This window comes from Salvelinus namaycush, chromosome 4 (assembly GCF_016432855.1).
Source record: "Salvelinus namaycush isolate Seneca chromosome 4, SaNama_1.0, whole genome shotgun sequence".
Lineage (NCBI taxonomy): Eukaryota > Metazoa > Chordata > Actinopteri > Salmoniformes > Salmonidae > Salvelinus > Salvelinus namaycush.
In genome coordinates this window covers 47,647,420-47,719,508 of record NC_052310.1, presented here as the reverse complement: position 1 = coordinate 47,719,508, position 72,089 = coordinate 47,647,420, and the positions used below count along the sequence as shown (strand labels likewise).

Genomic DNA, 72,089 nt, shown 5'->3' with positions numbered 1-72,089 from the left:
CCATCAGATCTCCAGCAGAGAAAGGCCAAGGAGACCAACGTGGACCAGTAGTCCAACAATAGACATAAGTAGATCCGATACTGGTAGAACCTGCGACACGGCTACAGTACACACTTTTAAATACAACAAAACACACTGGGTATGAAGCTTCCAAGCTGAGGTTCGAACATTTCCTCTCTCGCGCCACTATCACAACCCACTTTTGCACAGCTGATGCTGGCTATTTAATAGGGAATAAAAGGTGACGCGCCCCATCGGCTGGAGAAGCACTGAGACAAATTCAGGGCCGTCACCCCCACCCCCACTGGAAAAAACCCAACCAAGTCTCCTCATCACTTTCTGCTTGATCTAGCATACAGTTTGTAAACAAAGCCAAAGCAAGACGTAGAAGCACATGTGATGACGGTTTTAAGGCGGTACATACATTTTAATTAGTTAAGATGATATGACACTACCATTAGTGTATTACATTTCCGGCTTTATGTGAGTTGCATGAAGTCGGAAGTAAATCCTTGGTAATGCCTGCCTCCTGAATCCAAGTTTTGACATGGGAGCGGACCAGTAACTTTATGATCAAACTTTATCAATGTACCAGCGACAGTAATTTTGCATACCTGGGTCACCCTACTTTGAACTTGTTTCATCCAAATGTCATCCAATTTGATGAAAAACATGATTTTCACTGTTTGGTATCTTTAATTTACACCTCAGTCCTCCTCATTTCCCCTTATTTGTTTCCGTTTCATCTCGGTAGTGTATCCTTTGTGGGGAATCGTAGGGGAGGCTGGGCGCAACAGCTCCACAGGTATATACCATGATGGATTAATGGGGCCTGCGGCAGTGTGTAGATGCAGTAGGTACTCCCTTGGCATTGGGGAGAAGACACCCAAGGGAAGTGTTGCCGCTGGAGGAGAGGAAGGAGAGCCGGTATCCTAGTAAGGCTCAGAAGGAGGGCAAACCACCCACTGATTTCAAGTATATTACTTGCTAATATACAATCTCTGGACAATAAGGCAGATTAGCTCACGGCGACGATCTCCTTTCAGAGAGACATAAGGGGCTGCAACATAATCTGCTTTACGGAAACGTGGCTCTCTTCCTCGATTTTGTCTCCATCCATTAGAGCTGAGTGATTAGTGTAATTTGAGGTCGATTCGGTTTCGTTTCGATTATTAAAAAGAATCAAGTTTTTTCGATTTCGGTTTTGATTATTTGGGTTGAATGCTGCAACAACACAGAATAAAACAATTAATAAAATTCCATGATGGGAGTGATAAGTATATTTTTTGTCTTTTTCTGTCATTGTCTAGTACTGTCTTTTTGCTAGCTAGGGCCATCAATTTCAATTGCTGCCTGTCTTCCCAGTAGCTTACTTGGTGTGTGAACTGCTGACTGCTCATAACATGCAGATGATTGTTGACACATCAACCAGGATTAAGTGGCAGGGAAATTTGTGACTGTTGTTGTTTTGGTATTTAGTGGCTCTATTGGAGGGGGAGTGGTTTCTTCTCTACTAGGCAATCAGCAATTAGTACTTCAGTCTCCCCTGGTTTTTCAGCGGCAGCTGGAGGGGGTGGTCGTGTCAGTGGAGGTCGTGTCAGTGGCAGTCGTGTCAGTGGCGGTCGTGTCAGTGGCGGTGTCATCACCGAAACAAAAACGGGTTCTGACAAAATCACTATTTTGTAGTTATTCTAAGTAAATAAAGCATAGGTGTCACGCCCTGACCTTAGAGAGCCGTTTTATTTCCCTATTTGTTTAGGTCAGGGTGTGATGTGGGGTGGGCATTCTATGTTTTATTTTCTATGTTTCTTTATTTCTATGTTTTGGCCGGGTATGGTTCTCAATCAGGGACAGCTGTCTATCGTTGTCTCTGATTGGGAATCATACTTAGGTAGCCCTTTTTCCCTCCTTTCAGGGTGGGTAGTCAACTTTTGTTAGTGGCATATAGCCCTGTAAGCTTCACGGTTGTTTTTTCGTTTGTTGTTTTGTTGGCGACATTTTAAATAAAAGGAAAATGTCACCACGCTGCACTTTGGTCCACTTCTTTCAACGGCCGTGACAGAACTACCCACCACCAAAGGCCCAAGCAGCGTGGTAAGGGGGAGCAGCGTTTTCAGGAGGACTGGACATGGGAGGACATCCTGGACGGCAAAGGATCCTGGACATGGGAGGAGATCCTGGCCGAAAAGGAACGCCTGCCGTGGGAGCAGGTGGAAGCATCGAGGAAGGCGGAGGCAGCGAGTAAAGGGGCCCAGCGTTACGAGGGAACACGGCTAGCACGGAAGCCCGAGAGGCAGACGAGGAGATTGGCTGAGTAAGGTTGGAGACCTGAGCCAACTCCTCGTGATTACCGTGGGGAGAAGCGTGGTACTGGTCAGGCACCGTGTTATGCGGTGGAGCGCACGGTGTCTCCAGTGCGCATTCACAGCCCGTTGCGCTACATCCCAGCTCCCCGCATCTGCCAGGCTAGGGTGAGCATCCAGCCAGGACGGATGGTACCGGCTCAGCGCGCCTGGTCTCCAGTGTGTCTCTTCGGCCCAGGATATCCTGCGCCGGCTCTGCGCACTGTGTCTCCGGTGCGTCTGCACAGCCCAGTGCGTCCTGTGCCAGCGCCCCGCATTTGCAGGGCGAAGATAACCATCCAGCCAGGACGGGTTGTGCAGGCTCTATGCTCGAGATCTCCAGTGCGCCTCCACGGCCCAGTGTATCCGGTGCCTCCGCCAAGAACCAAGGATCCAGTATGTCTCCCCAGCCTGGTGAGTCCTGTGCCTGCTGCCAGAACCAGGCCTCCTGTATGTCTCCCCAGCCTGGTGAGCCCTGTGGCAGCTCCACATACCACGCTGCACCTTGGTCTTCTTCCAGCATCGGCCGTGACAATAGGTTTACTATCAATCACTTAGATCATGTATTTTCAGGTAGAGATACCTAGTGAAGCAACAGCTGCTCTCTAGTTTCCCTCACAATCACGCATTCTTCTGTAGCAGGCATAAAAGAAACACAGACCGGATAGTCATTGTAGTTAATTTCCACATATTATGCTCTAAACTATGTAGAATATTGGCCTGTTGGAAACTACAACTCCCTACTACATCACACAGTTCAGGCTGAATCTGATTTAGCTCTAGAGAAACTGTGCATTGTGCGCATTGAGCTCCCAGTAAAAAAAGGAAAGAAATGATATTCAAGTTATTTATCCGACTTCGGTCAGTTCATTGTTTAAAACAGAAAACCCCCAGAAATGTAGGTCAATTGCTCAGCACTAACATCCATACAGCCCGCTGGGTTCTCCGTCCAGTCTGTGTATGCCTCCAATAAACATTGATTTGATTTGATAATTGGCATTTGTTTATACTAGGAAAACTCACAAGGGGTGTCTTTATTTGATTTCTCTGTTTTGCCAGAGCTTATAGCATTTAAGATTCAGTGTGTGGAAACAGAACCAAAATGCTTAAATAATCCTCCAGAATTAAAAAAGAGGGAATCAATAATTTTCCTTCTTGTGAAGACAGCGAGCAGAGAGGAGTGCACAGATTAATATTTTGACAGGAAAATGCAGAAGTTTTGCCTTGAGCCCACGGCCAGTTTGCCAATCTGTGATCAAATTCAGCCCCCCCACACACACTATTTTCCACGTAGGTTCTCTATCAACGACACATGCTCTCTCTCCATCAGAAATAACTCAATGTGTTGCAGCTCCGTAAGTTTATGCCATATCTGAGAGTCATCTATCTATGTAAAATCGTCTCAAATAAAACTGTGAAGGACCTCGGCGTTACTCTTGACCCTGATCTCTCTTTTGACGAACATATCAAGACTGTTTCAAGGACAGCTTTTTTCCATCTACGTAACATTGCAAAAATCAGACATTTTCTGTCCAAAAACGATGCAGAAAAATTAATCCATGCATTTGTTACTTCTAGGTTAGACTACTGCAATGCTCTACTTTCCGGCTACCCGGATAAAGCACTAAATAAACTTCAGTTAGTGCTAAATACGGCTGCTAGAATCCTGACTAGAACCAAGAAATTTGATCATATTACTCCAGTGCTAGCTTCCCTACACTGGCTTCCTGTTAAGGCAAGGGCTGATTTCAAGGTTTTACTGTTAACCTATAAAGCGTTACATGGGCTTGCTCCTACCTATCTTTCCGAGTTGGTCCTGCCGTACATACCAATACGTACGCTACGGTCACAAGACGCAGGCCTCCTAATTGTCCCTAGAATTTCTAAGCAAACAGCGGGAGGCAGGGCTTTCTCCTATAGATCTCCATTTTTATGGAACAGTCTGCCTACCCATGTGAGAGACGCAGACTCGGTCTCAACCTTTAAGTCTTTACTGAAGACTTATCTCTTCAGTAGGTCATATGATTGAGTGTAGTCTGGCCCAGGAGTGTGAAGGTGAACGGAAAGGCTCTGGAGCAATGAACCGCCCTTGCTGTCTCTGCCAGGCCGGTTCCCCTCTCTCCACTGGGATTCTCTGCCTCTAACCCTATTACAGGGGCTGAGTCACTGGCTTACTGGTGCTCTTTCATGCCGTCCCTAGGAGGGGTGCGTCACTTGAGTGGGTTGAGTTACTGACGTGATCTTCCTGTCTGGGTTGGCGCCCCCCCTTGGTTTGTGCTGTGGTGGAGACCTTTGTGGGCTATACTCGGCCTTGTCTCAGGATTGTAAGTTGGTGGTTGAAGATATCCCTCTAGTGGTGCGGGGGCTGTGCTTTGGCAAAGTGGGTGGGGTTATATCCTTCCTGTTTGGCCCTGTCCGGGGGTTTCTTCGGATGGGGCCACAGTGTCTCCTGACCGCTCCTGTCTCAGCCTCCAGTATTTATGCTGCAGTAGTTTATGTGTCGGGGGGCTAGGGTCAGTTGGTTATACCTGGAGTACTTCTCCTGTCTTATCCAGTGTCCTGTGTGAATTTAAGTATGCTCTCTCTAATTCTCTCGTTCTCTCTTTCTCTCTGAGAACCTGAGCCCTAGGACCATACGTCAGGACTACCGGGCATGATGACTCCTTGCTGTCCCCAGTCCGCCTGGCCTTGCTGCTATTCCAGTTTCAACTGTTCTGCCTGCGGTTACGGAACCCCTACCTGTCCCAGACCTGCTGTTTTCAACTCTTAATGATCGGCTATGAAAAGCCAACTGAGATTTATTCCTGATTATTATTTGACCATGCTTGTCATTTATGAACATTTTGAAAATCTTGGCTCTCTCTAATTTTCTCCCTCTCTCTTTCTTTCTCTCGGAGGACCTGAGCCCTAGGACCATACGTCGGGACTACCGGCCGTGGTGACTCCTTGCTGTCCCCAGTCCGCCTGGCCTTGCTGCTATTCCAGTTTCAACTGTTCTGCCTGCGGTTATGGAACCCCTACCTGTCCCAGACCTGCTGTTTTCAACTCTTAATGATCGGCTATGAAAAGCCAACTGAGATTTATTCCTGATTATTATTTGACCATGCTTGTCATTTATGAACATTTTGAAAATCTTGGCTCTCTCTAATTTTCTCCTTCTCTCTTTCTTTCTCTCGGAGGACCTGGGCCCTAGGACCATGCGTCGGGACTGCCGGCCGTGGTGACTCCTTGCTGTCCCCAGTCCGCCTGGCCTTGCTGCTATTCCAGTTTCAGCTGTTCTGCCTGCGGTTATGGAACCGCCACCTGTCCCAGACCTGTTGTTTTTCAACTCTTAATGATCGGCTATGAAAAGCCAACTGAAAATTATTCATGATTATTATTTGACCATGCTTGTCACTTATGAACATTTTTGAACATCTTGGCATAGTTCTGTTATCTCCACCCGGCACAGCCAGAAGAGGACTGGCCACCCCTCATAGCCTGGTTCCTCTCTAGGTTTCTTCCTAGGTTTTGGCCTTTCTAGGGAGTTTTTCCTAGCCACCGTGCTTCTACACCTGCATTACTAGCTGTTTGGGGTTTTAGGCTGGGTTTCTGTACAGCACTTCGAGATATTAGCTGATGTACGAAGGGCTATATAAAATAAAATTGATTGATTGATCTATCCATCTATCTATGCACCCATACAGGCACATATTATACTATTGTGCAGCACCAGCTATACCATTATACCCAAATCTTTGACCACAAACATCATTCAAATGTTTTTTTTTGCACTAATGCTAAATAACACTCTCTTCCCTTTCCCTTTATTAGAAACTGAAATTATATTATGCAAATAATTACAGAAAGGAGCGTTATGAATCATTTGTAGTATTTAGATGGTCTTAGGAGCCCATTAGCATGAATTGTTTCCTCCCTTGGCAGGGGGAGTCAGAGGAATTCGTTTCAGGGCCTTACCATGAATTGACGAGTTCTGCTTGGGTTTCAGATTTTCCGATCGGACCGCAGGGTCAGGCGAGACAGCGGAAACGGCCTGTGAATTGTGAGGAAGCGGTGAAGGCGGGTTGTCCTCTGATTCTCTGAAATACATTTGTGAAGAAATCCAGACCATTGCACTCCTATATAATGATGTTTTCTGTTCTGGACCAATTTGATCAAGTGTACCATGACCAGGGCATTCAACCATGAAACCTGACAGGTGTACTTTCTGTTGTCTTACATTAGTACACAAAAGAACATAAACAAGGACTCTGTTATACATGATGTGTGACTAGCACATACAGTGCATTCAGAAAGTATTCAGAACCCTTCACTTTTTCCACATTCTGTTACGTTACAGACTTATTCTAAAATAAAAAATACAATAAAAATCCTCATCAATCTACACACAATATAATGACAAAGCCAATACCGGTTTTCATTTTTCTCTGCAGATCCCCTCAAGCTCTGTTAGGTTGGATGGGGAGCGTCGCTGCACAGCTATTTTCAGGTCTCTCCAGAGATGTTCGATGGGGTGCAAGTCCCGGCTCTGGCTGGGCCACTCAAGGACATTCAGAGACTTGTCCCGAAGCCACTCTTGCGTTCTCTTGGCTGTGTGCTTAGGGTCGTTGTCCTGATGGAAGGGGAACCTTCGCCCCAGGTTCTGAACAGTCTGGGGCAGGTTTTCATCAAGGATGTCTCTGTACTTTGCCCCGTTCAACTTTCCCTCGATCCTGACTAGTCTCCCAGTCCCTGCCACTGAAAAATCCCCACAGCATGATGCTGCCACCACCATGCTTCACCGTACAGATGGTATTGGCCAAGTGATGAGCTGTGCCAGGTTTCCTCCAAACGTGACGCTTGGCATTCGGGCCAAAGAGTTCAATCTTGGTTTCATTAGACCAAAGAATCTTGTTTCTCATGGTCTGAGAATCCTTCAGGTGCCTTTTGGCAAACTCCAAGCAGGCTGTCATGTGCCTTTTACTGAGGAGTGGCTACCGTCTGGCCACCCTACCATAAAGGCCTGATTGGTGGAGTGCTGTAGAGATGGTTGTCTTTCTGGAAGGTTCTCCCATCTCCACACAGGAAATCTGGAGCTCTGTCAGAGTTCTTGGTCACCCTGACCAAGGTCCTTCTCCCGCAATTGCTCAGTTTGGCTGGGCGTTCAGCTCCAGGAATAGTCTTGGTGGTTCCAAACTTCTTCCATTTAAGAATGTTGGACGCCAGTGTGTTCTTGGAGACCTTCAACGCTGCAGAAATGTTTTGGTACCATTCCCCAGATCTGTGCCTCGACATAATCCTGTCTTGCTGCTCTACGGACAATTCCTTCAACCTCATGGCTTGGTTTCTGTTCTGGCATGCACCGTCAACTGTGGGATCTTATATAGACAGTTGTGTGCCTTTCCAAATCACGTCCAATCAATTGATTTTACCACAGGTGGACTCCAATTAAGTTGCAGACACATCTTAAGGATGATCAATGGTAATAGGATGCACCTGAGCTCAATTTCAAGTCTCATAGCAAAGGGTCTAAATACTTACATAAATTAGGTATTTCTGTTTTTTATTTGTAATAAATTAGCAAAACTCTCTAAAAACCTGTTTTCGCTTTGTCATTATGGGGTATTGTGTGTCGATTTGATGAGGAAAAAAAATATTTGATCAATTTTAGAATTAGACTGTAACATAACAACATTTGGAAAAAGTGAAAGTGTCTGAATACATTCCGAACGCACTGTATACAGCACAAGGTTTTCTATAATGACTTTATCCACACAGGTGTTAGTGAAAACCTTGATTACCTCCATTAAATATCACTCTACATGCATGACATGTGAATACATACTGTATACAATTACTGTAGTCTCTCCTCCTTCAGGCTGTTTCTTCTTCTTCTTTGGACTTTATATGGTGGTTGGCAACCAACTTTAAGGTGCATTACCACTACCGACTGGACTGGAGTGTGGACCTCAGTTAATCTTTCAATCACCCACATGGGTATATGCTCCTAAAAACCAATGAGGAGATGGTAGAGGTGGGACTTGCAGTGCATTAAGCATCACAAATAGAACCAAGTTCTATTTTAGCACCTGGCTACACAGACGCTGGTTGACACGAGCAGTGTGGGTGCCATGATTGAATAACATGTATGTGTACATTTATTTTGCGACGCGAGCTGTGTGGTCAGCATGTTAGGTTACACTTCAACGTATCAAGGTGATCAATTATTTACTAGTACGTATCCCATGGGATTTGTGAGCAACATAATATGGCAAACCCGGAACTAAAATGTTGTGTAATTGCGTCAGATGCTTGATAAAATTTGGGTTAGAAAAGATACTACAACGAGGAGCGGAAGTAGGGCGGTATCTCCAACCTCCTCTCTTTGCATGTTTCGGGCAAGTCTATGGGCGAAATGTTAGTCTGGGTTCTAGTCTTTTTAGCTGACATTCCACTCCTTGCCACGCCTTTCATTTGCCAAATGACAGGAGTGGCCAGGAGTGGAATGTAATAGATGAACAGAGATGACACCCAGGCTAGCAAAATATCTGCACCCCTTCCCAAATTCTAAAGAATTTGCGAAATAGTGATTTATTCAATTAATCACTGACAAAAAAATCTGCACACCAGAACAAAGTTCCTCGTTAGACCTCGCATTCCACAGTCTGTTGACAGATGCTACAATTTTATTTTATGTTACGTGCATCTGTCCAAGGAGATTCAGAAAATAACTATCTACTTCCACCTGATGGATGCAACATAACTCTGACATGATACACCTACATGAAACCCAACAGCTTTTATAAAGCACACGTGTTGTTCTGCCTCCATCTCCCACTACAAAGTTGTTACCCAGCACTCCACAGCACATTGAGTGTAGAAACACTTTGACGGAGCAGAACAACCTGTTCTTATTGACACCTACTGTACATTCCAGTTCACACTGAAAGCTTGATAATCATTACTAACACTTTGACCATATTGCAGCCTGTTACTTGTGGAAAAACATGGCTATTCCCTAGAGATATTGATCATGTACCTCATTAACACACTGTTAACAGATTAAATAGACTTAAATTGCCCTGGCAAAGTTCAGGAGGATCCCTCTGTGTGTAGTTGACAGTTTTCTCCTTTCAATTGCCAACAGAACACACACAGGAAACAACAATGGCTTTGTCCAAATTCCGTCTTGCCTACAAGGCTACTTACGAAAACGGCATAATGTGTAGGCCTACTAGTCATATTACATACTATTTAGAACATATTGTAAAATGTATGCAGTAAGCAAAAAATATAAACTTATTAGAATCATAGTGGAATTGGTCATCTAATGCGCAATTGCATTGTTCCATTTTGTTACAACAACACCTTCCTTGATTATTGACTCATTATCAGCTGTTGTCAAACATTTGTGGGTATGAAAAGACTCTTCCTCAATAGGATGCTACTGCTATTCTACTAGATGAAGAGCCAAAACAATTATGACATCCTGGCATTTAAAGTATAAGCCTACTCAATTTTAAACATTTCCCATACTATAAAACTTAATATTTTTGCATACCCAAAATTACTACTATTAAGAATGCAAGTAAGGGTATTCAGACACGGCCACTGTGCTATTGCTCCCCTCACCTATAGCCCCTTTATCGTTATGCTTAAAAATATGTCCTGTTCCAAAAGCCTTCAGACTGCTCAGAGGGCTGCTCTGCTATGGAGATAAATCTGAATCTGTCAACAGATCAGAGGGAGGCCTTGTCCCAAGACTAGTACCTAAAAAATATATTGTACAGTACTTTAGATGAAACAGATAAATCACTGCATCCACTTCTTCTATTAACTTCTGTATTTGATCCCAGGTAGAGACCCAGCGGCATGTGTCTGCCATGGTAACCACCTGATTTATACCACAGTAGTCTGACATACACCACAGTAGTCTAAATCAGGCTGTTACCATGCCAGACACACACATCTGGGTCCCAGTCCACTCTCAGCTCTCGGGTGTGAGCGAGAGATTTGCTGTTACTGCTGGGAAATGAGGCAGCGCCTCAATTTTACATTTGCTAGGCCGATTCTTTCTGGAACAGAGGACACTGAGCGTGCCTGGCGCTAGGAATACTTTAATTGCATCATCAAAATCTTTTCAACCTCCTGATGTGCCCTCTTCACAACTGTGTGGGTGTGGACCATGTGTCGACAATTCCTTAGGTATGTGGACACCGAGGAACTTGACCCGCTCCACTACAGCCCTGTCGATGTGGAATGGGGGCGTGCTCGCCCCTTCATTTCCTGTAGTCCCTGATCAGCCTCTTTGTGTTGCATACGTTGATGGAGAGGTTATTGTCCTGGCAACACTGCCAGATCTCTGACCTTCCCCTTATAGGCTGCTTTATTGTCGTCAGTGATAGGTCCTACCACTGTCATGTCATCAGCAAACTTGATGATGGTGTTGGAGTTGTGCACGGCCATGCAGTCATGGTGAACAGGAAGTACAGAAGGGGACTAAGCACACACCCTGTGGCGGGGGGTGGTCCACTGGGGGTGGTCCGTCAGTAAGTCCAGGATTCAGTTGCAGTGGGAGGTGTTCAGTCCCAGGGTCCTGAGGTTGGTTATGAGCTTGGAGGGGACTATGGTGTTGAATGCTCAGCAGTAGTCAATGAACAGCATTCTTACATACTGTAGGTATTCATTTTGTCCAGGTGGTTGCTGGCAGTGTGGAGTACAATAGATATTGTGTCATCTGTGGATCTGTTGGGGCTGTATGCGAATTGGAGTGGTTCCAGGGTGTCTGGGATGATGGTGTTGATGTGAACCATGAGCATCCTTTCAAAGCATTTCATGGCTATAGAGTCCGTTCTACGGGGTGATAGTCATTTAGGCAGGTTCCCTTCTTGGGCACGGGGACTATGTTGGTCTGCTTGAAACAAGTTGGGATTACTGACCGGGTCAGGGAAGGGTTGAAAATATCAGTGAAGACACTTGCCAGCTCGTCGGGAAATGCTGTGAGTATGTGTCTTGGAATTTCATCTGGCCCCACGGCCTTGCGAATGTTGACCTGTGTAAAGGTCTTACTCACATCGGCTACAGAGAGCAAGATCATACAATTGTCCGGAACAGCTGGTGCTTTCATGCATGGTTTAGTGTTGCTTGCCTCAACGCAAGCATAGAAGGCATTTAGCTCATCTGGTAGGCTCACGTTGCTGGGCAGCTCACGGGGGCTGGGTTTCCCTTTGTAATCCATGATAGTTTGCAAGCCCTGCAACATCCGTCGAGTGTCAGAGCCGCCATAGTAGGATTCGATCTTAGTCCTGTATTGACGCTTTGCCTGTTTGATGGCTCGTCGGAGGTCGTATCAGGATTTCTTAGTGTCCCGCTCCTTGAAAGCGGCAGCTCTAGCCTTTAGCTAAGTGCTGATGTTGCCTGTAATCCATGGCTTCTGCTTGGGGTATGTACGTACGGTCAACTCCTCAATGTTATCGGATGAATCCCAGAACATATTCCAGTCTGTGCTAGGGAAACAATCCTGTAGCTTAGCAGCCTATTCATCGGACCACAACCGTATTTGGCATGTCACTGGTACTCCCTATTTGTGTTTTTGCTTGTACGCAGAAAGCAGGAGGATAGAGTTGTGGTCTGATTGAGGGAGGGCCTTATGCATTTCTGTGTGTGGAGTAAAAGTGATCTAGAGTTTGTTGCCTTTAGTGGCACAGGCGACATGCTGGTAAATATGAGGTAAAACAGATTTCAGTTTCCCTACATGAAAATCGGCGACCGTGATAAACGGTGCCTCTGGATGTGCATTTTCTTGTTTACTTATGGCCCTAAACAGCTCGTTGAGTGTCGTCTTAGTGCCAGCATCGGTTAGTGGTGGTAAATAGGCGAGCAAGACTTGAGACTTCCTTAACATTAGAGATTGTGCACCAGCTGTTGTTAACAAAGAGACACACCCCTACTCCCTTCGTCTTACCAGAGTCTGCTGTCCGGTCTTGACGATGCATAGAAAAACCAGCTAGATGTACATCCATGTCCTCGTTCAGGCATGACTCTGAGAAACATAGGATATTACAACTTTTCAGGTCCTGTTGATAGGATAGTCTCGAACTGAGCTCATACAGTTTGTTCTCCAGTGACTGCACATTCACCAATAGAACAGAGGGCAAATTTGCTCGCTGACAGAATTGGTCAGGAACCCGTAAGATGGCTGCTATCCAATACCTTATCGTTCTTTATAGAGATATTGAGATAAAGAGAAAGACGACAGACAGGCACCTACATAGAGAGGGAAACAGAGCTTTTCATAGAGGGTAGAGAAGAAAGGAAGATAATGTCCCACAAAAGCCTCCTCAACAGTATGAAGCCTGGCCATGTTCCAACACAGAGTCCTGGGTACCTGACTGTCATCATGCCAGCTCTGCTCTGGGTGTTCCATGGATGTTGATCCAGAAAGGCCAGGCAGCGAGCCCATACAGCCCAGTATGGAGCCCTCTGAGTGGGCCTGGAGCAGCTGCTCTGTGCCCAGGGACTGGTCTGGGTAAGCTAGCTCAGTGGCGCTAATGCGTCTTGACTATTATCACAATCCCCACGGCCCCACAGCCAATGAGCCCAGAGATTGCTGTGCCTCTTTCACTCTAGCAGCTTAGCATCTCAGGCTTCAGAATGGGAGCAAAGACAAATCTGCAACATTTTATGTTGGAATATAGCTGTTTCTTCAAGCCTGCTATCCCCTGATCTGTATTCAACACCAGCATACCAACACAAAGGATCCCGTCTCCAACTGTTGGAATATTCTATTCTTTCTGCCATCATCCCCTAGGTAAATCTGAATCTGAATTCAGTTTTCTGCATGGGCCATGTGTATTTAGATTTTTCACAGGTACACTCCCCTACGTATTTTAAATTTGACTCAATACTCCAGTATTTTGGATTTCAGATGAAATGTTTCATATGAGGCGACAGTATAGAATGTCAACTTTTATTTGAGGGGCACTTTACATATCCAGTCCCCCAATTTGAAGGTGTCATAAGTATTTGGACAAATCCCCTTATATGTGTATAAAAGTAGTCGAAAAGGTTAGTATTTGGTCCCATATTCCTAGCACGCAATGACTAAGTCAAGCTTGTGACTCTACAAACTTGTTGGATGCATTTGCAGTTTGTTTTGGTTGTGTTTCAGATTATGTTCTGCCCAGTAGAAATGAATTGTAAATAATAAATTGGGTCATTTTGGAGTCCCTTTTATTGTAATTAAGAATATAATATGTTTCTAAACACCTCTACATTAATAACGGATAATTATGAACGAATCATGAATAAATGATGAGTGAGAAAGTTAGAGGCATTAATATCTGCATTACTATCGAACCCTCTTAATTGCTAACCTCCCCTGTTATTGGTAATGGTGAGAGGTTATAATGTCTTGGGGATCTTTGTGCCTCTGCAACTTTCTCACATATAATTATTCTCGATTCATTCATGATTATCCGTGTTCAAGTGTTCAGAAACATATTCTTATTTACAATAAAAGTGACTCCAAAAGGACACAATATACACGGAACAAAAATATAAACGCAACATGTAAAGTGTTGGTCCCATGTTTCAAGAGCTGAAATAAAAAATCCCAGACATTTTCTATATGCACAAAAAGCTTATTTCGCTCAAATTTTGCGCACAAATTTCTTTAAATCCCTATTAGTGAGCATTTCTCCTTTGCCAAAATAATCCATCCACCTGACAGGTGTTGTGACGTTCGCTGGAATAAATGTTGGACCAAGGCACAGCGGATGTTGAGTTCCAAATTATATATTAGAAAGTGAAACTAAGCAAAGCCAAAAAACAAATAAACTAACAATGAACTGTGACTACAGCGTTGCTACGTGCACTAACTCAAAACACAATATCCCATAAAACACAGGTGAAAAAAGGCTACCTAAATATGATCCCCAATTAGCGACAACGATTACCAGCTGCCTCTAATTGGGAATCATACCAATCACCAACATAGAAATAATAACCCAGAACCCCACATAGAAATAACTAACTAGAACAACCCCCAGTCACACCCTGACCTACTATACCATAGAAAAACAAAGGCTCTCTATGGTCAGGGCGTGACAGGTGTGGCATATCAAGAAGCTGATTAAACAGCATGATCATTACACAGGTGCACCTTGTGCTGGGGACAATAAAAGGCCACTTTAAAATGTGCAGTTGTCACACAACACAATGCCACAGATGTCTCAAGTTTTGAGGGAGCATGCAATTGGCATAATAACTGCAGGAATGTCCACCAGAGCAGTTGCCAGAGCATTAAATGTTCGTTTCTTTACCATAAGCTGCCTCCAACGTAATTTTAGAGAATTTGGCAGTACGTCCAACCGGCCTCACAACCATAGACCACGTGTAACCACACCAGCCTAGCAGACACAACCAAAACAAACTGCAAATGCATCCAACAAGTTTGTAGTCACAAGCCTGACATTGCGTGCTAGGAATATGGGACGAAATACTGAACTTTTTACTACTTTAATACGCATAAGTGAATTTGTCCAAATATTTATGACACCTTCAAATCGGTATCTTTTATTTTGTATTTTTTACAAATATTATGTGTCCCTATTTTTAATGTCATTGTCATTGGCGTTACCGCCTTCAAAATCCCTCATTACAAACATATACAAGGACCTTGAGCATTCCCTCCAGTGGTAAACTGTTATTGGGGGAGGTGTCTATGTTAAAAAAAATTACTAAAATGATCAGACCTTTTAGTATGTCAGAAATATGAGGATTTATCACTTATCCAGAGTAGTGGAATGCTATTTTCCTATGCCTATTCCACGACTATTGTTTTCTCATCATTTCCATTTAGCAGACCTGAAAGGAAGGGAAAGTAGAGGGATAAGAGATTATTGTGACTAAGTTAACGCTTTACATTACGTTGCCCCTATTACTATATAACTACACAGTAATAACTGTAGTAACACATTGTAGTTACATAGGCGTTACTATGTAAGTACATGGTAATAAGGTTGCAGCTCTATCAGTAAGTACACATCCACTTGCTGAAGGTTATTCCGCAAATGTAATTATTGACATTATTACACATTTTCTTGTTATACTATGTTAGTAATGTTTTTGTAATTACACATTTGAAATTAACCTGTGAATTACTATGTTATTAACTCTAACCAAAATCAGACTTTCTTACATGTAACTAGGTGCCACTACCATCAAATCCACATGTAATACCAGGGTTAATAAATAGGTCAGGACTTGGTGACAACAATTGTAACAAGGCACACCCTGTTATGAACTACCCGTCATTTTCAATTAGTTTATTTCTATATTATGACCTGGCTCGAAGGCTATACTGAATGAGGAGTAATGTAAGAACAATGTAGTTACTTAGGATGTACTTGTAATGATCATGTACCTACCGACGAGCAAGCAACTTAATGTAAACCCAGTAGGTTCAACTTTATAATTACTATATTGTGACAATGTAACAACCACTGCAGACAATAGGCTGACCAGGAGAAATTAGTAGACAGGAGAACATTAGGTAGGACCCTTTCTCCCCTGTCCTCAGTGATCCTCTCTCAGTTCTCTCTCCTGTGTTCTCTCCACAGAACAAAAGGACAGCATGTAGTTTTATGATCCAGCCCTAGCCTGTGGATATCCAATTTCAGACTCAACATATAGACAAATTCCTCCCATCTCTCTGCATTAATCCCCTATTACAGAAAAAACAGTATTTCCATTGATTGTTATTACTCTATTGACTTCTCGTCCTCAGTCTCTTTTAGTACTGTGTTGACCTCTCATCCTCTGTCCTTGCTCGTACATGCTTTTTCAGTTCTGCCCACAAATTCTCTATAGGATTGAGGTCAGGGCTTTGTGATGTCCACTCCAATACCTTGACTTTGTTGTCCTTAAGCCATTTTGCCACAACTTTGGAAGTATGCTTGGGGTCACAAATGGAAGACCCATTTGTGACCAAGCTTTAACTTCCTGACTGATTTCTTGAGATGTTGCTTCAATATATCCACATACTTTTCCTCCCTCATGATGCCATCTATTTTATGAAGTGCACCAGTCTCTCCTGCAGCAAAGCACCCCCACAACATGATGCTGCCAACCCTGTGCTTCACGGTTGGGATGGTGTTCTTCGGCTTGCAAACATCCCCCTTTTACCTCCAAACATAACGATGGTCATTATGGCCAAACAGTTCTATGTTTGTTTCATCAGACCAGAGGACATTTCTCCAAAAAGTACGATCTTTGTCCCCATGTGCAGTTGCAAACCGTAGTCTGGCTTTTCTTATGGAGGTTTTGGAACAGTGGCTTCTTCCTTGCTGAGTGGCCTTTCAGGTTATGTCGATATAGGACTCGTTTTACTGTGGATATAGATACTTTTGTACCTGTTTCCTCCAGCATCTTCACAAGGTCCTTTGCTGTTGTTCTGGGATTGATTTGCACTTTTCGCAAAGTACGTTCATCTCTAGGAGACAGAACGCATCTCCTTCCTGACCGGTATGACTGCTGCATGGTCCCATGGTGTTTATACTTGCATACTATTGTTTGTACAGATGAACGTGGTACCTTCGGGCATTTGGAAATTGCTCCCAAGGATGAATCAGACTTGTGGAGGTCTACAATTTTTTTCTGAGGTCTTGGCTGATATCTTTTGATTTTCCCATGATGTCAAGTAAAGAGGCACTGAGTTTGAAGGTAGGCATTGAAATATATCCACAGGTGCTCCTCTGATTGACTCAAATGATGTCAATTAGCCTATCAGAAGCTTCTAAAGCCATGACATCATTTTGCGGAATTTTCCAAGCTGTTTAAAGGCACAGTCAACTTAATGTATGTAAACTTCTGACCCACTGTAATTGTGATACAGTGAATTATAAGTTAAATAATCTGTCTGTAAACAATTGTTGGAAAAATGACTTGTGTCATGCACAAAGTAGATGTCCTAACTGACTAGCCAAAACTATAGTTTGTTAACAATACATTTGTGGAGTGGTTGAAAAACAAATTTTAATGACCCCAACCTAAGTGTATGCAAACTTCCCACTTCAACTGCACATGAAATGAGTTGCAAAATGAATAGGAAATATAGTCAAGACGTTGACAAGGTTATAAATAATGATTTTTAATTGAAATAATAATTGTGTCCTTCAAACTTTGCTTTCGTCAAAGAATCCTCCATTTGCAGCAATCACAACCCTGTAGACCTTTGACTTTCTTGTTAATCTGAAGAGATTTCACCCCATGCTTCCTGATGTACCTCCCACAAATTGTATTGGCTTGATGGGTACTTCTTACGTACCATACGGTCAAGCTGCTCCCACAACATCTCAATAGGGTTGAGATCCGGTGACTGTGCTTGCTACTCCATTGTAGACAGAATACCAGCTGACTGCTTCTTCCATAAATAGTTCTTGCATAGTTTGGAGCTGTGCTTTAGGTTATTGTCCTGTTGTATGAGGAAATTGGCTAAAAACTAAGCACCGTCCACAGGGTATGGCATGGCGTTGCAAAATGGAGTGATATCCTTTCCTTCTTCAAAATCCTTTTTACCCAGTACAAATCTCCCACTTTACCACCACCAAAGCACCCCCAGACCATCACATTGCCTCCACCATGATTGACAGATGGCATCAAGTACTCCTCCAGCATCTTTCCATTTTTCTACGTCTCACGAATGTTCTTCTTGTGATCCGAACACTTCAAACTTAGATTTGTATGTCCATAACACTTCCTTTCCAATCTTTCTCTGTCCAGTGTCTGTGTTCTTCTGCCCATCTTAATCTTTTCTTTTTATTGGCCAGTCTGAGGTATGGCTTTTTCTTTGCAACTCTGACTAGAAGTCCAGCATCCCAGAGTCGCCTCTTCACCGTTGACGTCGAGACTGGTGTTTTGTGGGTACTACTATGTGTAGTGCGATTACGATTGCGTTGTCTGTCGACCTATTGGGGTGGTAAGCAAATTGGAGTGGGTCTAGGGTGTCAGGTAGGGTGGAGGTGATATGATCCTTGACTAGTCTCTCAAAGCACTTCATGATGACGGAAGTGAATGTTACGGGGCGATAGTCATTTAGCTCAGTTACCTTAGCTTTATTGGGAACAGGAACAATGGTGGCCATCTTGAAGCATGTGTGAACAGCAGACTGGGATAGGGATTGATTGAATATGTCCGTAAACACACCAGGCAGCTGCTCTGCACATGCTCTGAGGACGTGGCTAGGGATGCCATTTGGGCCGGCAGTCTTGAGAGGGTTAACCTTTCTAGGACACATGTTCCGCTAGCGGAACCCCCCCCCACAACATTCCGCTGAAAAGGCAGCGCGGGAAATTCAAAAATATTTTTTTGAAATATGTAACTTTCACACATTAACACGTTTAAATGTTTTACTCACGTTGGCTGCGGTGAAGGTTTTGGTAACGGGCCGTGTCAGTGGCACTGTATTGTCCTCAAAGCAAGCAAAGAAGTTGTTTCATTTGTCTGGGAGCAAGACTTCGGTGTCCGCGACGGGGCTGGTTTTCTTTTTGTAATCCGTGATTGACTGTAGACCCTGCCACATATGTCTCATGTCTGAGCCGTTGAATTGCGACTCTTCTTTGTCCCTATACTGACGCTTAGCTTGAATGCCTTGCGGAGGGAATAGCTACACTGTTTGTATTCGGTCATGTTTCCGGTCATCTTGCCATGATTAAAAGCAGTGGTTCGCGCTTTCAGTTTTGCGCGAATGCTGCCATCAATCCACAGTTTCTGGTTGGGGAAGGTTTTAATAGTCACCATGGGTACAACATCACCGATGCACTTGCTAATAAACTCGCTCACTGAATCAGCGTATACATCAATGTTGTTGTCTGAGGCTATCCGGAACATTTCCCAGTCCACGTGATCGAAGCAATCTTGAAGCGTGGAATCAGATTGGTTGGACCAGCGTTGAACAGACCTGAGCACGGGCGTTTCCTGTTTTAGTTTCTATCTATAAGCTGGGAGCAACAAAACATATTCGTGGTCAGATTTGCCGAAAGGAGTGCGAGGGAGGGCTTTGTATGCGTCGCGGAAGTTAGAGTAACAATGATCCATAATTTTGCCAGCCCGGGTTGCGCATTCGATATGCTCTATACAATTTAGGGAGTCTTGTTTTCAGATTAGCCTTGTTAAAATACCCAGCTACAATAAATGCAGCCTCAGGATATGTGGTTTTCAGTTTACATAGAGTTCAATGAAGTTATTTCAGGGCTGTCGAGGTGTCTGCTTGGGGTGGGGGGGATATACACGGCTGTGATTATAATCGAAGAGAATTCACTTGGTAGATAATGCGGTTGGCATTTGATTGTAAGGAGTTATATGTCAGGTGAACAAAAGGACTTGAAGTCTTGTATGTTGTTGTGATCACACGACGACTCGTTAATCACAAACTCTGATGTCTCTCTGGAAGGCAACCCTTGCTCGAATTTCATCGACCTTGTTGTCAAGAGACTGGACATTGGCAAGTCGTTTTGGGTCGCCTACTGGGATCCGATCCATTGTCCTGGGTGGTGGTCCAAACAGAGGATCCGCTTCGGGAAAGTCGTATTCCTAGTCATAATGTTGGTAAGTTGACGTTGCTCTTATATCCAGTAGTTCTTCCCGGCTGTATGTAATAAGACTTAAGATTTCCTGGGGTAACAGTGTAAGAGATAATACATAAAAAAAAAATACTGCATAGTTTCCTAAGAATGCGAAGCGAAGCGACCATCTCTGTCAGCACCATTCCATTTACAATTAGCCTTTTAAAATGATATACTTGTATCAGCTAACACAGCGTGCCATTGGAACACAGGAGTGATCGTTGCTGATGAAAGGGCCTCTGTACGCCTATTAGATATTCCATAAAAAATCTGCCGTTTCTAGCTACAATAGTCATTTACAACATTAACAATGTCTACACTGTATTTCTGATCAATTTTATGTTATTTTAGTGGATTTTTTTTTTTTGCTTATCTTTCAAAAACAAGGACATTTCTAAGTGACCCCAAACTTTTGAATTGTCGTGTATTCTCCCTGCCATTTGTCTTTGTCGGTCATTGTAAATGTTACTTGTTTTCCTGAGAGGAATCTCTCCTACTATTTCCTGAATACTTTATATTCTGCACTTTGGGTTCGCCCTGTGCCTTTTTGTTTATGAAGATATATTTTCAGCACAACAGCGTTTGGGTTTCGTCCCACTTTGATCTATGGTGCTTAAATAAATTCAGTAGTTCTAAAGCTGCGACTGCCTCCTGCCTACTCTCTATACCAGTGACAGCTCTAGATAAAAACCCAAGTAAAGACGCAAGCTTAAAGCACTGTAACTGGTAGCCTAGCAACAAGAATCACATGTTTTCTGTTGCATAGTTCCAACTGTCATTTTTTAAGTTGGGGGTGTGCAACTTTTATTTTCTGTTAAATAAATTAAAACATGTTCGCAAAGATTAGCCTACGTTTGCATCTTTCCAGAAAACTAGTGTTTTCTAGTGTTTTGTGCTGCAGGATTTGCCCTGCAGCACATTCACATATCATGTAAAGACATCTATTGAACTAGTAATTTATTTAAAAATACGGATACATAAATGATCAGGTAATGACTACAGATATTATACACTTCTGAAAATATGTGGATTCATCCCTGAATATAAAGGCTTAGATATGTCAGCATGTTGACACATACCTTTTCCGGTGTTAGAATATTCAACAAATATGTAAGCGGGTGCACACTCATAAGGTGTGTGTCTTGTACGTATCTCACCCCAGATATGTCCCTGGAGACAGGGAGATTTTGGAGGTCCGTATTGGATGCATGTAGAAACTGTTCCATTACGGAGAGTATCTTAGCTCCGTATATGAAATTAAGCACATGCATAACTGGAGAATGTATACTCCTGTCACGCCCTGACCTTAGAGATCCTTATTTTTTCTCTATTTTTGGTTAGGTCAGGGTGTGACTCGGGTGGGAGATTCTATGTTTTCAATTTCTTTGTTGTTTTTGCCATGTGTGGTTCCCAATCAGAGGCAGCTGTCTATCATTGTCTCTGATTGGGGATCATACATAAGTTGTGATTTTCCGTTTGGGTTGTGTGGGGAGTTATTTTCTGTTTAGCTGTTTTTGTTGCCTGACAGAACTGTGTGCTTTCGTTTTTTCTACTTTGTTATTTTGTTGCTGTGTTCAGTTTATTAAAAATCATGAACGCCTACCATGCTGCACCTTGGTCTCCTTCTTCAACCCACGAGAGTCGTTACAGAACTCCCCACCACAAAAAGACCAAACAGCGTGGTCAGGAGGAATGGACGTGGGAGGACATCCTGAATGGTAAAGGATCCTGGACGTGGGAGGAGATCCTGGCTGGGAAAGATCGCCTCCCATGGGAGCAGCCAAAGGCAGCAAGGAGGGAGCAACTATACAAGGGGTCACGGCTAGCACGGAAGCCCGAGAGGCAGCTCCCCCCAAAAATTGGGGCTCAGCGCTCCTGGCCTCCGGTGCGTCTCTTCGGTCCAGGATATCCTGCGCCAGCTCTACGCACGGTATCCCCAGTTCGCCAGCACAGCCCAGTGCGGCCTGTTCCAGCTCTCCACACTCACCGAGCTGGAGTGAGTATCCAGCCAGGACGTGTTGTGGCAGCTCCCCGCACCAGGCTTCCAGTACGTCTCCTCAGTCCAGTGAGACCTGTTCCGGCTCCACGTACGAAGCCTCCAGTGATGATCCATGGTCGAAGCCTCCAGTGATGATCCATGGCACGAAGCCTCCAGTGATGATCCATGGCACGAAGCCTCCAGCGATGATCCATGGCCCGGAGCCTAGTGGTAATCCATGGCACGAAGCCTCCAGTGATGATCCATGGCCCGGAGCCTGTAGTGATGATCCATGGCAAGGTGCCTGCAGCGACGGTCCCCAGTCCGGAGTCTGCAGCGACGGTCCCCAGTCCGGAGCCTCCAGCGACGGTCCCCAGTCCGGAGCCTCCAGCGACGGTACGCAGTCCGGAGCCTCCAGCGACGGTCCCCAGTACGGAGCCTCCAGCAACGGTCCCCAGTACGGAGCCTCCAGCGACGGTCCCCACGTCCGGAGCCTCCAGCGACGGTCCGCAGTCCGGAGCCTCCAGCGACGAGCTGCAGTCCAGATCTTCCAGCGGGGGTTCCCAGTCCCGAGCCTCCAGCGGCGATCTGCAGTCCAGAGCCCCCAGCGGCGGTCTGCCATCCAGAGCCCCCAACGGCGGTCTGCAGTCCAGAGCCTCCGGCGATGATCTTCGGTCCGGAGGTCCCGGCGATGATCCCTGCACCGGAGGCGCCACCCGAAGTGGGGGGAGCCTAAAGCTTGGCGGGGTCTGCGTCCCGCACTGGAGCCCCCACCGAGAGTAGATGCCCACCCGGACCCTCCCCTATAGGGTCAGGTTTGCGGCCGGAGTCCGCACCTTTGGGGGGGGGGGTACTGTCACGCCCTGACCTTAGAGATCCTTATTTATTCTCTATTTTTGGTTAGGTCAGGGTGTGACTCGGGTGGGAGATTCTATGTTTTCTATTTCTTTGTTGTTTTTGCCATGTGTGGTTCCCAATCAGAGGCACCTGTCTATCGTTGTCTCTGATTGGGGATCATATATAAGTTGTGATTTTCCGTTTGGGTTGTGTGGGGAGTTATTTTCTGTTTAGCTGTTTTTGTTGCCTGACAGAACTGTGTGCTTTCGTTTTTTCTACTTTGTTATTTTGTTGCGGTGTTCAGTTAATTAAAAATCATGAACGCCTACCACGTTGCACCTTGGTCTGCTTCTTCAACCCACGAGAGTTGTTACAACTCCTTATATCTAATACAATGTCAGATATCTGGAAATATATAGATAAAGGTATCCCCTGATAATGACCCTTTTCACCTAGTGTAACAAAAATGTCACTTCACTTTACATTAAGTTGCTTGCTTCTGGGGAAGTACATTGTAAACACATGTGTATCCCTTGTAGCAACATTGTAATTATAGAGTTGGTTGTTACATTGGAAGTACAATTTTACTAAAAGGGTTATACCTAGTAATGTTTTCCTGTCTCCTAATTTCTCTTGGTTATCCAATTGTCTGCAAAGGTTGTTACATTGTAACTACATAGTCATTATAAAGGTTATACCCTACTGGGTTTCACTTGACATTAAGTTCCTTGCTCGTCAGTAGGTACGTGATAATTAGAAGTATATCCTATGTAACTACATTGTTCTTACATTACACTTGATTTTGTATAGCCTTTGAGCCATGACATAAAATAGAAATAAACTAATTGAAAATTACCAGTAGTTAATGACAGAGTGTGCCTTGTTACAATTGTTGTCACCAGGTCCTGACCTATTTATCAACTCTGGTATTACATGTGGATTCAATGGTAGTGGCATCTAGTTACATGTAAGAAAGTCTGATTTTGGTTTGAGTTATTAACATAGTAATTCACAGGTGACTTTTAAACATGTAATTACAAAACATTACTTGCATAGTGGAACAAGAGAAAATGTATAATAACATCAGTAATTACACATGTGGAATAACCATTAGCAAGTGGATTTGTAATTACACATTCCTTGTTCCAATTGTGTAATAACTGATAGCGCTAAAATAGTATTACCATGTAATAACATAGTAACACCTATATAACGACTATGTTGTTAATACAGTTATTAATGTGTAGTCACATAGTAATATACGCAACTTCATGTAAAGTGCTACCGTGACATCAAATTAATATCTACTACATACAGTGATACCAGGAAGCACATACATCAAAGTGGTCTGGCTCTGGCAGGGTCAAGAGCTTGCAAGTCAATTTCATAACCCGTCATTAGAGACAGAGATTTTGATTGAACACCCTTCACAGGGCCAAAGCTTCCTGATCATTCCACCACCCCTAAACCTGATTCCATCCCTGACACCATTTACATTGACATTTTAGTAATTTAGCAGATGCCCTTATACAGAGCGACTTACAGAAGCAAGTAGGGTTAAGTATCTTGTTCAAGGGCACACGTTGGGTCAGCGACCATTCGGTTACTGGCTCAACGAGCTTATCTGCTAGGCTACCTGCTCCCCCTATAGTACATGAGGATTGTTTGCAGTCCTTCGTTTCTGAATGTTTACTTTGCAAGACTAGCAAACTTGCTTCCAGTGGTTTTCTGGTACAGATGTGTGTCATGGCCAATCCTTCATACTTCACATTCCAAAGTACGGACAACTACTATGCACCCCAAAAATCATAGCTGTAAACAAGTAGCATTAACCTAGGGAAAACCCAAGGCATCCCACCGAACAAGAGGAGACCCTAACTGATCCAGCCAAATGACACATTCACCACAGAAGTGCAACAAACACACAGAAGTGACTGATCCTTCTACATCACAATGTTAACCAAGCAGCTTTGGAATTGGTGTCTAAAAACAACACACACAGACACAAACACAACACACACAGACACAAACACAACACACACAGACACAAACACGACACACAGAGCAAATCAGAGTGGATTTTCACTCAAACCCCAGTTTACTGGAGGCTGGAAATTACCACTGTCTCTGAAGAAACAACATGATAGATATATTTTCATCTTTGATGCCTATTGGATTTTGTAAGCGCAATGCATTTCAAAGGGTCTGCCTGGTGAAGGGCATATTTGGTTATTTTCTGGAAAGGCTTCAGGAATGGACAGCACACCCACAATGGGAGTGCTATGATAGATAGAGAGATTGGGGACGGAGAGAGATGGAGAGTGAGAGAGAGAGACAGAGGGAGAGAGATGGAGAAAAAGACGAGAGAGAGGAGGAAAGGGAGAGAGAGGCAGAGATACAGATGTAGGATCTTAATTTGATCACCCTGTTGCAGGAGAACTGTAAAAGGTTTAAAAAGTCTTCTAAAGTTTGTAATTTCCACTTAGAAATGTCAGACTTGATTTTTCCCTTATGAGAGAGAGAGAGAGAGAGAGAGAGAGATGAAGGCATACATAACGTACATGGTACAGAGCAACCAGCTTACATCACACAGGGTTTACATTTCAATCAGCGATTCGACACCGCCATGGAATCAGGGAGAAGAGGTTTTCCATCATACAGCTTCACTGGCTCCAGTCAATGATTCCTCATTTGGTTAATAGCAGGCTACTATTTTACAGAAACTCAGGATGATGTGGTTGGGATAGTAAACAGGATGAACGTAAAGAAAATAATTAGATGCTTTATATTGCTCTCCTATAATCAGGGGTGAAAATAAGGCGGTCACGATCTGGTGTTTTAAATATTTGCAAGGTCATAGTATTTCCAGGCACTATAAGAATGTGCCTGGGTGACTGGGCTTATCACCACATTAGGGCACCAATATGGCCCCACCAGGAGATGGCAGCTTGAGAACATTCATAACAATGGCATGACGCTACCGAGTGACGGAGTTGCAACCTATGAATAGGCTATTACACCATTAGTACTGCATGTCAGCCGCATGAAAAATGTGAAAATTGACTGGAAATCTGGTGCTATACGCTCCAAATTGAGTTGTGGTTCGACGAGAACTCTTACACAACAGTGGATTCAATTCAGTCTTTAAGTGCACTGTAGGCCTAATGACAATTGCAGAATGTCATTACAATACACATAGGTGTTTTGTAACAGATGTCTCTTTCACTGCATCAAATTGCAGGTGCACAGTACATTGTTGGGGTTTGGGTTCTGAAATTATTTGTGGACGTGGAGTGCCTTTGTGAAGTGATTGTTTGACAACCAGATGAAAACATCATGACTGGTTGTGTTCATGCCACATTAAAAGGCACAGGCGGCGTGTCCATAAGGATAGAGGAAGCTTTCCCTAAAGTAAATTGAATTTAATAGCCCACATTATATAGCCTAATTAGCTTATTCCTATCTATACAGAAATACATAAAATCTTCACAAATAGGCTTCTACACCAGAAAACATAATTTGGCTACAGAGGATCATTAGCTTCTTTTTTTTGTTAAAATGTGGATTGTTCTAAATCTCATTTACTATAGTCGGAAAAGCCCTCAATTTGGGTAGCCATATAGATGATTGTTGAGTTGCAACTGTCAGTGAAAATCAGAGAGACCCAGCCAGGCATATCGCAATATTTTAAAATACAATCGTGAAAAAACTGATTGGAAGCAAATGGCTATTGCTGTAAACAGATAACACTGAAAAGACTCCAATCTGTCTATTAGTTATCAAAATGCTCAACTTAACTTCTTGCCACTATAGGGGGTGCTGTTTCGCATTAGCATAATTTGCTCTCCAGATTAAACTGCCTAGTACTCAATTCTTGCTCGTACAATATGCATATTATTGTTATTATTGGATAGAAAACACTCTCTAGTTTCTATAGCCGTTTGAATTATGTCTCTGAGTGAAACAGAACTCATTCTACAGCACTTTTCCTCCCAGTGTGTGAGATTTCAGCTATCTTGGCCTCTGGTTCCAGATCAGTTTTAAAGTCCCTGTAAATCCTATGAGGATACAAACACTGCCCACGCCTTCCTCTAGATGTCAGTAAGTGGTGACAATTTGAATGGAGTCGATTGCGCAATCAGTGCCTGTATAAAACGGCAAAGACCGGATGTACCGTCCCTTTGCTCCCTGCGCCTGACGCAGGATGGACGTTGGACCTCCTCTCTTTCCAAGCTGTTGTTTAGCCACTTATATATCGCCGGTCATGTTTTTACTCGTTATTGGTGTTAAAAACATCATAAGGTAGTTAATTTAAACCGTTTTATAGCAATTTATATCCGTTTAGTGCGATTTTGAGGCAGTTCTATGTGACGCCCATCCAAGAGCTGGGCACGTTTTGGGGTCCCGGTCGAACGTTAGTGGGCATTTCGACGGACAGAGGACAACTTTCGACCAAAAGAAGATTAGACCCAAGAAAGGATACATTGCCCAAGATTCTGATGGAAGATCACCTCATAGTAAGAAATATTTAAGATGATAAATCGTTGTTCTGTCGAAAAATTTTAAACGCATATTCCGCCATTTTGTTTGGTATAGCTTCGCTTGGCGAACCCTGTATTGCACAGTAAGGATAATTTTAGAAATGTAATTCAGCGATTGCATTAAGAACTAATTTGTCTTTCGATAGCTGTCCAACTTATATTTTTTTAGTCAAGTTTATGAATAGTTATCCATGAGACAAGATCACTGTGAAAGATGGCGTCCGACATTTTCAGGCTAGTTTTGCTAGTATTGTCATTGTATAACCACGGTTGTTTGTGGCTAAATATGCACATTTTCGAACAAACTCTATATGTATGTTGTAATATGATGTTACAGGAGTGTCATCGGAAGAATTCTGAGAAGGTTAGTGAAAAAATTAATATATTTTGGCGATGATAACGATATCGCTCTCTTTGGCTTGAATCAATGGTCGGGTAACGTTTGCATATGTGGTATGCTAATATAACGATTTATTGTGTTTTCGCTGTAAAACACTTAGAACATCTGAAATATTGTCTGAATTCACAAGATCTGTGTCTTTCCATTGCTGTGAGTTGTGTATTTTTAAGAAATGTTTTATGATTAGTAATTAGGTAATACACGTTGCTCTGTGTATTTATTCTAGTCGAGTTGTGATGGTGGGTGCAATTGTAAACTAGGATTTATACCTGAAATATGCACATTTTTCTAACAAAACCTATCCTATACAATAAATATGTTATCAGACTGTCATCTGATGAGGTTTTTTCTTGGTTAGTGGCTATCAATATCTTTATTTGGCCGAATTGGTGATAGCACCTGATGGAGTAAGAAACTGATGGAGTTAGGAAAGTGCTGTCTTTTGCTAACGTGGTTAGCTAATAGATTTACATATTTTGTCTTCCCTGTAAAACATTTTAAAAATCTGAAATGGTGGCTTTATTCACAAGATCTGTATCTTTCATTTGGTGTCTTGGACTTGTGATTTAATGATATTTAGATGCTACTATTTAATTGTGACGCTATGCTAGCGATGCTAATCAGTGTGGGGGGGGGGTGGGGGGTGATCCCGGATCCGGGGTTGAGAGGCGGTAAAAGTTAACTGAGCAAACAGTAGCCTATCTTATTGGCACCATCGGAGAACATCGGCCATATCCCCGGTGAGTGTGCATATTCACTGTCTTTATCATTGGATCAGTGTCACTTTTGTTAGTTTTTTGTTTGTTTTTGAACAATAAGTTCCTCCTCCAGGTTAGATGGACGACATATTATTGGCTATTTGTAACTCCCCTTTTCGTGGGCGGATTATACGGATTTTGAAAATTGTATTTTTTTAAATTTTTTTGTGAAGAGTGATTGAGTTAGGACCCTATATTGCTCTTGACTTTCTCTACATTTTACTTATTCTAAAATAATTTCAGGTCTCTCCAGAGATGTTCTGTCCAATGTGGGACCTTATATAGACAGGTGTGTGCCCTTCCAAATAATGTCCAATCACTTGAATTTACCACAGGTGGACTCCAATCAAGTTGTAGAAACATCTCAAGGATGATCAATGGAAACAGAATGTACCTGAGCTCAATTTCGAGTCTAATAGCAAAGGGTCTGAATACTTAAGTAAATAAGGTATTTATATTTGAAAAAAATTCTAAATGTGCAAAAATGTATGGGCTATTGTGTGTAGATTGATGAGGAAATCAATTAATTTAATACATTTTAGAATAAGGCTGTAACGTAACAAAGTGTGGAAAAAGGGAAGGGGTTTGAATACTTTTTGAATGCACTGTAATACGAATTTTAATTTGTAACATATCATACAAAATGGGTGATGGACATCGACAAATTAATACACACCATACGAAACAGAACACATCATACTACACTGAACAAAAATGTAAACGCAACATGCAACTGTTTGAAAGATTTTATTGACTTACAGTTCATGTAAGGAAATCAGTCAATTGAAATAAATTCATTAGTCCCTGATCTATGAATTTCACATGACTGGGAATACAGATATGCATCTGTTGGTAACAGATACCTTACAAAAAATGTAGGGGCATGGATCAGAAAACCAGTCAGTATCTGGTGTGACCACCATTTTCCTCATGCAGCGCGACACATCTCCTTCACATAGAGTTGATCAGGTTGTTGATTGTGGCCTGTGGAATGTTGTCCCACTCCTCTTCAATGGCTGTGTGAATTTGCTGGATATTGGCGGAAACTGGAACACGCTGTCGTACATGTCAATCCAGAGCATCCCAAACATGCTCAATGGGTGAGCATACAGGCCATGGGAGAACTGGGACATTTTCAGCTTCTAGGAATTGTGTACAAATCCTTGCGACATGGGACCGCGCATTATCATGAGGTGATGGTTGCGGATGGATGGCACGACAATGGGCCTCAGGATCTCGTCACAATAACTCTATGCATTCAAATTGCCATCGATAAAATGCAATTGTATTCGTTGTCCGTAGCTTATGCCTGCCCATATCATTACCCCACCGCCACCATGGGGCACTCTGTTCACAACGTTGACATCAGAAAAATGCTCACCCACACAACGGCATCTGCCCTGTACAGTTAAAATTGGTATTCATCAATGAAGAGCACACTTCTCCAGTGTGCCAGTGGCCATCGTAGGTAAGCATTTGCCCACTGAAGTCGGTTACGATGCCGAACTGCAGTCAGGTCAAGACCCTGGTGAGGAAGATGAGCACGCAGATTAGTTTCTTTGAGATGGTTTCTGACAATTTGTACAGAAATCCTTCAGTTGTGCAAACCCACAGTTTCATCAGCTGTTTGGGTGGTGTCTCTCAGACGGTCCTCGGCTGGCGTGGTTACATGTGGGCTGCGTTTGTGAGGCCGGTTGGACGTACTGCCAAATTCTCAGAAATGAAGTTGGAGGCAGTTTATGGTAGAGAAATTAACATTCAATTATCTGCCAAAAGCTCTAGTGGAAATTCCTACAGTCAGCATGCCAATTTCACGCTCCCTCAAAGCTTGACACATCTGTGGCATCGTGTTGTGTGACAAAACTGCACATTTTAGAGTGGCCTTTTATTGTACCCAGCACAAGGTGCACCTGTATAATGATCATACTGTTTATTTAGCTTCTTGATATGCGACACCTGTCAGGTGGAATGATTATCTTGGCAAAGGAGAAATGCTCACTAACAGGGATGTTAACAAATTTGGGAATACAATTTTAAAGAAAAAAGCTTTTGTGCATATGGAACAAATATTTTATTTTATGTTTTGTGCACAAAGGTGATGACTAAAGTGTCTTAGTAGGAATGTTCAAATCTGACTTCTCTATGTGGCCGTTTATGGAAATATTTCGGGGGGGAGTGACTTAAAAAATTGTGATGAGACAGATTACATTTTTTGTTGAGCAAGAGTAACCAGGGAAAATTGTGACATGAAATACAGGTGTAACGGCTGTTCTCCTCCTCGTCTGAGGAGGAGCATGGATCGGACCAAAACGCAGCTTGTGGAGAATACATGTAGATTTATTAAACAAGACGAACACGAAGCACACTTGAATAACTACAAAACAACAAAACGACGTAGACAGACCTGAACATGAGAACTTACAAAAACACGAAGAACGCACGAACAGGAACAGACTAAACAAACGAAACAGTCCCGTGTGGTAACAACACTGACACGGAAGACAATCACCCACAAACAAACGATGTGAACAGCCTACCTTAATATGGTTCTCAATCAGAGGAAACATAAAACACCTGCCTCTGATTGAGAACCATATCAGGCTAAATTGAAAAGAACCCAACATAGAAACACATAACATAGAATGCCCACCCCAACTCACACCCTGACCATACTAAATAAAGACAAAATAAAGGAAATCAGGTCAGGAACGTGACAGAACCCCCCCCCTCAAGGTGCGAACTCCGGGCGCACCGCCTAAAACTTTAGGGGAGGGTCTGGGTGGGCATCTGTCCACGGCTCTGGCTCTGGCTCTGGACGTTGTCCCCACCCCACCATAGTCAATCCCCGCTTCCGTGGTCTCCTCCTAACGGCCACCCTCCATATTAACCCCACTGGATTAAGGGGCAGCACCGGACTAAGGGGCAACACCGGACTGAGGGGTAGCACCGGACTGAGGGGTAGCACCGGACTGAGGGGCAGCTCCAGACCGAGGGGCAGCTCCGGACTGAGGGGCAGCTCCGGACCGAGGGGCAGCTCCGGACCGACTGGCGGCTCCGGACCGACTGGCGGCTCCGGACCGACTGGCGGCTCTGGCAGATCCTGGCTGACTGGCGGCTCTGGCAGATCCTGGCTGACTGGCGGCTCTGGCAGATCCTGGCTGACTGGCGGCTCTGGCAGATCCTGGCTGACTGGCGGCTCTGGCAGATCCTGGCTGACTGGCGGCTCTGGAAGATCCTGGCTGGCTGGCGGCTCTGGCAGATCCTGGCTGGCTGGCGGCTCTGGCAGATCCTGGCTGGATGACGGCTCTGGCAGATCATGGCTGGATGACGGCTCTGGCTGCTCCTGTCTGGCGGACGGCTCTGGCTGCTCCTGTCTGGCGGAAGGCTCTGGCTGCTCCTGTCTGGCGGAAGGCTCTGGCTGCTCCTGACTGACGGACGGCTCTAGCGGCTCGGGACAGACGGGCAGCTCTGACGGCTCGGGACAGACGGGCAGCTCTGACGGCTCGGGACAGACGGGCAGCTCTGACGGCTCGGGACAGACGGGCAGCTCTGACGGCTCGGGACAGACGGGCAGCTCTGACGGCTCGGGACAGACGGGCAGTTCAGACGGCACTGGGCAGACGGATAGCGCAGGCGGCTCTGGGCAGACGGGCAGTGCAGGCGGCTCTGGGCAGACGGGCAGTGCAGGCGGTTTTGGGCAGACGGGCAGTGCAGGCTCTGGCCGGCTGAGGCGCACAGTAGGCCTGGTGCGTGGTGCCGGAACTGGTGGTACCGGGCTAAGGACACGCACCTTAAGGCTAGTGCGGGGAGCAGCAACAGGGCGCACAGGACTCTGGAGACGCACAGGAGGCTTGGTGCGTGGTGCCGGAACTGGTGGTACTGGGCTGGAGACACGCACCACAGGGCGAGTGCGTGGAGGAGGAACAGGGCTCTGGAGACACACTGGAAGCCTGGTGCGTGGTGTAGGCACGGGTGGTACTGGGCTGGGGCGGGGAGGTGGCGCCGGATATACCGGACCGTGCAGGCGTACTGGCTCCCTTGAGCACTGAGCCTGCCCAACCTTACCTGGTTGAATGCTCCCCGTAGCCCGACCAGTGCGGGGAGGTGGAATAACCCGCACCGGGCTAAGCACACGTACAGGAGACACCGTGCGCTTTACCGCATAACACGGTGTCTGCCCGTACTCTCGCTCTCCACGGTAAGATCGGGAAGTTGGCGCAGGTCTCCTACCTGACTTCGCCACACTACCCTTTAGCCCCCCCCCAGGAAATTTTTGGGCTTGACTCACAGGCTTCCGTGCTAGCCGCGTACCTTCATACCGCCGGTTCCTCTCTCCGGTTGCCTCTGCTCTCCTAGCTGCCTCCAGCTGTTCCCATGGGAGGCGATCCTTTCCAGCCAGGATCTCCTCCCATGTGTAGCAACCCTTGCCGTCCAAAACGTCCTCCCATGTCCATTCCTCCCTCTTGCGCTGCTGCTGCTTTTTTCCACGCTGCTTGATCCTTGGTTGGTGGGTGATTCTGTAACGGTTTACAGAACAGCCTACCTTAATATGGTTCTCAATCAGAGGAAACGTAAAACACCTGCCCCTGATTGAGAACCATATCAGGCTAAATTGAAAAGAACCCAACATAGAAACACATAACATAGAATGCCCACCCCAACTCACGCCCTGACCATACTAAATAAAGACAAAATAAAGGAAATCAGGTCAGGAACGTGACAACAGGAAAGGGGTGTGTTACCCCGTTTGGCGGTTTACCCCAAGTTATCCTACAATTGACCCAAGCTATATTATATTCACTGTGTTTTTGGGATATATAATTCATCAATAGGATACTAACTAGTTAAAAGATCACATTTGGGTTCTAGCTAAAAAAAAAATATTAGCCCAATAGGATAAATGCCCAATAGGATAAATGCAGATAGGCCACCCCATGCTTCAGCCTATAATTTTTCTAGAGCCATTATGCTGCATCAATTGGGCTACAGGTCATAATGTTTATTGCCAATAGCAAACTTGATAATATGGACCATGCATAGGCTACATGCATAATTTAAACAAATCATTTTACCAATATGTTACTGGCTCATATCTGGATGTGGAAATTATATTTTAAATGGTGTCAGCAACATTTTTTACATTTAACTGAGCTTCTCAGTCCTTCTACAGAACGTAAGGAATAAATAACTACACAAACTGATCACTAGCTCAATGGAGAGTGCCAAGTCGTCTTTGCCAAGTAGAGGAAAAAGCGCCCCTCAGAATCCTGGGCTGGGGGTGTTTGACAGTGAACGCTGGAAACCTGTCATCCCATGGAATGGGGGAGCGGAATGGTTAGGGTTACCTTACCTTGTACAGAGTAGCAATGCCCTCTGGCGAGAGAACTGGAGCAGCACATACCCTAACTGGCTTTACTGTGATAGCTCTCGCCATATCAGTCAGAGGCAAAAGGCCATAGGCATGGGGAAAACAGGGCCACAGTGGATGGTGAAAGGCAGATTGCCATCCTACTCCGTGTGACGCTGAGACCGGAGGGAGGGCTGACATGTTGACTTCTGCCCCTGGCCATAAACCTGAGAAGGCGCCGGGGGGAGAGGCTGAGGGAGGGAGGCACTCCTGGGGAACAAAAAGTATGTTTCCTTAATTATCTCATGTGAGCACGGTCACAAATGTGATCTGTTTTGTCTTAAAAAAGGGTTTTGTCTTAACACAGCCCTGCCTTCTCACTGCTGCGAAAACTCGGAGAGGGGAAGGAGAAGCAACAATTACACCCAAAGAGAGAGTTTCTTACCTCCCCTAGGAGGGACAGCAGGGTGGATCCTTGCTGCGTGTATGACTGCTTCCCTACAGGTTTGGCCTGGATCAGGGGCCTAGCCTGAGTCTTGGTAGATTGCTGTGTCGCCGGGGACCTCAATCCACCAAGGCCAGCTTGTTGCCCCCTACCAGATGTGAGGCTGGGGAGAGATTCAGGAACCGACTGGCTGCCAAGGAGCCCGGGTCTGCGGGGCAAGCAGAAGTTGAAGGCTTCGCCTTGCTTTTTGGCGGTGACAGAACAACTCATTGGGTATCACTGGGGCATCCAGGAGGAACACTTTTTCTTTGTCTGTTAAGCTGGATAAGCTCAGCCAAAGTGTCCTTTTTGGATGGCACTACGGGAGGCCCGGAGGCTCAGGTCTGTAATCATACAGATCTCCTCCCAAGGATCTGGGTCTTGGGTTTCCGAGTCCAGTGGTAATCCAGTCCAGGTGGTAATCCAGTGACGTCTCCACCATGGGAGGGTTTCCAAACCCGGAATATTATGCATGTCCAGGCTTGGGGTACCGTTAGCAAGAATCCTTCTAGTTAGTTTTTCACACAAGCTCTTAGCTTCCCTGAGGCAAGCTAGTACTGCAGGGAGCAGTTCTTTTAGGGGCTCTATAGGACTGCAGTCTCTTCCCATCGTGTAGGTCCCTTGAAGGGCGCTGAGCCCCTACAGAAGACGGCCACTCAATGTCAAATATTAGCTTGTACAAATGGCGTACCAAAATATATAGTTAGGAGCCTTGTGGCTAACATTTACTGTAACAGTATTGAGCACTGTATAACCCTATAGCAGTGAGGCTAGTGGGTCATTAGCTCAGAAGCTACCTCTTGGTGAAAGTATGCCATGGCTAGCTCAGTGCTGGCTGAAAGAAACCGAATGAACGAGTTAGCTTTCAGAAAGAGTGCTCCCGCGACCAACAGTGCTGTGAAGGCTGAGATGGTCTGTCTAGTTAACACAATAGGTGAAAGTACATGACATGGCCAAAAGTACGTGGACACCCCTTCATTTGAGTGAATTCGGCTATTTTGCCTCACCCGTTGCTGACAGGTGTATAATATCGAGCACACAGGCATGAAATCTCCATAGACAAACATTGACAGTAGATTGGCCCATACTGAAGAGCTCAGTGACATTCAACGCGGCACCGTCATGGGATGCCACCTTTCCAACAAGTAAGTTCGTCAAATTTCTGCCCTGCTAGAGCTGCCCTGGTCAACTGTAAGTGCTGTTATTGTGAAGTGGAATGCAGACAGCGAGCCAGGCCTAATCGCCCAACATCAGTGCCCAACCTCACTAATGCTCTTGTGGCTGAATGGAAGCAAGTCCCCGCAGCAATGTTCCAACATCTAGTGGAAAGCCTTCCCTGAAGAGTGGAAGCTGTTATAGCATCAAAGGGGGGACCAACTCCATATTAATGCCCATGATTTTGGAATGAGATGTTTGACAAGCAGGTGTCCACATACTTTTGTATAGGTTAACTAGACTAGAGAAGGGAGCTAGCAATTCTACCATATTGCAGATAGGGTATGGTAGTGAGTTGCTTCATTCTATAGCTAGGGGACTCCTGATATCTCCAGGAGTGATAAGTATAATTTTTGTCTTTATCTGTTGTGTAGTATTGCACTTTTGCTAGCTGGGGCCATCTTCTTGGCGTCAGCTAGCACAACATCTTGTCGTTCTCTGCAAACATCAAAGCAGTAACTCGCTCCTGCAGGTTTATGCTCTACAACCTCCGTAGTGTACAACCCTACTTCACACAGGAAGCGGCAGAGGTCCTAATCTGGTCTACTGCAACTCGCTGTTGGCAGGGCTAGGTTGTCCTACCTAGCTATCTTAAGATGAATGCACTAACTGTAAGTTGCTCTGGATAAGAGCATCTGCTCAATGACTCAAATGTAGAAAAGTATTGCAGGCCAACTAGGTCTCAATAGCTAGCAGTGACGCTAGCTACCAATGGAGACTGAGAAGTAGAAAAGGAATTTCTACTCGAAAACAAAAGCCTTCCGGTAAGTACTCAACCTCTTGACAAGCTCTGAAGACCTACGCTCGGCAGTGATATCCTTCACTATTAGATTGTGCGCAGATTAAGCAGACAAACGGGTATCTAGTCGATATGAGGAGAGCTAGAGTAGTGACACTCTTTGTGAGGAAGAGAAGCGAGAATAACCAGAGGGTGGGAGCGTGGCTCCTGTCTCCAACAGACGCTTTTGATAGGTACTTCCGAGACAGTAGGCAGTCCTAGCGAACCCCCACGTGAGATATCGAAAAAAATAAAAAAAATTGAAATAGAACCCTGCTCTGTATATTTCCATTTTGGATCAAAGCAGGTGTTACATTTATTGTATCTCTGAAGGTTATGACTAAACCCACAGTGTTTACTCGAGTCTGAATCAGCTCAAGTCGGAGGTCCACACCACTTTCATCCTGCTGAAACAGAACAGGGCTCACATCACCATCCATTGGCCAATGAAATCATCACAAAAACAGCCCAGGACGACTAGTGCACAGTCACTGTTGTGATGCCCTGACAGCACAGTGCAGCATGCCACATCCACCCAGGAGGGCTGTAGAGTCCCAGGACCATGTGGTCCAGGCTGGGCCGGCGCTACTATGATGAAGGTCAGTAAACGTAGAGAGAGAGCTTCATTAATATTGTATGAGGAATAAAATCTGAATCTGAATGCCCAGTGTTAAGCACAGTTCCCTCTGTCGTCCCCAGCTGACTACACACTCAGGGGACCAGGCAGCTGTGTTTCACAAGGCCAAATTAGTTGTTCTGCATAAACACACGCATGCAGACACAAACACCTGTATGCACCCACACACGCACATCAGCTTTAATATTGCAGATAGATTGTTGGTTCTATCAATGTAATTGTTTGCATCACACCTTGAGTAACATTCTCCACGACATTGCAATGAATAAAACAGATAAATAAGCAATTATTTGTTCCCCTTTCTATTTTCCCATCTACATTCCGTTTGTGTCCGAGATGGAGAGAATGAGATGAATTGAATATGTGAGCAGAGGTGAAGGGGGATTAGATAGACATGACAGGAGAGAAGCAGAGATATATGCTCCTCTTGATGGTTAATTTGTTCCATGTGAGAGACTTATTTGTGGTTCAGGTGTAGTTGTACCTGAAGGAGTTGCTAAATTGGACGAGACAGAATGAAGAAACTCTAAGTGAACTTTCCATACTCTACCGAGCATTCTTAATAGAACCAAGATCTTATCAAAAAATGGAGAGGCACGCATTGTTTTTGGATTTCCGAGCAAAGGTTTAAGTCTCAAATGACTCCAGGAGCACAATAGTTTATTGTTGACCTGTGCTACAAGATCCCTTTTATGCCAAATAAATTCACATCATATTCTTTAAGATTAATGTATGCTGTCAAATATCAGTATATTCACTTCCATCTTTAGTTTAATGCATTAAGGGCAGGGAGTATAGCTCCACAATGGGAAACATTAAGGATCTCACTCTGATGGATGTCTCAGTCCCCCTACGTGACCTCCATACCAAATACAGTACTAGCTACCACCCAGAGGGTGGCTGACCATGCACTGGAAAGCCTCTGGATATGAAGGCTTTTGCTCCAGCACTGCACAGAATAAGGTGTGTTAGAGCAGGGTTGGAGGAAAATCCTGCACGACAGTAGCTCTTCAGGAGGAAGGTTGGAGGAAAGTTGTCCACCCCCTGCTAGATAAGATGGAAAGAAACTTCCGTTGGCCTCCCCGTGTGTGGTTGTCTCCTCTCCCCCAGGCAGCGCAGCTTCACAGGGCACCAGGCAGAGGGGAGGATTAGTATAAATTTCCTTTTGAATTACTCACAGATTCAATTATGCAAGATAATGCAAATGCAAGGCCTTTCAGGTCTGTTTTTCTTCTCAGAAATACGCCTCTTTAAATAGCATCCCCTGGATAACTGACACAGCTGCTCATCCTTTAGTCCCACACTTTTCTCTTTGTACTTCCAGTGTGACATGGGAACGAATGGGCTTCTCTGTGAAGTGTCTCACTAAAGGGGGGCTAGCATCTTAGGGGCATTACCGGTGCTAATACTACATAATACAACTAATATCTGGCACTGGCTTCTAACAGAACTCAATATCAAACATTCTGCTGCCATCAAGGCTCGTCCCACTGAATGTCCTGTTCAGATCAGTCCACTTCCCTGTGTATTACTTCTGAGACTTGCGTGCCCCGAGATATGTTTCTGACTGTCAGCCCCTCTGAAGTCAGTAGAACCTCAGCTATTTCATACAGTCAAGCTAGTAGCTGGGCCTTCAGATGTGGTGTACTGGCAGTCAATCAGAAACATCTCCAAAACATGCAGGGTCAATTAAACAGACAGTAGAACATGGAGGAGAGAGGACAGAGTTGAGAAGGGATCAAGAGACAGAAAGCTTACAGAGAGACAGACATTGATTGAGAAATGGAGACAGAGTGAAACAAATAGCATAAGCAAAGAGTAAAATAATACTGAGTAGAGAGAGAGAGAGAAAGATATAGACTACAGTCTGCACTCTCTGGTCCTTGTATGAGATTGTTCAGTACATGAGGCTTTATGTCTAAGATTATTCCATGTTCCCACACATACTCTCATAAGAATTATAAAGTCTCTCACCTTCCTTAAGACCCTATTCAGACACTCAACCTCTGTTCAGGGAAACGAGTGTCAGGGTCAACTAGGATTATATCAGAGAGGAATGGAAAGTCTGTGTATTTAACATGTACAGTGCATTCGGAAAGTATTCAGACCCCTTGCCTTTTCCACATTTTGTTACGGTACAGCCTTATTCTAAAATATATATATTTTTTAACGAATCTTAGCAATATTCACACAATAACCCATAATGACAAAGCAAAACCAGGTTTTAGAAATGTTTGCTAATTTATAAAAAAGAATAATAAAAAAGAAAAACATTTACATAAGTACTCAGACCATTTACTCAGTACTTTGTTGAAGCACCTTGCGCAGTGATTACAGGCTCAAGTTTTCTTGGGTATGATGCTACAATCTTGGCACATCTGCATTTGGGGAGTTTCTCCCATTCTTCTCTGCAGATCCTCTCAAGCTCTGTCAGGTTGGATAGGGAGTGTTGCTGCACAGCTGTCTTGGCTGTGTCTTTGTCCTGTTGGAAGGTGAACCTTCACCCCAGTCTGAGGTCCTGAGCACTCTGGAGCAGAATTTTATCAAGGATCTCTCTGTACTTTGCTCCGTTCATCTTTTCCTCGATCCTGACTAGTTTCCCAGTCCCTGACTCTGAAAAACATCCCCACGGCATGATGCTGACACCACCATGCTTCACCGTAGGGATGGTGCCAGATTTCCTCCAGACGTGACGGTTGGCATTCAGGCCAAAGCGTTCAATCTTGGTTTCATCAGACCAGAGAATCTTGTTTCTCATGGTCTGGGTCTTTAGGTGCCTTTTGGCAAACTCCAAGCGGGCTGTCATGTGCCTTTTACTGAGGAGTGACTTCCGTCTGCCCACTACCATAAAGGCCTGATTGGTGGAGTGCTGCAGAGATGGTTGTCCTTCTGGAAGTTTCTCCAATCTCCACAAAGGAACTCTAGAGCTCTGTCAGAGTGACCATCGGGTTCTTGATGACCTCCCTGATCAAGGCCCTTCTTCCCCGATTGTTCAGTTTGGCCGGCTGGACATCTCTTGGAAGAGTCTTGGTGGTTTCAAACTTGTTCCATTTAAGAATGATGGAGGCCACTGTGTTCTTGGGGACCTTCTATGCTGTTGTCATTTTTTTAGTACCCTTCCTCAGATCTGTGCCTCGACACAATCCTGTCTCGGAGCTCTCTGGACAATTGCCTTCGACCTTATGGTTTGGTTTTTGCTCTGACATGCACTGTCAACTGTGGGACCTTATATAGACATGTGTGTGCCTTTCCAAATGATGTCCAATCAATTGAATTTACCTCGGGTGGACTCCAATCAAGTTGTAGAAACATCTCAAGGAATATAAATGGAAACAGGATACACCTGAGCTCAATTTCGAGTCTCATAGCAAACGGTCTGAATACTTATGTAAATAAGGTATTTATTTTTATTTTTAATACATTTTACTAAAATTTCACAAAATCTGTTTTCGCTTTGTCGTTATGGGGTATTGTATGTAGATATATGAGATTATTTAAAAAAAATCATTTTTAGAATAAGGCTGTAACGTAACAAAATGTTGAAAGAATTGTGGTCTGAATACTTTCTGAAGGCTCTGAATGTGTTCCTTTTTACTATGCATTGAAACTGTGTTCAATCCCACAGGTAATCTGCTGAGGCTGAACCAAGACACTCCATTGGGTTGTCCATCTCACATCAACACTCTTATACTGTACATGAACGCAAACACACATGCACGCACATCCCTTTCCTTCTCCTCCCCACTCAATTAAGACTGACTCTGGCGTGAGAAATGTGTTAACTAACCTCCAGACGAGCTTCAACGCCATACAACACTCCTTCCGTGGCCTCCAACTGCTCTTAAGTGCATGCTCTTCAACCAATCGCTGCCCGCACCTGCCCGCCCATCCAGCATCACTACTCTGGACGGTTCTAACTTAGAATATATGGACAACTACAAATACCTAGGTGTCTGGTTAGACTGTAAACTCTCCTTACAGACTCACATTAACCATCTCCAATCCAAAATTAAATCTAGAATCAGCTTCCTATTCCGCAACAAAGCATCCTTCACTCATGCTGCCAAACATACCCTTGTAAAACTGACTATCCTACCGATCCTTGACTTTGCCGATGTCATTTACAAAATAGCCTCCAACACTCTACTCAGCAAATTGTATGCAGTCTATCACAATGCCATCCGTTTTGTCACCAAAGCCCCATATACTACCCACCACTGTGACCTGTATGCTCTCGTTGCCTGGCCCTCGCTTCATATTCGTCGCCAAACCCACTGGCTCCAGGTCATCTATAAGTCTTTGCTAGGTAAAGCCCCACCTTATCTCAGCTCACTGGTCACCATAGCAGCACCCACCCGTAGCACGCGCTCCAGCAGGTATATTTCACTGGTCACCCCCAAATCCAATTCCTCCTTTGGTCGTCTTTCCTTCCAGTTCTCTGCTGCAAATGACTGGAACGAATTGCATAAATCACCGAAGCTGGAGACTCATATCTCCCTCACTAACTTTAAGCTTCAGCTGTCAGAGTAGCTTACAGATCATTGCACCTGTACATAGCCCATCTTTAAATAGCCCATCCAACTACCTCATCCCCATATTGTTATTATTTTATTTTGCTCCATTGCACCCCAGTATCTCTACTTGCACATTCATCTTCTGCACATCTATCACTCCAGTGTTTAATTTCTAAATTTTTATTATTTCGCCACTACGGCCTATTTACTGCCTTACCCCCCTAATCTTACCTCATTTGCACACACTGTATATAGACTTTTCTATTGTGTTATTGACTGTACATTTGTTTATGTGTAACTCTGTGTTGTTGTTTGTGTCGCACTGCTTCGCTTTATCTTGTAAATGAGAACTTGTTCTCAACTGGCCTACCTGGTTAAATAAAGGTAAAATAAAAAAATTGAAAAGTAGAAACAACCCTAGCCTTCAAATAGTCATCTGGCTGGTCTGAAGACATGAAAGCCATTCATTACAGTGCAGGTCATACACACTCAGGAATAGATGGTCTATTGACTCTCTCTGCTGTGCCAGTCAATAATTTAAGGTGCAAGATTAAAGAGCCCCGAAGTGTGTGTGTTTGTGCATTGATGACGGTCATGGGAAAGTGTATATTTTCCACTGGTTCCTAGAGTGTATACTTCTGCGTGGGTATATGTCTTCTTCATTTGGTGTTTTCAGCCTGTGAGAGAAAAGGCAGGTAGCACCATTGATGAGGCTGCTGCGTGTGTGAAGGCACAAGTGAGAAACTCAAGTCTTCCAGTGTGAGATCAATTCTAGAGGGTCTCCCTCTACCTGTTCACCATTATATTGAGGCACATATGGTTAGAGCTTCAGTGCTCTCGCCACCTGGTGGCCATTCTGCCCAATTGAAAACCACTCAGAGAGAGATGAAGAGAGAAAGACGGGCAGATTGGGAGACTGACAGGAGAGGATGATATTCCTTTCTCTTCCCCCCTCCCTTCTCCCAGCAGGATCTCCATGCTCATTGAGGGAATTAACATCAATCCAATTAGCCTCTGGGTAAAACCAGAGACAGAAGAGGAAGCGAGACATCTAACTCGCTCCTTTTTTTCTGGTTCATATACAGTCACTGAACTAACCAGACCAGACCCAGCTGCAATCACATTGGTGTCTATGGTAAACAGCCTGAGTAAGACATCTTAATTTATCCGCCATCTTTGGTAATACTACCTCTCCATTCATATTCATCCACATTTTCTACACTTAAGTATCCAGCATCCATCACTTCTGATATTGATTACATTTGAATTGAGAATAGATCTCTCTCTTGCCTGCCTGGAATTCAAACACAATAATGAGCTATGAAAAAAAAAAAGGAGAACACTTGGAACTTCTGTCTATCCCTTCCATTGACATACTGTCGCCATCTTGACGTTGCACTGCAACCATGATCTCACATTGGCCTCGTACATTAAGTCAAGGTAGTTGTGCTGCATGGCTACACTTTCACAGCTTATGTTGCCCTGTCTTGTCAGGTTCAGACATAATCATGTGTATTTGTCTCCCAGATAGACACCCCTGTCAGGTTACCAGACATTCAAATAATTCCCAGAAGGCTTCCTTTAGCATTTTGTTGGTTTAAGAGAATGGGGTATTAACACATACAAGCATATTTGTCTCTATTTAACAGCTGCCAGTCAAGCAGAAAGCCAACTGTCAATATGTGGTGCTTTTGTTAAGTATAAAACGCTTGTTTCTATTGTGTAACTCACTCGGTCTGTGTACAGTCGAAGTCAGCTCTGTGAGTCTGTCAGGGTGAATGAACACACACAGAGACACAGAGAGAAAGGGCGAGTGAGAAGAGAAGCATCACACACGCACACTGCCAAAAAACACAGTCATGGCCTCATAGGGGTGAGAAAATAAGGATAAACAAGATTGTATGCATGACTGTATTCTGTCTCCTCTTCACACGAATACCAATATCAAGTTCTATTACATATCAAAAGTGTCTGCCTCCTGAGGCTAAGCACATCAGTATGGTAATGTCAGAATGCATACACAAGTATTTCTAAAAACAATACATGAGAAAGATACAGTAGTATACTGAAAGTAGCAACTTTTTATTTGAGTTACAATTCTTTACATGTAGCCAAAGAATGTCCTCAAAACCAGTACAAACATTTTTTTGCCCTGCAGTTGTCTTTTTTTATACATTTTTTTGTTTTGACTTCAAATGACAACTCAGAAATGTTGTATAAAATAAAAATATCAGCTTCAGAAAAGTAGTCTAGCATTCTAACATCCATTAACCACTATTTACAGATGTTTACATCTGTTTACATTATTTACATTCTGAAATTCCATCCACGACCAGATTTGCAAATCAACTCGAAAGAAACATGTCTGTTCAACTGCAGCTCTACAAATCAGAGGGAAATGACATGAAACGGCTATCAGTATAGCTGTCAGTCAAACACCATCTTCTTGGAGGACAGGACTAGTTATAGTGTAGCTGGAAGGATGATAAGGGGATTCACCGCTCAGAGTAGGAAGGTCAGGTCCAACTTGACATAAGACACAACAGCTGGTAAAGAAACACTACAGCGGGTAAAGAAACACTACAGCCTGTCCAGAGCCAACCACTACCACCACAAACACTTGTGTAGACCCGAAAGGATAGGTATAAACAATATGGTAGCAACTTCACTTTTCCCTCTGTTAGGCTAGGTAGACTTTTGCCATCCAGTCCTCTCCGACCTCCACAAGTACCTAGGGGGTTGGGGCTAGGACAGGGGTCACCAACACAGGGTACTAGGTATGTGGGCTTGCAATCCAGCCTTGCAGTAACAATTGATTAGATTTGATCTTTATTATATTTTAATCAGGTGTGTTATTGCAGGACTGGCTGGACCCTGCAGCTCTCCAGGACCAGAGGTGAACCCTGGGCTAGGCGTTCGTTCTGGATAGGCACTACTTGAAGTGGTTAGATACAATGCCCACAGAACAAATGTTACAATATAATAGGCAAAGAACAATCCTTTTCAGTGAGGATTATGCCAGTTGGCTGAGGATTGGTTATTATTAATGTCAGGCCGGTTTACGAAGGACTCTCTGAGTCTAATGAAAACCGTGTATACAGCAGTTATTATACCCAGCCACTTCAAGCGACATGTTCGGTGGAACATGTAAAAGGTAAGGAAGTGCAGAGACTTGAAACATCTTAAGCAGCAGCAGATCTGGATCATTAATGGTCAAATAAATACATGAAAACCACAATCATTAAAATCATCTGAACTGCTATTTTAAAACAAACAACTCAATTTCTTTACTGTAAAGTCAAATTGGGAAAGGCAGGAAGGAAAACAATGCCAAGTGCCATTATTTAAAAACAAAGATTTAAATAACGTTAAGTCATCCAGACCTGCTGATCTCTTTTAAATCAATTTAGATAGTTAAATGACATGCCATTCTAAGAACTTAAACAAGCATGATGCACTGACAGTAAGCTTATACAGATAATGGACATATTCAGAGCTGAAACTTAGCTTAGAGAGAACTACAGGGGCCTTCCACATTGACCTTCCCTTTTCTACAACCATCAGAGGCAAACATGTAAATGGCTACACTGATCTTTTGCATTCAACCATCCCACACAACTTAACAGACATTGTTGACACGTCCATGAGTGCTATTTTCAAGCTAATCAATGATTACATCCTTGATTCAATATATATATATAAAAAATACAAAAACTCACTCCACATGCCAGCAGTCTCAAGCTGTCCTCTGCAACTAGGAATCTTACCAGTAGTTGGATGGTGTGAAGATTTAAAAAAGCATTGATTAAAATCAATGGTACATGTTAACGTGGCTTTGGTTCAGAAAGTGCTGAGTTTGTGTGTCTTGCTCTTCAGAATGAGGACGCAGGTTGAAGCGTTGCCGGGGAACACTGTTGACCTCTGGTGGATTCTCTGTACAGCCCCTCCTGCTGGGGTTGCCAGATCTAGCAGGACCGTTATGTGCATTCAGAGTGCAAAGAAGTATTAGCTAACAGTGCTCCAGGTAGTCTATGACACGAGAGATGGATTTATGCCCTGTGGTTCCAAATGCACACTGATGAAAAAGAGAGGGTAGAAAGCAAGTTAGCTTGTATTGTGTTTGTGTGTCTGGTACATATTTTTTTTTAAAGTAATGTGAGACACTAGGCCATTAACACAAGACATTTCCCACTTACAGTGAGGTTCATGAAATTCAAGAACTTCTTCAGCATTTCCGTCATGATGGAGAAATCTCCCTTGGGTAGGTTTTCCCGCACAATAATCACATTAACCTGAGGAGAGATGAGCAAATACACATCAAGTGGCAATCTGCAACATTTTCCTCTCGCAAAAATATATGTGCAACCAGCTACAAAACCTGAGCAATAACAAGTTTGGTTTTTGGAGTCTGCAGAGCTCTTGGTCAACTCTGCACCGATGTAGGTGGAGCAGAAAATCAGTGTCACAATGAGATGTTCAGGGGAGTAGGATACTAACTTTTCCCACAGATCCACATATTTCCATTTAGCCAAAGGCTACAACGAGACACTTAAGCTTCAAACTAGTTTTTTAAATTTTTATACCAAAAATAGGTTGTTTTAATGTGAATGTATTGTTTCATTATGTTCTGTTTAATAGCTAACTATTAACACAAGTGAATTCTGATACAGCATTATGCTTCAGTGATCAGGTTTACTTTTATATTGTAATTTTTCCTTTTAAAGTCCCACTCCTCTTGTATTTATGTTTGTTCATTGGATAGGACAGAGGTAAAGAGGAAAGATAGAGGAGAGAGTTGCTGAAATAAAAGTGGGCCGTATCCGAACACGCAGTGGTATATGGAGGCGGCGTCAGACCACAGCTAGACCTCGATAGGCCACGATCATGTCCTCTTTAATTCACCATGAACAAAGTACAGCACTGCAGCTGCCTTACCTTTTCACTTATTTGTTAATATGTATACTTTATTTATTTTGTAACTAATATTGTAATAGCCTTTCGCTACACCCGCATTAACATCTGTTAAACACGTGTACGTACGTGACCAATACATTTGATAAGCTTCAACTTCACGCACAAGTGTGAAGCACCCTAAGAGATATGCCATCAAGACAGAAGAATGGCACTGGTTAGCAGAAGCCTATACTTCAATCCTGCAACCTCAGAAATCAAGCCCTTAATTGATTCATTGAATCAGGTGTGTGGGTGCTGAGATGGAACAAAAGCCTGCACCCACAATGGCAGGATCGAGGAACAGGGTTATAGCTAATTTGCTGGAAGCTTACCTGACTGCCCTGACACAGACAGCCCAGGAGCAGAGCTGTGTAGGAGGCCACGATGCTGTCCTCCATGTGCTTCCCAGCATGCTGTAGAGCTACAACACCACAGAGTGAGATCAACACTCAACATGGAGCAGTGATAGCATTGAAAACTGCTGTTGCAAAAATAGGATTTTACACACAGAGACACATCTTTACCTTTGTTGAGGTCCAGCTCTTCCTCTTCCTCCTCTTTCTTTGTGTCCTTCTCCTTGTCATTTTCACTGTCGTTGGTTTCCGTGGCGACCCACTGGATCTCGCCCGACGTCTCCTGCCACTCCCCGCTCTGGTCCTGGGGTTTGGGCGCCTCGCTGATGAGGTCATCAGTCTTCGCCTCGGCCAATATGGCCGCTCGCTCCCGCTCCAGGAAGAACTGTGGACGGAGGAAAAGACAGACACAAAACCACAAGAGTAACTCAATATCCTGTGTTATTTGGCCTCATTTCTCTGTAAGTTATTCTGAAGTCGTGATGTAGTTATAACAAAACTCTTACCTGCACCAGAGCAGCCAGGGCACCTGAAGAAGAGTCCTTGGGCTTCTCCTCAGCACCCTCTGAAGGGGCTGCTGTAGGTGGCTCTGCCCCGTTCTCGATCTCTGTGGAAGCTGGGACTGGTTCAGGGGTCTGGGTCTCATCTCCTCCTGCCTCTCCCTGGCTGCATTCAGGGCTGGTTGTGTTGAACTCCATGTCCACCAGACCGTGGCGGTTCCTTGCACTGTACTCCACCAGGTTAATCAGCAGCCCCAAGCCCTATACCAGCACACACACCAGACGAGAGATGCTGTTAAAAAAAGCTCTCAAGGACATACACTTCAATAAGATCCATAACAAAACATTGTGAGTACAAACAACCCTGAAATTACAACATTTAAACTTCGGTTTTAATAACTACTTAGTCATTCATTAAGATTAGAGGACCGCCAAAATATTTTGGCATTCAAGCTATTGTCAGCGTTCAAGGTCTCCTCAACCTGTGGGCACTTCAAATAAAGTGGGTACAAAGGACCCACATCTTTCTGAGATCGTACAGGTAATTGGATTTGTGTAATCATTTACATAAAGGCCTCTCACACACGCTCACCAGGACTCGGATGTCAAAGCGTTGTTCCTGAGGTATGTAGCGTGGGACCCGTAGGACGCAGTTGAGTGCAGTGATGATAAGCTGGTCCTGCTCTCCAGTCTTAGTGCTTCCCCACTCTAAAAACCACAGTACAGTCCATAGTTACCACACTCCCTCCACCCTGCAGTAGTCAGCTGTGGCCTGAGACCAGTCAGGCTTAAGTACTACAGCCCGAACACACCTTTATGGGGACTCTAGCACAGCTGTGATGAGGTCCGTGGGACAACGGAGAGCAGAGAGCACAAGGCACTAGCTAGGGACCACAATGCGCTAGCTACAGTGTTGCCGAATGTAGAAGTCGTGCTGATGCAGTGATATTACCATTGTCGTGGGTGAGGTTGAGCAGCACCCCTATGACGGACCTCATGCAGTCCTCCACGGCCTTGCCCACGTTGCTAAAGCTGGAGTGGGGCAGCGCCGTGCCTGACGAACACAGAGAGCTGTTCACCTCCCGGCTGTAGCGCTGGATCATGTCCACACAGTACCGCAAACCTCTGAGTGAGAGAGAGAAATTAGATCATACAAATTAAATGGGACTTCCTCGGCCACCTAACGGTGTCAAAGCCTCTTTAAGTCCCAGGAAAACTGAGGGCACAGAGATTTAACACGGAGTCCTTTACAGGGACTGGTCTCTATACTAGAGGTGGGGACTGGGCAGAGCGAGTAGAGGTGGAGTGAAAGATCAGGGCTCTGTCACCAAAAGATTAGCATGTGTTCCAGTCGCTCTCACCTGGCAGAGGACATTATGAGCTGAGAGTCCTTGTAGGCGATCAGGTAGCCCTGGTTCTCTGGGTTCTGGACAGTCACCTGCAATGGAAGGACAGGAAGACATTGAAATGCCTTTTAAAATTGTCAAATAAAAAGGTGGTTAGATGAGGCTGAGAGTGCAGTCTATTTACTTTCCCATGTTGTATTCAATGAATGGATTTAAAACATCTGAGCCTGCTAACACTCCTTGATGTTGTACTTACACTCTCTAGTACTCTTAGACACCTCTCTGCCCCCCATAGCGACGACACCAGCTTCTCCTTGTCATCCTCTTGGCTCAGGTTCTGGACACATTCTTTTACTGCAGGAGACACACACAATGAATGAATGAACATACATACAGTTGAAGTCGGAAGTTTACATGCACTTCAGATTATTTCACTTATAATTCATTGTATCACAATTCCGGTGGTTCAGAAGTTGACTGTGCCTTTAAACAGCTTGAAAAACAGCTTGAAAAATTCCAGAAAATAATGTAATGGCTTTAGAAGCTTCTGATAGGCTAATTGACATGACGGGTACTTTTGTACCCGTTTCCTCCAGCATCTTCACAAGGTCCTTTGCTGTTGTTCTGGGACTAATTTGCACTTTTCGCACCAAAGTACGTTCATCTCTAGGAGACAGAACACGTCTCCTTCCTGAGCGGTATGACGGCTGCGCGGTGCCAACGTGTTTATACGTTATACTTTTGAACGGTAGTGTATATGCCAATGAATATAGCCTAACAAAGTGAGTTGAACTTGATAAGATGCAACTCTCAAATATAGGAACTAGGACAACTAAAAAAAAGTATGCTTCTGGCGCAGAAAGGTGCTCCGACAGTTCAACAGAACATGCACACACACAAACACCCACCTTTGTCTACAATGTGGTCCAAGCCTCCCAGTAAGCGCAGCTCCTCTTTGAACCAGTCGCCGGCTCTCTTTGAGGTCAGCGACAACAGGGTCTCCATGGCCAAGTGACACGACTGCAAAACAAAGAAAACAAAGTGCTGTAGAACTCCAACCCACAATCATCATCAATATAAATATTAAACATAATCATTATTCTGATTGTCCCTGCATACCGTGATGTTCTCCAGGTCCAGGTGCTTGTTGTGGACCGTCTCACACAGCTTGCGAATCTTCTCCTTGACCTTGGTCATCTCCTTGGCAGTCAGCTGGTCCTGGTGGTGGCCCGAGTGGTCGTGCTCCAGCTCCAACAGTCTGATCATCAGCTCTAGACTGGCCCGGTCCAGGTCCATGTTCAACCTGTCTCTGCTTAGGATGTACATTAGAGAGGCCGTACACAGGGCAAGGTTCTGGAGACGAGTGAAGGGAGAGCGGGGAGGGGCAACAATGAGTTCAGAAGCAACTGGTGGCAGAGGAAGTCCTTGAATCCTTTCCTTATATATTCAAATAGCGAACTTTGAAGTATCTACAGAACAAATAGTAGGTCATGCTGCCACCACAAATAAGCAGAGGGAGGTTAATTGTAACCCTACTGAAACCCTTTATTTTGGGTCAGTTGTGGTTGTAGATTAGAACAGATTCCTACCGGATGCTGCGGGGCATCATTCAACATCTTGAAGACCTGAGCCACCTTCCCTCTGGCCCGTAGGTGCATCCGGAAACTGGGCATTGCACACCTTGCAGCTAGACTGATTATACTAGACAGAGAGCAAGAGAGGGGGAGGTTGTTTAACTTCTTATGGCTGGGGGGCAGTATTGAGTAGCTTGGATGAATAAGGTGCCCAGAGTAAACTCCCTGCTACCAAGGCCCAGAAGCTAAGATATGCATGGTATTAGTAGATTTGGATAGAAAACACTCTGAAGTTTCTAAAACTGTTTGAATGATGTCTGTGAGTATAACAGAACTCATATGGCAGGCAAAAACCTGAGAAAAAATCCAACCAGGAAGTGGGAAATCTGAGGTTTGTAGGTTTTCAAGTCTTGTCTTGTAGGTTTTCAAGCCTATCCAATATACAGTGTAAAATTTGGTCCAATTGCACTTCCTAAGGCTTCCACTAGATGTCAACAGTCTTTAGAACCTTGTTTCAGGCTTCTACTGTGAAGGGGGAGAGAATAAGAGCTGATTGACTAGGAGGTCTGGCAGAATGCCATGAGCTCAGTCTCGCGCACGCCCGTGAGAGTTAGCTGCGTTCCTTTTCATTTCTAAAGACAAAGGAATTGTCCGGTTGGATTATTATTGAAGATTTATGATAAAAACATCCTAAAGATTGATTCAAAACATCGTTTGACATGTTTCTACGAACTGTAATGGAACTGTCGTCTGAACTAAGTGCTTGCGCCGTGTGAATTTGGATTTGTGAACTAAATTCGAACAAAAAGGAGGTATTTGGACATAAATGATGGACTTTATCGAACAAAACAAACATTTATTGTGGAACTGGGATTCCTGGGAGTGCATTCTGATGAAGATCATCAAAGGTAAGTGAATATTTATAATGCCATTTCTGACTTCTGTTGACTCCACAACATGGCGGCTATGTGTATGGCTTGTTTTGGTCTCTGAGCGCAGTACTCAGATTATTGCATAGTGTGCTTTTTCCGTAAAGCTTTTTTGAAATCTGACACAGCGGTTGCATTAAGGAGAAGTTGATCTATAATTCCATGCATAACACTTGTATCTTTTATCAATGTTTATTATGAGTATTTCTGTAAATTGATGTGGCTCTCTGCAAAATCACCGGATGTTTTGGAAGCAAAACATTACTGAACATAACGCGCCAATGTAAACAGATTTTTGGATATAAATATGAACTTTATCGAACAAAACATACATGTATTGTGTAACATGAACTCCTATGAGTGTCATCTGATGAAGATCATCAAAGGTTAGTGATTCATTTTATCTCTATTTCTGCTTTTTGTGACTCCTCTCTTTGGCTGGAAAAATGGCTGTGACTAGGTGCTGACCTAACATAATCGTATGGTATGCTTTCGTCGTAAAGCCTTCTTGAAATCGGACACTGTGGTGGGATTAACAACAAGTTTATCTTTAAAATGGTGTATAATACTTGTATGTTTGAGGAATTTTAATTATGAGATTTCTGTTGTTTGAATTTTGTGCCCTGCACTTTCACTGGCTGTTGTCATATCAATCCCGTTAACGGGATTTCAGCCATAAGAAGTTCAGAGGAGAAGAGTACATAGAAGATTGAGTGGACAAGTGTAAATAATACTAAATCTGCTCATGTCTTCTAGACTTGAGCATATAGCTGGAAATGTATTGAAGGGATGTTAAATCAGGTAACATCCTTCCCCAAGGTGGACAATTTTGAGTGGATTTGTCTTACCTAAGGCACCGTGTGTTGAGTGGCTGGCTGCTCTTCAGGCCAGTCTCCAGGTACTCAAAGTCATCAGTAAACTCCTGGTTCTCACCAAACTCTACCACATCGTTGAAGTGCTTCACATTATGCACAACCGTGTACAGCTGCAAGGGGGAGCGATAATGACATGATGAATGACATTTACACAAGCAAATGGTACCGAGCATAGAGCAACAATAACCGCCTATTTTTTTTTTCTCGGGCTGCCTGTCCAAACAGTAAAATACATTTTTTTTTTTTACATTTCAGGGATGGAATTTCTTGGGGTGTAACCTTGAACTAAAACAAGATAAAGTATGAAGAAAAGATAATCAACCTATATATTTTGAAAAAACATCCTATTTAAGAAGTAAAAATCCCCAAAATAAAAGCTTTTAGTCAGTAAGATTCTAAAATTCAGAAATGATGCATTCAGGAGTATGGCATGGGCTCCCATTGATTTTGTTATAATGTTTGAGTCACTTAGACTGCATAAGTTATGGCAAAATGCGTAGAATTGCAGGAAATTAATTAGCTTAAAAACAGCTATATTGTGTCATTGGGCCAACAGGAGGGCCTCTAAAATGTTCGGTCGGCGACACCCCCATCATGCCTTCTGCCACGTCCAACCACCTAAGACTCGTTTTGATCCAGAAAAAAAAACAATATTTAAAATAGAAGGGATATTATCCAATGCAAGTTCCAAAATGTTTCTCTGTGTATTCGTGTGTGTCCAGAGAAGGAAAGAAAAGTCACCCAGCATGCAAAGCAGCTCCACTCCATCAGTTCTATTAGCTGACTGGGATAATACCCCCTCATCAAGAACACCGCTGGGAGTGGAAGTGTCTGATCAGCTGTGTGTGTTTGCTTGCTAGAGATTAGACCATGTCTGTGTTTGCTGGCTAGTGATTGGACCTAGGCACACGATTGTGTGTGTGGCCAAGGCACTGCCCAACGAGATAGCGTAGCTTCAGTCCCTATTGGCAAGGGGGATGTGCAGCTAACCGTCTGGTCAAGAACCAGAAGGCAGATCTGCTAGCTATAGCTAGGCCTTAAAGGGGGGCTGAACTTTCGGATTTGGCTTGGTAATTAAGAAATGCAGCCGCTTGATGAATACTTAGGTGATGCCAGCTGTGGTCAGGATAGAAATAAACCCAACCCAAGGAAAACTGTTACGGTACCCTTCATTTCGTGACATAAAATGTTTTCCTATCATCTCGCAAATCTCTGTTTAGGACGAGATTGACTTCATGACCAAAGTTATCCTATTTACACTTTGTAGTCAATTTTGACACTAGAATAAATGTTTGACTCATAACGATGCCACATAGGCAATTTTTTAAACGAGAAGTTGCTTTGTAGGGGCAGTGGTGCTTTAATAAAACAAGATGCTCCTCAGGCCCTGACCAGCCCATGCTGTGTTTTAAATGAACAAAGACAAGCTTTACACTGCGCTCCAAATGGACATTAACAGGCTAAACTGTGTCTGAAATGAATAAAGAGACTAATAAATCTCTAACAGCATGCAAACAAGTTGTGAAAATAGCAGATGAGCGTTTGGGGGATGTTTACAGTGAAAAGATAATGTTGACTGTCTTGAGGGCGTGAAATATCCCCCAGCATGGCTGGCTCACCTCCTTGTGTTCTTTTCTGCATTTGAGAGCTGTGACGATGTCCTGGTAAGGCTGAGTGGGGATAGTCACAGACTTGATGACTTTGGGCGGTGGGGGAGGAGCTTTGAACAGACCGTCATCCTTGTGGGAGTTGGTGTCCTTGCTGCTTCCGCTCAATACGCTGGCCTGGAGAGTCAAAAAGCAGAAAACATTTGAAAAAGTTAAAAAGACAAACAACTTTCATTCCAGTTGCCCTTATCTGAATTGTTTTCAAGTCTTGACTAAACAGAATACGGTTAATATTGATTTAGATTTCCTCCTCTGAAATGTAATTTAGGTGAGGCTGCTATTGGGTTAATGTAGGGCTGCACGATTATTCCAATTTTAATAAACATTGCGACATTGACATGTGCAATATCCATATTGCAAGAGGCTGTGATATTATGAAGGGAGTGGCTCCTATCCGTGACCAGATTTTATACACATTAGCACGCAAAATCTCGCAGTATCTCGTGGGAATTTGGGACTTCAAAATGAGATGCAAGGTTCTAATAAGTGCCATCGTGTAGAAATAGCAAAGAAAATACTGTTTGATGAGCTAAATTAGCTAGCAAGGTATACCAGTTATCAAATAGGGTCTAGCTAGCTTTGCATGCATGGCCGTACCAGCGCTGTCAAAGAAGTTAGACCGTCTCTGGTGTCGTGTCAACATTACAACCAGGACGGACTGTCCAATGGGACGCTAAAACGCCGGCACAGACACAGCTCTCATGCAATGCAACAATCTTTTATTATCTGTAGTTAATAATAGTCAGTACACATAAATTCACATAGCCATGAGCGAGCATCTCGTAAACTGTAAAGTAGCTAGCTAGATGTGTCATCTCCATTAGCTATACATCTTGCCATCACATAAAAAAATGCATACAACAAAATGTCTCAATACACAGCATATTTAGTCCACAATCTCTCAGACATTTGGCTCGTAGTTCTTGCACAGGAAAGAAGTGGACAGTTTTCAGGGGCCTACCAGAACACAACAAACAGTAAACAGCGTGGGGAGATAAAAACGGTGAGGGAGAAATCAACCATACGACCACTACAAAGTGCCATCGTATACCCACAGATCAAATTGATTTTAACAGTATAGACAGTATTGATAGAGTCCACTAGCTTACTGCACTGGTGTAAAATGTCACTATTGCATATGACTTGTATATATTAACATTTCTGGGAAATCTTTGGGGTACACTTATGAATCTGTTAGACATACATACATACATAATTTCTCTGTAAACTGATTTGACAACTGATTTGCATTTCTGGGGTGAGGTGGGGCTAACATAAGAAATGGCAATCCCGCAGAAATTGAAATAGACATACTTTGTGAAATCAAATGTCTTCTTACACGAAGATGGAGGAATGCAACCCAGCTCACAATAAACCATTCATGAAAAAAATGATCTGAAGTACACCCCTACCTGCTGAGTATAAAAAAAATGAAGATAATTATACCCCAAAATAGATTGAATGGGCATGTCATTTACACAGCCAACTAGCTAAATTGCCATACATGTTTAATGCTTTTCGACCTGTCCCCAAATAAATGTAATTGGTTCAGAGTTTGTTTTGATATTTTAACCTGCGTGTCGTGATCACGTTTGGTGTGGGGGGACAAAATACATTTATGCACGATGGCGCACGCGCGCAGCCAGTTTGTGTTCCGTGTCAGAAATATAAGATCTGGACATGGACTATGAGTCCCTCCCTATTTTGAAATGCCACTTAGCTGTCTAACACCTGTTTGTTTTGTTTTACTTTTGATTTATTGCTCGAGTTCCCACTCATTGCTCCTCTTTTTTCTGCTTCCCAGTCCCACACACCAAGCCCCACCCACTGTCACTCAAGCAGGCAGTTCCTCGTGCTCAAGATTCACTCTGTATGCGTTGAGCAAAATACGCATGCAGTCAAGATTATTTCAAACCAAGAACGACACAGCTTTTCACTTTGCTTATTCTGCAAAACGCTATTTAGTTGATTTTAGCAAGCTGCAAATGTTGCCAAAAATTGTGATAGCTATTGATTAGTATTAGGGGCTAACTAGCTGGCTCGCTAAATCCACTGAGAAACTTTTGCTCTAATACAGGCCAGTATCTGTGGGAGTATATCAGCATTGTTTGTGCAACAACTTGTTCTTAGAGAGGAAAAGGCAAAGAATATTCTAAAAATCAGTCTGAATGTACCTATTTAAATCTAATTAGGTTCCCCTGGGAAACACTAGGAACCAAAGTGTTGGTCACTCTGTCACAACTATAGAATTAAAATACTAGAATGGACATGAACCTTCTTATGATAGTCTAAAGGTCATCCATTTGGTCAACCATGGTTTTCCAGTGCTGTGAGAAGTGTAAAATAATGCATTTTAAGAAAGTATCTGCACTGTATGTTTGTTAGCTAGCCAGCCAGTTTAAGAGGAATGATTCCATTAATGTTTCAGATGAACTGCCAATGTGCCAACAATTCTATTACACAATTTGATATATCACACGCCTTACTATTATTTTCCTGCAGAAAAAAAAAAAATCTGGATTATGCCTCTACTGCCATTCATTCCAATTAGACTGGTTCGGATTTATCCCTGAACTTTAAGGTTTGACATAGTCCCTCTAGTAATTTAATAGACCAAAATCAGAATATTTTTGAACAAAGCGTTCTGGTAGTTTCGGGTTCCGCGCGTCAAAGCATAGGAAATCATATGCAGACCACCGTCGGACTAGCTCGATTATCTAATGCATAATGAATCTAGTCAGTTTTCTAGCATTTATATACAATCATCAACACTACGCTTGTTATCAAGTGTCCATTTTTCTGGAGGTCAGCCAGATAGCTTGTTTGCTTCGTTCATGGAGGAAATGCTAGCTAGCTACATTGCGGCTGACCTGTAGGCTAGCCAGAGCCATGTTTTTGTATGCATAATTTAAAAAATAATAATAAACAAACACATAGCCAGCCAGCTAGCTCTAATTCCAATGATGGATAGTTAAAATCGGTTCCAACTATGAAAATATTGACAATTATCTCACCGTATTTGAACTTATCCAATCTTCAGCCACTGGCACTTTGCAGCATCCATTACTCAAAAACAGTAGCTAGTTAATGTTAGCTAGCCCATCTGTAGCCCCCAACTATCTAGCTAGTTAGCTAGCTAGCCGAGTTCCAGTTATTGTCGTTATTTTTCAGCCATCTTGTTGGAACACCGAATGACCACAAGCTGCCTGCCAGTGGGTGCAGTAGCTAGCTAGTCCTGCCTTGCCATTGCATTGGCTACCTTGCCAGCACGCATGGATGAATGCAGATGTTAGTCATGTAAAGTTAGCAAGCAAAGACAACCCTCATTTTCAATTAATAAGATGACTTGGTAGCTACATCAGCACACAAATATATCCTTACCCAGTGTCGATGATGGTTCCATAGCCTGCCATTCGCTGAGCTGGGGCTACGAGGTTATCAGGAAGTGTACTAGCTAGCTACTTGTCTGGCATAAGCCTAGCCTACATGTTGACCTGTAATCATTGCAATTTGACTGTTTTCCTCTGTTTGCCACCAGGTTTGGACTAGTTGCCTGCTTGCTTGCTAGTAACTGAATGTTATACACAGAAAATAACCTCTGTTTAAAATATTATTCCTTGACTGTAATATCCATCTATGAATGAGTGAAAAGGAAGGCTATCATTGTTCGTTGTTTATTAAAAACAAACAGGTTTTGGACTTAGTCAACTAATGTGAGGCTGTGTGTCCCGAGTGGCGCAGTGGTCTAGGCACTGCATTGCAGTGCTTGAGGCGTCACAACAGACCCTGGTTCGATGTGATTGGAGTCCCACAGGGCGGTGCACAATTGACCCTCTGTCGTCTGGGTTAGGGTTTGGCCGAGGTAGGCAGTCATTGTAAAATAAGAATTTGTTTATTTAACTGACTTGCCTAGTTAAATAAAGGTTCAATAAATTAAAAAATCACCATCATCTGCTGGATAATTTCAAGATTACACCATGAAATAGCACTGCAACATTGCAATAACATAAACCATTGTCAAAGTCGATTTTGCCGGCTCCTTACCTACGTGATTACTGATTTGTAAATACAGAGCACAACCATACAGAGAACCATGCACAGAATGCAACTTTCTCCACGCGGAACTACATCTGTTGTGAGACATTGTGATCTCTATGGTTACAACCATCTCCTCCATTAGTTTTTTAATTTGTTGTAATGCCAAACAAAAACAGCATTCCATGTGCACACTTGTCCAACCACACAATTTGAATGACCATTCTATTTCAGCTAACCCAAGCTGTTTTGATATAAAATTGCAAGTAAAAATGTAATTACCTTCCAATATCGTGCAGCCCTAGTTCAACACATTATTCTAGGACAACACATTGTTAGACAACACATGGTTATCTTCGTGCTAGAGATAGCCAATTCAATAGAGAGGGAGAGAGAGAGAATGTGTGTGCGACCAGTGTGTTAGGCAGAGCTTTGCTAGTGTCCTAGAGTAGTTCTCACCGGAGCAGTGTGTGCGCGGGCCAGGGGTGGCAGGGGCATCTCTTCAGGCTCAGGCTGGTTCCAGTGGCGGGCATTGTACACAGCTTTAGCAGGGGACTGCACACAACAAAAACAACCACAGATCCAGGGTAAGTACAGTAGCAGTAGGAATGATGACAGAGGTTTCAGTAGCAGTGGATATGATTCAACATGAATGCCTAAAACCAAGACATACCTTGACCTGTGTCCACAGTTTTGGGAACAGTGAGTAATAGACACATCTGACGTGTTATTATTAGCATCATAATCACCATACGAGCGAAATGGTGGAGACTGCTGAACGCAACTTCATATCGTCTACACTTATGACCCTGCATGGCTCGTTTCATCAACAAGTTGCTTTCAGAATCAGACTCCAGGACAATATGGTCAACTAGACCTAGGTCACTTCTTTTAACATTTACCAGAAACTAGACTACTTCCAAAATAAATACATAAATCCCCTACATTTCCATTCTGAGACATTTATGTTCATCCTATCTTATCATTCTAGCCTATCCAGGTCTGAGGAGGCTCACTTCGTCATTATCAAACCATTAGATCTGATAGTGGGGAGTTGGTGACGGAAGGAATACAAAATCAGAGATCATTTAGACATAAAAGTATCTTAATTTCATAGGTACACCTTTCAGTATGTTCCAACATTGCATTCTAATGAAAAACCATACATTTTTTAAGTAGTCCAGAGCATGTGCTGAATATGAATGGCCTATATTGAGAGGATGTTATGATTATATAACCCATAAACCATGCTTCCATCCAACAATGTAAGTACATGTCAGAAACTCATGACAGGCCTGATGGAAACAGCAAATATCTGTAAACTTTCCAAATGTCGACAAAACAAAAAATACACTACACAGGGGTGGATAATATTTTGTCTGTTAAATAGATAGTGACAAATGGCATTGGAAATGCTTTTTTGAGCAATTGTTGATAGAATAACATAGGGTCGGGACAATACCAGTATTGCGATACTCGTTAGTATCGTGGCAAGGAAACAAAACATGAAGCAGATTTAACTTTTTGGGAAAACAGCCCTAATGTTTGAAACAAACATCTGTGGTCATTCAGAGTCACATTTATTTATTTATTTTCCAAACTATAGCACAATATTTTACATACAGCAGGTTTTTAAAGAACCAAATAGTTTGGTGTGCTTCGTGTTTCCATGGGAAAATTTAGTGTATGTAAACTTCTGACCCACTGGAATTGTGATACAGTGAATGATAAGTGAAATAATCTGTCTTTAAACAGTTGTTGAAAAAATGACTTGTCGTGCACAAAGTAGATGTCCTAACCGACTTGCCAAAACTATAGTTTGTTAACAAGAAATTTGTGGAGTGGTTGAAAAACGAGTTTTAATGACTCCATCCTAAGTGTATGTAAACTCCCGACTTCAACTGTAGCCCATTTCTGCATTGCATCTGCGAGCTGTTGGCTAGAGCGCACTGCCAAGACCAGAGTGGACACATTTACTGTGTTTGTGTGTGTGTGTGCCAAAACCATTGACAAAGTTATAAATGGAATGGAAAGACGTAGAACTTCTGTTTTTTAGCTATACAGTCTTAAAGGCCAGGATTCAAACAAACGCAGAGAAACGACCTTTGTGAACTGCGATTTACTTTTAAAGGAGATTGATGCTTGAGATGATATCCGTAGCATTTACAGTGAATCAGAGAAACAGCCTTTAAAAGTCTATAGCAGTGTGCAGGCCATTAATCTGAGTAGGTTTGAATCTCGGCCCAAGAGTAAAGGATCTTCAAATCAAAGTTTATTCGTCACAGGCACAGAATACAGCAGGTGTAAACAGTAGTGAGAAGCTTACTTGAAGCTCTTCCTTAACAGTGCCGAATAAACAGTTCCTGAATAACTCCGCTACTGTGGGGGATGCAGTTAATACTTATTATTGGAATTAAAATAAGCTAGTGGTCCTCTTTCAAAGCTTAAATCACTCGTTTTGATGGTCAGTCTAGACATGTGTGCTATGACAATAGTGTGACTTTGCGCTTGATTTGGTCAAATGCTTGACTTGAGGCGAGAGGTTCTTGTGATGTTTCTGAAGATTCATGTAATTAGGCCTATCCCATTCATCTGCCTTGTAAAAAAAGCAGTGTTCTATATCCAGAGACGCAAAGCAGAAGGAATCAATAACAATATCACAGCACAAAAACCCCTTTATTGGGAACGTTCTCCCACTGCTCACCCGTGACTGCTTGAAACATTATTGAACATGTACTCCCCTTAGTGACAGCAATTCTATCTGGGTTACCTCATGAGCACCGCTACAAATACACTGTGAATCAAACAACTCTTTCCATACACACTCTCCATCTCACACACATTCAGAAATCAGACTTCATAGGTCCCTCACCTTTTTGGGCCCACTGAAGATCTTCCTGCCAACCTCCACGGATTTGTCCCCGTGTTTTCCTGAGCGACCCTTCTGCCCTTCAGACCCACCAGGGATCGAGTCATCAGAAAACTCCAGAATATCTGAGAGGGGGGAAACAGCACAATAAGGTGGAATCAACATGTTGGAAATACATGTACAATAGAAATCCTGTTACATGTTGTAGGAAAACTGACTAAGTAACGCATCCTATTTTGACTGTATATGATATAGCTTATCAAATCACCTGTGTTTTTCATAGAGCTAACCTCTTTATTGCCTTTAGACAAACACAAACATCAACAGTATATGTCACCTGTACTGCTGCTGCTGTCCTGAGAGTCGCTGGGCTGGGGGCTGTCCACAATAGCTGCCATTGCAGCTGCTGCAGCCTTCTTGGCCTTCCTCTTCTCTTTGGCCTGAGAGCCCTCCTCTTCATCACTGTCGCTCTCACTGGGGTCGTCAAAGCCAAAGTACTTGATCTTGTAGCTGCTGCTTCCGCCGGCCGTGTGGTCCGCTCCCTCCTCCCCCTCCTGGTCACCTTTGTCCTCGAAGCCAAAGAACTCCAGCTTGGTCTCCTTCTTGGTCTTACTCTGGGTGGTTCGGGACCTGACGGTTACAAGAGGAGAATCGATTAATTTCAAATCAGCAGCTGAGTGTCTTCTTAAACAGAAGAGGTGCTTAAATCGAGAAAACAGATTCACCTAGGTTTAGGTGTAGTGGAAACATTTGGTAAACCACATATGAGGGTGAGCTGAGTGGGTATAAGAAGGGACGTTATGCGCTTACCTGTAAATATACAGTTGTACAATATTAAGCAGTATCAAGCATGTCATGAAGGACCAGTGGGAGGCAACTCAGGCAAGAGTCTTGAGTGTACTGTCTGGGCCACAGCCAGTGGAGTCGTTTACCTGGTGGGTTTGGCTGGAGGCATGTCTGCCTTCTTCCTCAGCCGTCCCGCCTCCCCCAGGTCAGCGGGGGGTGCGCTGGTGATGAGCTCGTCCATGCTGCGCTCTATGGAGTCCTGGATGGTGACGTTACACACCGACAGGCAGGATGGGTGCAGCACCGTATAGTCCCGTACCCGACCCCTGCCAGCAGGTTTAGTCGCCGGTTTGGCCACTGTTGTGATAGCGGTTGCGGAGGCACTAATGCTGGCAGTGGACACACTTTTGTGAATCAGTGCAGCCGGACTGCTGGCGGCTACGGGCAGTTTGCTGTCGCTAGTAGCAGAAGCATCTGGAACATCGGAGGCCTTGTTTGGCTTGGGCCGGATGTATTTTCTAGTATTGGACGGCCTGAGGAGGAACGGGGAGGGAGGGATGTTGTCAACAACCAGCTCGGCCGGAGACTCGTGTTCAGCACTTTTCATCCCACCTGAGGAGAGCCCATCCTTGGAAGATGAGGACTGGGAGTCCCCACTAAACCCTGGTGCCTCAGCTGAGTCTTTTTCCTGGAGAGGATCCATGCTAGGGGAGGAGGTAGACAACTCCTGGGTTCCTATTAGGCTCCATTCCACATAGGGGTCCTTGGGCACAGTCTTTGAAACAGAGGACTGAGCAATAGACTTCTGGTTACTCTGTGATGTATTTCTGAACAAGGACTGGCTACTCTTTTCTGCACCCTCATTGAACAATGTTTGCTTGCCTGTGAGCACAAAAGAGACAAAAAGAGCATGTTAACAAAAAGGAAGCATTATAAGACAAGCATTATATTATAAATTACTGTTTCAGATGTTGTTCGGTTTGTGTCATTTCTAATCAGTAATCTAATTCTAAATGAAAGGGGTACAGGCCTATTGAGACGATGGCGTCGCAGTAAAGCCTGATTTATCTTTAGTGAGCCGTCAGGGACAGATAGAGACGAGATAAGCTGACACAGAAGCTGGCATCAGAGACTAAAAGCCCACAAGGGAGCCCATCACTTTATCTTCTCCAGAAACATCCACACACCACAGCTATCATCACCATTTTCACAGACACACAGTTTTCCTTCCATAATAAAAGAAAATGCAATAAATAAAGTGAAATACAAGAGACAGGCAGGTGTTCTTTAGCTACTATATATACACACACACACAACTATTTTACAAGCACCTGTGGAAACAAGACCAGGTTTCCATCCAACCTTTTAATTCAAGTATAGTACATGTCGGATAATTATGTTTTCTTCACAACAGGCCTGATGGAAACACCAAATTTGTCAGTAAACTGATCATTGCTAGACATCCATGTTCAGGTCTTACCCTACAAGTCAAAACTAACTCGTTCACTGTCTTCTTGGTGAGCATCTCCGGTATAGATTTGGCCTTGTTTTAGAAGGTTATTGTCCTTCTGAAAGTTGAATTAATCTCCCAGTGTCTGGTGGAAAACAGACTAAACCCAAGATTTCCTCTAGGATTTTGCCTGTGCTTAGCTCCTTATGTTTCTTTTTTATCCTGAAAAACTCCCCGGTCCTTAATGATTACAAGCATACCCATAACATGTTGCAGCCACCACTACGCTTGAAAATATTGAGAGTGGTACTCAGGGACAGAGTACCACTCAGTAATGTGTTGTATTTGCCCCAAACATAACACTTTGTATTCAGGACAAAAAGTGAACTGCTTTGACACATTTTTGGCAGTATTATTTAAATGTCTTGTTGCAAACAGAATGCATGTTATGGAATATTTTTATTCTGTACAGGCTTCCTTCTTTTCACTCATTCAATTAGGTTAGTATTGTGGAGCAACTGCAATGTTGTTAATTCATCCTGTTTTCTACCACAGCAATTCAACTGTAACTGTTTAAGTCACCATTGGCCTCATGGTGAAATCCCCGAGTTACGAAATACACCTGTATCTTTGTAGTGACCGCAGGTATTGATACACCATTCAAAGTGTAATTAATAACTTCATCATGCGCAGGGATATTCAATGTCTTTTACATTTTTTACCCATCTACCAATAGGTGCCCTTCTTTCCGGGGCATTGGAAAACCTCCCTGGTCTTTGTGGTTGAATCTGTTTGAAATTCACTATTCGACCGATAATTGTGTGTGGGGTACAGAGATGAGGTAGTCATTCAAAAATCATGTTAAACACCATTATTGCACACAGAGTGAGTCCATGCAACGTGTGAGACTTATTAAGCAAATGTTTACTCTAACTTATTTAGGCTTGCCATAACAAAGGGGTTGAATACTTAGACTCAAAACATTTCAGCATACATTTTTTTATGAATTTGTAAACATTTCTAAAAACATAATTCCACCTTGACATTATGGGGTATTGTGTGTAGTCCAGTGACACAAAATGTAATTATTTCAATCAATTATAAATTCAGGCTGTAACAACAAAAATATGGAAAAAGTCTGAAGGCACTGTATGTTGTGTTGTCCTCCCACTACGACTCGGGAAAAAGCATGCAGTTTATTAGGCTACAGGTGAAATAAGTTATGATGAACTTCACAGGGTGGTGAACGTGCACGGTGATGAGCTTGATTATCCTTTCCAATAAATAGCAAGGGACTAATTCTGGTGACATGACGATCGATGCAGTTTGACAAATAATAATCTCATCATGTCGGCTATACCCGCACAGTATCAGTGAGCTGTTGGCTAGAGCACACGTGCCAGGACCGGAGTGGGCACATTCACTATATACCCAGGGCTCTAAATGAATCTCTTTGGTAGCACTGGTGCTCCCAAATTAAAAATGTTAGGAGCAGGAGAACTTGAAATTCAGGCGCACCAGAAAATATGATTTTCTTTTATTGATTAAGATACAGCCTGCACCGAGTATACAAAACATGAAGGACACCTGCTCTTTCCATGACAGACTGACCAGGTGAAATCTATGACCCCCTAAATCCACTTCAAATCAGTGTAGATGAAGGGGAGGAGACCGGTTCAAAGATTTTGAAGCCTTGAGACAAGTGTGTGTGTGCGCCATTCAGGGGGTGAATGGGTAAAACTAAATATTTAAGTGCCCTTGAACGGTGTATACTAGGTGCCAGGCGCACTGGTTTGTGTCAAGAACTGCCACGATGCAGGGTTTTTCATGCTCAACAGTTTCCTCTGTGTATCATGAATGGTCCACCATCCAAAGGACATCCAGACAATTTGACCACTGTGTGAAGCATTGGATTCAACATTGGCCAGCATCGCTGTGGAACGCTTTTGACACCTTGTAGAGTCCATGCCCTGACAAATTGAGGCTGTTCTGAGGTGGGGACAACTCAATATTAGGTAGGTGTTTCTAATGTTTGGTAAACTCAGTATTTATTGGGACTATATGAATTCTAGCTACTTCTGAAGCACATGTGCCCTAGAAACTAATATGTAACACTGTAAAAGACATTTGTTTATTATAAAATCTAAAATGTTGATACGAATACCTGTCATTGAAATTACAAAGTCATTTGTGGAAAATTTGGTGTCCACATTGTGTAATTTAAAAAAAAAAAAATACATTTAAAAAAGCAACATTTTCCTATTGCGATGCATTACATTTAAAATTGTACAGTCTCTTTAAAAACGTCAGGTTTGTGGTGACGACATGCAAGAGATCTGTCATTCATTCATTGCTATGATCATTGATCTCCTGAAGAAGCTAATCTTTCTATTTTCTTTATGTGCCCCCAAATGTTTGGATATACTGGTAAGGTTACCAGGTTGCCAGCTAGCTAGCCAATGAGGTAACGTGATCAAAGTGTAAACAAACGGTTAACGACACACAAGTCGTTTTAGAACAGCCCACGACATGGTTAAGATTTTTTTAAAGCAAGCAATTTTCACTCTAGTAATGGTGCAAACATGACGCTATTAAATAAGCACTTACTTTTTTTTCTAGAAACAACAGTACAGCGAAGCCTTATTAGTACTGGGAGATATTTTTCCTAGTCGCACAGTGCTCCCAAAATAAAACTCCTGATCGCACAGCAAAATATTTCGTTGCATAATCAACCAAATTGGTCGCACTTTAGAGCCCTGTATATAAAGCACATTTTTTTTGTAACAAAACCCCTCAGTATAGTTGAAAAATCGATGGAAACCCATTTAACTTGGATTTTATATATTTGGTACATGGGAATTTAACCGCAAAAGTTATTTTTATGTGCACTACGGCATCAAGCACAGCCTTTTATCCACAACAACTCAATTTGATGGAAACATCTCTGGAAAATCCACATATTGTTTTTACTCAGATTTCAGAATGTTCTCAGGAAACTCTGTTGCTAATTGGATGGAAATCTAGCTAGTGACAAAGTGCACACAACATCTCATTCTAAACTTCCGAGAGCATCCTCTCTAATGAAAACATATCCAACATGTTTATGGCCAACAGTCAGAGTTATCTGCCATCCAGTTCTTACCTGTAGATGTGCTGTTGGAGTTCCTACTGGTATCCACTGGTACTGTGGCTGTGACTGTAGCAGAAGGCAGTTTACTGGCCTCACCCTCAGCCGGTTTAGACTGGAGCACACTGAGGGAGGTGACAGGCTTGGACTCATCGTCGCTGTCAAAACCAAAAGGATCTTCTGAGCTGTCATCATCCTCAATCCGGGGCCTCTTGAGTAACTCGACTACTTCAGGCTTTAGAGTGGGCCGCTTAGAGCCCAGTTGGGCCTTGTAAGTGGTCTCTCCCCATTTGGTGCTCAGTGTGGCCTTGTTGGAGAAGACCTCTTCAAATTTGGAGTTTGCCTCCCCTCCCTTACGGCTGTAGGTTTTACCAAATCTGGATGTCATGGTGATGTATGTTACATATTCTCTGTAACACCAGAAAACAATATTAGTTTATCAATATTTATCTCACACAAAGCTGGTGGAGGGTGTGTAGGCCTACAGGCAAAATAGGTTATATGTTTTTCCCTATTTGTGATCAGACAATTAGCATACCTACAGATAGTTAATAAACTGGAGGGGGTCACATACTGCATTTAGCTAGCCAACAGATCCGACCCGCTTGCATACAACTGCACTAGGGTCGGAAGCGCCTTCCAGTGTAGATTAAGGCACAGCAGAGCCGATGAGAAATGCTAAATAGTCTACCTACCTACAACTGGTAAAAAGCTATCATGCGTGTGCTGCTCTGTCTCCTCTCACTCACCTGACTCAGCTGCCCGCTGCACTGCTCTCTCAACACACACACACCCTCTGCCCCCCCCCCCCCCTTCCCCACCACTCACGCAACAGCCTGCTTCACTGCCTGAGTCAGCAACAGCAGGTAACAGTAAAATACGAAACTAATATTAATAATGAGAAAGGCACATTATCCTTACTGTTAACCCAAGAAGATGGAACGACTGCTAGTTTTTCCCGGAAACTGCCGTTTTAGTCCTCATGCTAGCTAGCAGTATACACAGCAGCCATTACGAAATGGCACGTTGAATTGAACAACAAAGGAGCTGGTTGGCTGACACTGCCATTCCAAAATGGCTGCTGTGACTTCCGATACCTAGCATGAGGACGAAAAGGACAATTTTTCAGGTCACGTGAGTGACAGGAGACAGAGCAGCAAGCGTGCACATCGTGACAGCTTTTTACCAGTTGTAGGTAGGTAGGCTAATTAGCTTGTCATTAGAGACGCACATGTCCAATGGTCAGTGCTATCCGGGATCCTTGGGACGCCTCTACCCTAAACTAGAGGTTGAAAGATTAAATCGGAATGGCCGATTTAATTAGGGCCGATTTCAAGTTTTCATAACAATCGGTAATCGGCATTTTTGGACCCCGATCGTGGCCGATTTTTTTTTTTTTTTACCTAATAATTTAACTAGGCAAGTCAGTTCTTATTTTCAATGACGGCCTAGGAACGGTGGGTTAACTGCCTTGTTCAGGGGCAGAACGACAGATTTTTACCTTGTCAGCTCTGGGATTCGATCTTGCAACCTTCCGGTTACTAGTCCAACGCTCTAACCACCTGATTACATTGCACTCCACGAGGAGCCTGCCTGTTAGCGAATGCAGTAAGCTAAGGTAAGTTGCTAGCTAGCATTAAACTTATCTTATAAAAAACAATCAATCAATGACTGTCATTGCTCCAATGTGTACTTAACCATAAACATCAATGCCTTTCTTAAAATCAATACACAAGTATATATTTTTAAACATGCATATTTAGCTAAAAGAAATCCAGGTTAGTAGGCAATATTAACCAGGTGAAATTGTGTCATTTCTCTTGCATTCATTGCATGCAGAGTCAGGGTATATGCAACAGTTTGGGCCGCCTGGCTCTTTGCGAACTAATTTGCCAGAATTTTACGTAATTATGACAACATTGAAGGTTGTGCAATGTAACAGGAATATTTAGACTCATGGATGCCACCCGTTAGATAAAATACGGAACGGAATAAACGTTTTGTTTTCAAGGTGATAGTTTCCGGATTAGTCAAAGGTATATGGTTTAGAGAGAAATAGTAGACGCGTTATAATTCCTGTAATAACTTGCAGCTGAATTTGAAAGGGGTTCCTTCGTTATTTTACCGTTCATGTCTTCCATAGAGAATGTCTTGATCTACTTCAAATAAGGTCTGTGTTTCGTGCAGGCTTAAACCGCCTCGACGTTTTGATACCCGTGTAAATCTCACTAGGATAAGGTAACGTTTGTCAACATATTTTCATAAATCCACTACAAAAAAAAGGATCTTCGCTTATATTTAGCCAATAATGATCAGAGTTACCTTGTCCTATGGATATCTACAGTTATAAAATTTGCACGGTGATGTAAGCCTACACGAAACACAGACCTTATTTTAAGTGAATCTAAAAATATCCTATGGAATAAATGAAGGAACCGCTTTTCAGATTTTGCTAGAAGGTGTCATGGGAATTATGACTCGCACTTTGGTTGTCAATTCTTACCATGCCCATTATTAAAATAGGATTTCCTGCATATAGAAATTAAAGTTTATGTTTTCAACATTCATCACAGGTAACTTAAACTCTATTTTTATTCAAACAGTTGAGAGTATTTGTCTCCTAAGCAGACTCTTCAGTATCATTGTCACTTCAGAGCTGTGTGCGTGTGTGTGTATTTATGTATTATATTAAGTTAAAATAAGTGTTCATTCAGTATTGTTGCAATTGTCATTATTACAAAAATGTGTGTGTGTATGACAAATATATATATGTAAAAAAAAATAAAAAAAAATTGAAATAAATTCGGCATCGGCTTTTTTGTCCTCCAATAATCGGTATCGGCATTGAAAAATCATAATCGGTCGACCTCTAGTCACAGCTCTATCGCACTTGCCGATCAGCTATTGTTGGAATGCATTAGATTGATGTAACAGTCGGATTAGGCTACAGGTTAAAAAAAATAAACACGGGCTGTTGTTGACGAGCATATTCAGTTAATTTCCATATTATTAATAATTGATTCAGTCATTGAAATTACGACCCCATTCTCAGTAGCTTATTCCAGCAGGCTATTAGGCAACACAAGCACTTATCTCGAAATCGCCATTCAGGTTAAATAAAAGTCGGTGAATTTTAACTAAGCAAACTGTTAAATCGTTCAGCTTACCTACATCTTGCCTAGGCTACTGTATCTAAAATAAGATGTAGACCAATCAGGGGCTAGTCTAACTGAATCTAGCTGAGCAAACCATCAAAATTGAATTACAATCATAAACCCACTTTTGTCAGTAGCCTATGCCAATTGAAATGACAAGTCAATCCCGCAAACAGGACATTTACAACAAGTTGTACTTTGTAGTCTCAACATCTGGCACATAATAACGGCAGAATTACAGCAGGCGGGAGAGACACTGTGTGCTAGCTAGTTAACTAGCATGCTAGCTAGCATACGGTGTCCCTAACTAGCTAACATATGTGTTGTGCTAGCGGGAGGCGGGGGCAACCGGTAGACAGTGTCCTTCGCCCCTGCCTGTCAGGCACAATGTTCTCCAGTACACAGTAGGCGGGAGGCAGGGGTGACACAGTGTGGTAGCTAACTAGCACACGGTGTCGCCCTAGCATCCCCCCCGCTGTGCTAGCGGGAGTTACCTGTAGACAGTGTCCTTCGCCCATGCCTGTCAGGCAGCGTTTTTACATAGTTCTGTTAACGACGGTGAGGGCAGGTTTTCGGCAGGCGGAAGCGAAGGACACTGTCTGCCGATGTCGCTCCCGCTAGCTAACAAGGAGGACTCCAGGAGGCAGGGGCAGAAAAAAAAGTCTGATTATACTTTTATTTCCCTTTTGAACCACATTCAAAAGTGTCACAAGCATGAGGATGTCATGCTCGAGGCGAGGGGTGGTTCATGCAGGAACCAATGGGATGCACCCCAAATTGCACACTATCGGGTCCTTGGGATATACATTTGTGCTAGACCTGGCAACCCTGCTCTACAGTGTCTTTAATCTACACACTCACTTAAGCGTCATGTCCACCAGACTCGTCAAATTCTTGGCATTCTGGCGGAAGACATTCGGTGTCAATGAAGCAGTCCGCAAAGCTACGTTTGGGATGCCACATTAGGCTACGGTGCGTTCTGTGTAGTGCATGTGTTCAATATTTTTAACTCGTGCGCTGCATTTCCATGCGGTGGTACAAACAGACGTTCATAAAAGTTCCATGGCCGGGATGGAACCATACAGAGGCCAAATGATGATGACTATTGTGTAGTTAGAGAGGAGAAGATACATACACTGGCTGAATGACTGGAAATGTGTCTCTGGTAAGAATGACACAATTCAACATTACTACACTTGGGTAGTGTGCCCTGTTGGCTAGTTATCACAAAACCAGCCAGCAGAATGGCGTGCAAAATGAATATGCACAGAGCTGTTCTGTGTGTAATTTTGCATGCCATCATGCAGGGCAAGTTAGTGATTTGAAAAAGATCAGTACTCTCTTTGGGAACAACCAGTTTAATTTATTGATGTCGCTAGAGATGAGTGACAGAAGAATAGAAACAAACTAGATGTATTGTTGTAAATGTGCCCTTATGCACGCCGTCTGTGTGTAGCTCTGCCAGCCTAGAAACCAGTAGGTCGATAGGAAAATAACTTCATCCATTGTAATTATTAGCTATGGTCGAAAATGATCTTTTACATGCTGCAAACCGTTCTGCATCAAGTATGGAAAACACGGTCTAGACATCCAGCAAAAACAACATAAGGCAGAATGCATGTGCATCTTGTGGACATTATGGCATTAGTCTGTTCGACCCTAATGCAGCTGTAAGCAAACGGGTCGGATCTGCTGGCTACATACTTAACGGTAACGGCGTCAGTTAGCTAACGTTAGCCTTTTAACACTATATATTTAGCATTTATCACTAACAGTTATAGCTATTTAGCTAGTTCTAAATGTAACTGAGCAATAACGTCGTTATTTTCCTCATTGATGTAGCATAGCCAGCTAACTGGCTAGTTAGCTAACTACACAACTTTGACTGAGTTAGTAATTGCAAACCATGGCACGACTGACTGGTTGATTGGGCCAATACAAGGATAAGCCAGGCAGTTGTGAAGAAGAGCGGCAGAACAGCCATTAGCAAGATGGTTTAGAAACGCTGTCATTAGTTAGTTAACGTTAGTTAGCCATGTTTACATTTTAGCCTAGTTAGCTACATTTTCTAACGTTAGCTAGCCAGTAAATGCAGCCTTGAAGACGATTGGTTATTTTCCGTAACAAAACGTGTGGAAATGTATTTCTCAAAATTAGCAATGATACACATTAAAACAAGACATGGGGCGAACAGCGCTTACACCGGAAAAACACTCACCTCTCTCAACTCAGACAGTGGGACCGCTTCTTCTGCACCCGGCTAGGCCTCTTCTTAGACTTCGGCGTAATCACACAAAACAAGCGTTAACTCCGTGCAAAGATAGCCACAGTTTACAAACACGATACAGAATGTACCAATGGAAAAACTGCGCTTATAACGGTACATAGATGACCGGCATTGTTTTAAAATATTTCCAGATTCTGGACTTTATTTATTTTGTAGTGCCAATGACTCCCATTCTTCTGCTTCTTCTTCGTGTGGTTTTCCAGCAGACTAGACGCTTTCTTCTTCGATGATGTTTCACTGCGGTTGGCATCCAATAAATGTTGCATTACAGCCACCTATTAGACTGGAGTACAACTCCCTTATACTTTGCTTGAATAAAGAAATATCCTACCATCAAACACTACACTCACAAAAAATGAATAATAATACAAAATAACACCACCCTACTCCACTATTTAAATCTATTTAGTACTACTTCAGGCCAACAGCCTGAAAGGATGGGAAACCACCACTTAACACACCTTGTAAGTCATCTGACATCAAGTCTCACACACCCAAATACCACTCTGCAGCTGCCACCACAAACTCAATTTTCTGCAACTTATATTCCATCCCTGCAGTACAGGTGATAACCATTGCTATAAATGCTAAAAATCCAATCTTACTGAAACATACAATACCAGTCAAAAGGGTTTTCCTTTATTTTTACTATTTTCTACATTGTAGAATTCTCTCACCAGCTTCACGTGGAATGCTTTTCCAACAGTCTTGAAGGAGTTCCCACATATGCTGAGCACTTGTTGGCTGCT

The 72,089-nt window shown here is 43.4% G+C and overlaps 1 protein-coding gene across 1 annotated transcript; it reads right to left on the bottom strand.

The window, feature by feature from the left end:
• Positions 1–43,489: 43,489 nt before the first annotated feature.
• Positions 43,490–71,528, bottom strand: LOC120046574 (wings apart-like protein homolog). The gene is made up of 20 exons (XM_038991930.1): positions 71,272–71,528; positions 65,914–66,308; positions 61,468–62,203; positions 60,873–61,165; positions 60,539–60,660; positions 58,126–58,221; positions 53,584–53,748; positions 51,938–52,074; positions 50,176–50,287; positions 49,706–49,939; positions 49,495–49,606; positions 48,843–48,940; positions 48,602–48,678; positions 48,193–48,365; positions 47,833–47,948; positions 47,247–47,501; positions 46,912–47,125; positions 46,720–46,808; positions 45,631–45,726; positions 43,490–45,509 (listed from the first exon to the last, which is right to left on the bottom strand). Exons 2-20 carry the CDS (start codon positions 66,284–66,286, stop codon positions 45,444–45,446), a joined length of 3,564 nt encoding a protein of 1,187 aa, XP_038847858.1. The 5' UTR covers positions 66,287–66,308; positions 71,272–71,528; the 3' UTR covers positions 43,490–45,443.
• Positions 71,529–72,089: the final 561 nt, after the last annotated feature.

Excerpts from the sequence above, each read along its gene's own strand:
- LOC120046574 (XM_038991930.1), bottom strand. The coding sequence starts at position 66,286 with ATGACATCCAGATTTGGTAAAACCTACAGCCGTAAGGGAGGGGAGGCA. Across the intron at positions 50,288-51,937 it reads CTCAACACACGGTGCCTTAG|TATAATCAGTCTAGCTGCAA; the intron begins GTAAGACAAATC and ends CTCTCTGTCTAG. Across the intron at positions 48,941-49,494 it reads GGACCACATTGTAGACAAAG|TAAAAGAATGTGTCCAGAAC; the intron begins GTGGGTGTTTGT and ends TGTCTCCTGCAG.